Source organism: Cucumis sativus, chromosome 3 (genome assembly GCF_000004075.3).
Source record: "Cucumis sativus cultivar 9930 chromosome 3, Cucumber_9930_V3, whole genome shotgun sequence".
Classification (NCBI taxonomy): domain Eukaryota; kingdom Viridiplantae; phylum Streptophyta; class Magnoliopsida; order Cucurbitales; family Cucurbitaceae; genus Cucumis; species Cucumis sativus.
Genome location: NC_026657.2, coordinates 25,745,613 through 25,817,701, shown reverse-complemented (window position 1 = coordinate 25,817,701; position 72,089 = coordinate 25,745,613). Strand labels below are relative to the sequence as shown.

Sequence of the window (72,089 nt, the reverse complement as noted above, 5' to 3'; positions counted from 1 at the left end):
CTTTTGAATTTTCTTTCCTTTCGTCGATTTCCCATTCATTTTCTCTTTCTTCTGTAAGTTCTTTGATTCACTGTTCTCATATGTTTCCCATAATGAATCCATTCCTTCTGTTCCTTCTGAATTATGCCGCTCTTCAAACAGCTTACAAGCAAGTGTTCTTCTCCATTCTTTCTCTTTCCTCATCGATCCATAACTTCCTAATGTATAATTATTATTATACTCTCTACTACTGAAACTCCCTGGTGAACTCCATGGACTCGATTCTGTTCTTGAAGATATTGATGATTCTTCTGTCAGTTTCCTCAAATCTTTCATCATCTCATTCTCTCTGTTTCCGATTTGGGCTTCTTTTGATTCCTCTGTTTTTGCTTCAGTTTCATCCGGGAGAATTTGGGTTTCCTGAGGGAAATTCTCCATGGATTCTTGAAAATCTACTTCAAGTTCTGGATTGTCATCCCCCCCATATGGGATTTGTTCAGAGCCACCAAAAGTGTAGGTTTCAAAGACGATTTTATAAGCTTCAAGCTCTTCGATGGGGGGGAATCCATGGATTTCCTCTGGTGTTCTTGTTCTCAAACTGTCAAAAATAATTTGGTAAGTAGTAGAAAGAAAGCCCATCTTGGAGAAATCAGGAAATTGATGAAGATGATGGTGGTGGGGGTGGTCAGAAGGGAAAAAGAGAGAGAAGAAAGCAAAGAGGAGGAGGAAAGTGGTGATGAAGAGAGGAGAAAGAAAGGAAAGAAGTTTAAGAAAGTAAGGGAAGAAGAAGATGAAGTAAGAGAAGTAGAGAGGGTGAGAGAGGAGAAAGAAGAAGAAATGAAACAAATGAGAAACACAGGACAATCCAAATCCTTTCTTGGAGATGGAAATTTCAGACATTGTTAAATGTCCTTCTTTTTCTTTTCTTTTCTTTCTCAGTTTTGTTGAAGCTCTATAACAATGGCGATGTTGGGAGTGGAGGGGAAAGAAAAAGAAAGTGTATTGAGAATTGAGAGAGAAAGCGGCGTGAATAAAGGAAACAGACTGAAACAGAGAGAGAAAGAGAAGAAGAAGAAGAAGAAGAATGAACAATGGAAAGAAAATGGCAGACTTTTACAAACTTTTGTCTCTCTATTATTATAATATCTTATTAACCAAACTCCTTTACTTTATTTTATTCTATTTTTCTTTTCTTTTCTTTTCTTTTCTTTTCCTACATTCTTTCTCTCATTGTTATTAATATTATCCCATTCTACTTGTGTGAACTATTCAACTTCTTCTCATGTGGGTTTCTTTATTTTGCTTATCGTACAAAGATATAATCTTTGCCACGGGAGTTCAGATTAATTCTTTTAACTCAAGTTTATTTGAGTTATGTTAGATAACATAATGTAAATAATCAATTTAGAAAGCCAAAAAAAAAAAAAGGAGAAAGAAGAAATTTACAAGCTAAAAATGTATTTTAAGAGTACTAAATAAATAGTACTTTAATTGGATTGCAAAATACTTTTATAAAGCATTTGGGACGCCAAGCTGAGTACAGTTGGAGTTGGAAAATATATGTTTGAGACACAAAGTTGTTTAATTGAAATTCTTGATGAATAAATGTAGGGCTGAAAGAGGCAAAGAAAGAAAAAACAATCTAAGTATTAAGTAAATATGCAAGATAGTTAGAAATTTAGAATTGACCCACTTCCTAAAAATTGCTAATAAATATAATTAGGGGGGAATTTTTGTTGTAACCAAACAACTCCAATTTGTAGCTTTTTAGAAGAAAAGGCTAAAATTGTGGAATGATTGAGAAATGGACAGGTTCTAAATTAAGAAGAATTAATATATAATTGCAATGACTATGATGATTATTAAGATGGCAAACCCGTAAATTAAGAATAATATCATACCATAATTTTGTTTCTATCTTTTGAAGTTGAAGAGATATAATTATCAACTTAACGAAAAACTTCAAATTAAAATACTCAATTAGCAGTAATTTTAGCCTTTGTTTGTTGAATTAGCTTTCTAGCACTTTACCATAACCTAACAACCAACCCTACACTTTTGCCTTTTCATTATTACGAATTAACTAATATTGAGGGATGAAATTGATTTATGACTTCAATCACCCTAAAATTACCATATTAATTTATTTGATCATGCTAATAATTTCATTACAAAATAATGCAAAATTATTTTATTTCTTTTCTAAGCAATAAGAATTGTTCACAAATTTTATGAACCAATGTATGACAAAATAATGATTGGAACCTACAACTATTCCCTGCATGAAAAGCAAATTGTGGTGATGCTGTTTTTCTAAGTTTCTGACTTTTTTAATCTCAATTGACTCAACTTGAAAAATAGAAAGGCAACATTAGAAGCTACTTACTAACAATTTGATTTTTGGTCTTTATTTATTTAAGATTAAACTCATCAATTGGTTTATTTGTTTTCTTGCCCCTCGTACCAATATTTTTAAAAACTAATCCAAGTTTTAATAAGATAATCAATTGATTTTTTGTTTTTAAAATTAAACACATAGACACCTTCTTCCACCTTTGTTATCCACCTCAGTTTTTTACAACAGGCAGTTGCTATCAAATGAATTGAAATGGAGCTTTGTATGTACCAATAACACCAAATACTACAAAAGAAAAGAACGAAGAGAAAATAGACTTTTAAGAAGGAAAGAAAGAAACAAGAGAAAAAACAGAAGGAAAGAAAAGGTCAGAGTTGTAAAGTCAAAAATGATGCACGTTTGTGGACATCAGACCCTCGCAAGAGATTGCATCTCTACGTATAAAACAAACTTATCTAAATATATATATTACATCAAAGTGGCGCAACCAATATATATATATTATAAAAAAAAGGGGTTATAAATCTTTTATTTCCAACAATCGTCAAACTTGCTTTTAAAATTAAAGCAAAACATAACATTGTGGTCAGGGAATATAAAGTTTATAAAGTACATGGTCAAATTATATACTTTGTTCGATATTATAATTCAATTTCGATCTATTTTGGCCTTAAACTCACCTACGTGTTTCAATCATCATATGTTCTAAAAAGTATTTAATAAGTTCTTACCTTATGAATTTTGTATTTAATGGACTTGATCTATTTGTGATTTTTTATAAAAAGAAAAAAAAAAACTTAACATATGAATTTTTGGGTCTAGGGTTTAGTAAAAAAATATATTAATGGAATAGATTCATCCATGACTTACAGTCTAAAGAAAATCCCCGTGGAAAAGTAGGGTTGTTGTGTTAGCGTAGGAATAGGACTTTTGAGGGATAAAAAAGGAACAACATCATGACAATGCAACTACCGATTATGGGTACTTGAGAGCATGTCTTTGCAGCAGAAGCTGCAAATTAGACACATGTCATATTTTCATATTTAATATCATTGAATTGTGTTCATTCAATTGTTGAGCTATACTCATTTTAGCTATCCGGCCATATTGACAAATCTTTATAAATGGGAAAGAGTTAAAATTCTAAAAAGTAAAAGAGGATGGGTTTTCTTTTTTCCTTTTAACCCCCTGATCAATGCTTTTTTTCATCCCCTTTACATGTAGACATGTATGTATTTAATTCAAGAGAAAAACAGAGACAAGAAAAGCAAAATTCTAAAGTCACGAGGGAACTTACAATGCTTGTGTCATGACAATAATGGTGCTTCGGATGCTTTTGTGAGGATGGGCCCATCAAGGTTGACAATGTTAAGATATTGTTCCCATCCCCCAAGAAAGAACGATTTTTCTTCCATTTGTATTTGTCCAATGCGAATGTTACATAATTATATCCTGCTTGTCCTGTGCATTCAATCAACAGTCAAAAAGGAAGGGAAAAGGATGAATGAATCGATCCACTCCAATTATCATTCCTTTTCTCCAGTCATTTACCGACCCCATTGAATAATAATTAAAGACATTGATTAATTAAACATTTGCTTCATAATTCCATCAACCGTACAAAAAAAGCATTTGGCAGATACAAAAATATTCACAAATTGATATCAATGGTTTGGTCATCAACATATAAAATCATCAAAGAAAGAGGTGATTGGATTATATCATGCCTTAAAGTGTCCAGTGGCAGAATATTGTAACATACAAGGAATATGAAAATTTGTTCCATTGAAGAAATCCAAATTCGACTAGACTACAATATGACCTAGAACCTACAAGTTCATGTTGGTTTTACTCTGTCATGACAGGCTTGTTCTCGTTGGCCTTGAACCTTTGCTCTTTCGGCTTCTGCTCCTCGGTTTTCCTGAAGTAAACATCACAAACAACTCAATCAGATGACAAAATGCTCATTTCTAACATAACAATATGATGATTACAAGTCAATGAAATACATCACAAAATACAGAATATATTCTGTTATAATAATCTTTTGGATTACGCATTGTGGAAAGTAAAGCCATACTCTTGAGTAATTCAAACAGTAGAGACAAGCATTCAACACAATAATAAAATTATTTCCCCTTTTAACTGCTGACTTATCATTAGCATAGCAACAACAACTAAGGATATTCTGGAAGTCGGATAATGAGAGGAAAGCAAAAGGTATGAGGGGTACAATCTTTAATTTTTTAGGTTTGGTATAATAAGATGTTCACTACGGTTTGAACATAATTTTTAGAAATATTGCATAGAAAAAGTGGAAAGCCAGGCCAGATCCAAAAGTTCTAAAACAAAGAAAGATAGATAAGTCAGTAATGAGCTTTTGAAGGATTGAAATATGCACTTTTTGCTTGCTCTTTATTTTATATATGTGTGTATATGAAACAAATTGGTAGTATGTAGCATAATGAAAACTCGAGGCCAAAGAAATTACAAAGAAGGGGCACAAAATTACTGAGACTAAAATTGTTGAAGGCAGAGTAGTAACATTTACACCAATATAAAAGGAAGCCACTAATCTTGCTAAAGGCAGTGTTGCTAAATGCTTAAATGCCTCTTGTTCCTTTCAGGTGAAGACTCCAAAAGCAAGTTTAATTTACACTTGAAAATCATAAAGTAAAAGAACATAATTGTACTAGAAATTTAAATCCACCTGATGACGCTAGCTATATACTGAATTCAAATCATGTAAATCCAAAGTCTCAACGAATCTAAAACGCATGCAATTAAACTACGCTAAGAAGCTTTCTGTAGAAGTTAATGGCGCAGTACAGTAGAGTTCGACGGTCAAAACTCTATTTCATGAGTAAAAATACGCTTGACGCTAAAGAGAACGTACTTCTTAAATCATGCTTCATTCGTCTATTCACTAACAAGTAACAAGTACGCTTGGAGTACATAATACTCAGAAGATTCTGAGGGCAAACATCGATCCAAAAAGCAACACGAAAACCGAACTGAGAACTAAACGGCCAGATACTAAGCTACCAATCCCAAGAGTATTCATACTCGGACGAATATTTCGCTCGCCAGATCAATGTCAAACAAATTTCGTTAACTACCAATTCAATTTACTGAGTTATAGAGAAACTCAAACCAGTAACAGACTGATTATATAAGTTCAAGATGAAGTAAACAAAAATCAAAACGAGGTAGAATCAGAAATCAAACGAATAGAGAGTAAGAGAGAAGAGAGAAGATGAGGTTAACGAATTAAGTAGATTAGGAAAAAGAATGTGTGGAAATAGGGTTGTAAAGATGGTGAAAACAAGAGTTGTACAGACCTTCTGTCGTAAGCTCCTCCTCCCTTCTGGGTGAGGAAAGAGCGGAAGAGGGGAGAGTTGACATCGTAGATCATCGTGCAGCTGTAGGGAAGAAAGAGCAACAAGCAAAAAACCCTAATTTGTCGCCGGCCTCGAAATCTGAAGCTTTCGTTTGTGTAAATATTAATATAGGTAATATAGAGAAGAGAATTAGGCGGATGGATGAATTCAAACAGCCTTTAACCCACAGTTCGCCGTCACCCTCAAACAAAACTTAGAAAATGTGATATATATATCAATTAAACATTTTCTTTTTCACGAGTGAGAGTAGAGGTGTGAAATGGTAGGTGGGATGAGGTGTTCAAATCAAACCAATTTTGATACATTTTGTAAATGTTGAAACCAATTTCAACCATCTATTAAGTAAAAGTTGGTTTTATTCATTAAAATATTTCTCAAATTTTCTCCAAATCCACAATCATTGATCTTATTCTTTTCTAATTAACCACCTTCCATCTATCATGCTCGATCTATGTGGTTGTCATGTTCATTTTAAATGAAAGAAATGTCATGTAGTTAGGCTCATTTTAATCATTTTTTTAATTTAACTGTAAATAAAGAATTTGTAATTTTCAAATAAACTTTTCAAATTGTGAAAATTTGGATGGGTTTAAAGAGGTTTCCACACCTTTATTCCTAATTTCTAGGTTGAAGGAAGTTTAATGCCATTAAGCTAGATCCTATGTCTTTAGGAGACATTGTTTTCAAGGTTGTATTTCTAACTACAATTTACATTTTCAACTTCACTAACTTAATCAAAACTAAATTCAAAAGTATAAATATAACGTTTCAAACTTAAAAACTAAAACTAAATTAAACGAATTAAAATGTAAAATTTTAAAATATATAGATGAAATTGAAACTACATTGAACATTTTTTACCCTTTTATTTAGTCTTTTAGGAGGTGATTGGAGAAAAAAGTAATCTATGATAGTCTTAGTGTTATAATAGCATAATTTTGGGAGAAGAATTATAATAGTAATATTATGATTATGCATTTGGGGAAGAATTATAATAGTAATTTTATGATTTTTCTCTAAAATATATATCGTAATCCCAAATACACAAATTTCATAGATCTATTTTATTAAAATCATTTACCTTAATTTTCTTAATTATGGTTTAGATATAAAATAGTTAAATTGAATTTAAATAAAATTGAAATATTATTATAATACATTGCACAACCTATGTGTAACAATTACTACTTTTGTTTAAATCATATATTGATCATTAACTTTGTATTTGTATCTTATTCTATTTTGATTTCAACTTTTAAGAAAGTATGTTTTAGTCCCTAAGCTTTTAACAAGATGAACATATTTTAGTTTCAGAGTTAAGATTTCATTAACTCTTTAACTGAATGATGAGGTGACTTTTAATTTTTGAATTATTTGGATGTCAAAAAAGTAACGGACTAATCATCATTATTTTAGGGTATCGTCATTTTGCCTCACTTTCTCAATACATGTGATATATGCAATTCATTGACAAACAAAATTTCTTGTGATTTATCGAATTGATTTTTTTCTCTTTCTCCTATTTATTTCTTTCTGGTGAAAATATTTATACTTAGTTTTGTAGAGTTATTTTATACGTATGTTGTACTTGTTTTATTTTACTTTATCATAGATGTTGACACCAATATGAGTTTTATTTTAATTTGTGTCTTTTTTTAATTTGCTTCAAGATTTCAATTTGAAAAAAATAATAATAAATAGTGGGGAGCTAAGAGATTTAAGTTTTAGCGAAAAAATTAGTTTTAATTTAGATTTATTTGATTCAAGTGTATTGATTATGTTTTGTGTTTGATATAAAAAAATTTATTGGTAACTTATTCATTTAATTAATATGATAGAATAATCTAGAGCTTAATTATCCAAATTATTAGCCACATCATCATTCTCTTAAAGAGTTAACTCAATTATTAGTCACATCATCATTCGGTTAAAGTAATTTTTTAAAAAGTTACGATTTTTAAAATTTAAAAACAACAAATAAAATAAGGTACTTATGATGGAATTTTAACTTAAAAAAAAAAGGTTTAAAAGGTTTTATATATATTTGCTATTTTGACTCTCACATGCTTGTTCACAAAGGCAAGTGAATAGTTTTCTTTCTATATACATTCATGATATATACATATTTTGTACGGTTAATTCTACCCAAAAATTGATTAGGATTAGTGGCATGAATGAAAAAAAAAACCTAAAATAATAGTATATATATAGATAAAATAATTGCATATATAGCACAAAAATAGTAAAATAGTAAAATACTCACATCAAATCACCTGTCGTTTCTTGTCAAAATACTTAAATTTAAAACTATCACTGATATCAACTATTAGTGATAACAACTATCATCGATAGTATCTATCGTTGATAATTGCTATCAGTGATATATGTTATTATCAGCGACAAATGCTATCACTAATGGTTTTGAATTTGAGAAATTATTATTTCACACACATCTACTGGATTACTTCACATTGAAAGCTATCACTAATAGCTACAATCTATCACTGATAGCTTTTATCTGTTGTTATCATCGACAGCTACTATTAGTGATAACTTATCACCATTAAGAGTATCTTTTTTTCTAGGTTTCTTAAATTGAAAGTTATCATTGATAGCAATTGATAGTTGTTCTATACATTGCTATCGTTGATAGATGCTATCGATGAAAACTTTTAATTTGAGAAATACGTTATCAATTGATATAATCGATAATGGCTATCAGTTATAACTTTGCTCAATGATAGCCATTAAAAGGGTTGAATAACTTTCAATTTGAGAAATATGATATCAGTTGTTATAGATAGTTGCTATCAATGATGACTGCTATCAGTGATAACTTTCAATTTGAGAAATATGATATCAAATTCTATCACTGATTTCTTCTATCAACGATCATATTGCTATCAATTAATATTCCTGATAGCTACTATAAGTAATTTTTCTATACTGTTATCAACGTAAAATGATATAACTAACATTATTTATCATTGATTGCATTAGAGGAATATTGTTGAATAACAACTATAAGTGATATCATTAGAAGGATATTTTTTATAAGTGATATATCTCCTTGGTAAACATATCAACTTTGAATTGACGATGTTTAATTAGGCCATCAATTGATATTTTTTATAGTTACTATTGCTAAATAATATATATCAACAATAGCAACAAAATGATATCACTAATAGTTAAAAGTAGTATCCCTAATAGACTACTAAATATCAATGATAGCAAGGTAATGCAACTATAAAGTAATATTGTGGTTCTTTGTTTTTAACATAAATGGAAAAGGAAAAGATATTAGATTAGCATGCTATCGGTAATAGTTTTGAATCACTAATAACATACTATTCATATGATAGCTACTATCTCCTAACAATATAAATGAAGTTGACATAGTTGCAACTTTTGTTGAAAGATTGATTTCAGGTTATGCTATTAACATTTATATCATTTAAAAATTCAAAATTCAAGTTACCAGTAACAAATTCATAACAATACATATTGACATATTAGACATGATATCAGTGATAGAAATCACCACTAAAGAAAAAATTTGACATTTTATAAAGAACTAGTTCTTAACACGTGACATGCACACATGACATTTGTGTCATTTTTATTTTATTGTCTAGTTTGAGTTTTTTCTTATAACAACTTTTTTTTCATTTTCAATTAATTAATTTTCTTCTGGATTGTTGTTTAAGATTAAACTCATAAATAGTTCTTAAAATGTAATGCTATAGTGAATGCTAGACAGTTTTACTTTGCAACCGTTTGAAAAATAAATTAATTATTCTACATTAGTTTATCATACTAAATTCTATAAACTTCTAGAGAAGAGAGTGGATGAATGAATAATAAAACACAAATTAAGAAAATGTGGCAAACCCAAAACTTTTTTCTTATTTACGTCATACATATAGATATTCTTAAAAATATCATTTGATGAGATAATTCATCTAGAAAATCATAAAAAACCAAAAGAAATAAAAATAATAGAAAGAAAATAAACAACCGAGCGACTTGAAACATGCAATGAAACTAATATATTCCTTTTTATTTGAAGGACTATCCAAATTGTGTGCAAACTGGAGGTAGAAAGGAGAGTTTTATAGTCATTCATATTTAGAATTCCTAAAGGTTCGTTCATTGTGTTATTAATTCTTTTCATTTGGAATATACTTTTTTATTTCCTTAACTAGCTATAAAATTGTTCATCAGTTATAATTAACTTATAAGGTAAATAAATTATTAATTATTTTTATTTTAGAAGTCACAAAGACTTTCGATTTTCTTTTAGAAGTTTGAAATTCTTAAGCTATTAGTTATAATGCATAAATTACAATTAGCCTAGTTAATTTATAAAATCATCTCATTTCTTCTTCAATTAGCATAATTAAAATAAGAACTTCAATTAGCATAATTAAAATAAGAAAGGAAAAAGACAATAGTGTCATCTACCTAATTACATTAATTAGCCACGTAAAAAAAAGGTAAAAAGTAAAATATTCTTTTTTTTTCATCATCCACAACTCTTATATATACTATATATTACCACATGGTGGTCAAAATTTATTAGTTCTATAAATACTATTTCCTTATGTTGAAAGATTATATTTATTTTCTAGTTTGTGCTATTAGATGCAAATTTCCAAAGGATTATTTGTTTATTTGTTTGGTAAGAAACAAAGTTTTTGACAAGTAGCCTATATTTCTAGTCAAAGGACTCTGCCCAAACTAATTTGGATTTCAATAAAAATGTAAAAGCCCAAATAGATGGCATTCCATTTTCCAATTTCCAATCCTAAGGTGTAAATAATTCAACAATATAGGTTGAGAAAAATGTAATTTGGAATTTAAATTAAATAAAAATATTTTTTTTTCAAAAATAGAAAAAATTCACAAACTATTTACATTTATAAAACAAAACCACTAAAGCCCAAATTTATCACATTTGCATTTTTTTTTATTAATATTAATAAATATTTTATCAGATGTTTTATTTATTTTTTATATATAATTTCTCTTAAATAAACTGTATTTTGAATAAAAAAAAAAAGTTAAAACCACGATCCCATTTATCTACCTTTACAAAATACAACCACTAACTTTAAAAAGGTACACCTTAATTGTAAATTCTATTTTACAAGTTTAATCACTATAAATTAATTAATTGTACTCTCCAATTATAACTGAGTCTTTACAATTTGATAAAATTTTATAAAGTTATTAATGATAGTTTCAATAATAAAAACTATTATTTAAAAAGATTTTATCAAATTACATAATCCGAATTCTAATCATTAAATATAAGATGTAATTCTAATTTCATTCAACAGTCACAAACTTATTAATTTTATATAAATAACTCCACTTTTTCAATAACAAATACAATGAGAGTTTACACATTTAAGAGTAATCAATGTTGGTATAGACTAAATTATAAAAAATGCTCATATACAAGTAAAAAATACACTTAAACTTTAATTTTTTTTTAAAAAAATAACATTAAAATTAGTTTTGGAGGAAAATGGTTAAAGTTATACTTGAAAAAATTCCGTTGAAAATTAAAAAAAAATTAGAAGTACTCAAATTGAAACCATTAATATCTCACTGTAAAAATAATTTAAATTAAAAATCTACCATTATGATAATTTTATTTGAAATTTTGTTTCGAAAATTAAGCTTATAAATACTATTTCTATCTTTAAATTTATTTCTTGTTTATTTATTTAGTTAGGTTTCAAATTCAATATTTGTATTAAAAAAAAATTGAAATGCGAATAAAATAAACTTAATTTTTAAAAAATAAAAACAAAAAGTAAAATGGTTTCTATATGAACCCACATATATTATCATTTTATTTTACACATAGATACTCTTATTCTCTTTAATATTTCTAACTCTTAATTTTTTCAACCATCAAAATAAAAACAAAAAATTCAAGTTAAAAGGTAAAATCTCACCAAATCTTAAGAAAATTTTAAAATAAAAATTCTACCAATAAATATCAAAATGATAAATATTGAACAAAAAGAAAAAGTAGTGACTATTAACACTTATTTAACTACTAACATACAAGAAAGAAAGAAAAAGAGAAGTAGGACTAATAGTACAACATTTTTCATTATTATTTTGATTCTTATTAAAGACATTTTAAAAAATAACAAAATTTTAAATGCATCGTATTTTGGTAAGAATTTAATAATACAACTCTAAATCATTAAAACATATTAACTGGACCTTGTTATTATTTAACCTAACAAAATATAACAAAGTTGGAAACTTTGGATAACCGAATCGTAACAACATGTGAACCCTATTTTCAAAGCTCATAAATCTGAACGCAGGCATCGGTTATTGGATGGCCGACTAATCCAATCAGACCAATCACCCATTCGTCGGTGTACCCACCAACTCACACTATTATTTTACTTTCCACAACTACCCTTCCTCTTTTTCTTAAATCCCCAACATCTCCTTTCTTATCTATTCCTATTCCCTTCTTCAATTTACGAAAACACCCTTTTCCTTCACCCAGTCAAATAAAATTTATCAGAAAAAAAAAAAAAAATCAATTAATACCTCTAAACTTTCATGTTTTATCTATTAACTCAACTAATCATTTATCATCTAAATTATAGACCAAACATTGAGTTAACAAAATAGAATAAAATTATAATTCTGATATAATCAACAAAGAATGTTAGGAAGTACAGATTAATAAACTAAAAAGATTTTCGATTTTAAATTAGTGCAATTAATCCTTCTAGTTTTAATTATGAAAGTTTGTATTGTTTATTTGGTTTGTATCCTAAATTGGAGGGCTCGTTGGTTGACTTAGAGGTCATCTTTAGAATGAGTCAATTGCTATTACTCATTCTTTCTCTTTGCAAAGCCACACGTTTGTACTTTAAATAATGTTTTTAATACACATTTTTTAAATAATATGATTAATTATATCTTTATTGTTAAAAAAAATAGAAAAATCGTGGAAAATTATTGTCCAACTTTAGTGATATTTTTTTTTTATTTGTGTAAATATTTTGTGATTTTTTTATTATATTTGAGATAATTGGAATTGGAATTGTTTTTGTTTATATTTTCTTTTCAAAATCTTATATTGTGGCATATCATAATATCCTAACCATATGGATTACTATTTTTTTTTAGGAAAAGTTTAAGATTTTTACCATATTTCATTTTTAAATACACTTTGTCCCCTTTTTCTTAGAACATTATGGGTAATCGTGTTCTAGATTAGATATTAATTTCACACCATCATCTAACAAAAAAAAAATATAACTATAAAATTAGTACCCTTCCAAACAATTGTTCAAACCATTTTTTCGAATCTTATATCCGCCAATAAAACTTTTTATTTAATTAAAAATTTCCAAGGCGTCTCGATGCACCAACAATTTTTTCAAATATTCCAAAATCTTATATATTTTTTAAAAATAATTATAATTATAGTCATTTTATAAATAATAATTAAGAAAATAACAACATTAATTTTCTTTTGCAAATATAGTAAAACTAGATAGAGTTAGACAAATTTTACTATATTTATAAATTTTTTAAAATGTTTTTATATACTTAATTATTTTAAATTTAATTATTAAATTTGCAACTATCAATTTTTTAGATTATGTTATTTTTAAATTTTTGTTTTCTTATGTACAAAAAGAGTGGTATGAGAATTTAAACCAAAGAGGATAAACATGTCAATTGTCATTTTCTTTAGTAAATATTAATCACCGTTAAATTAAGATCACTTTAACAAAAACAACGTCAATTTTATATATAGATTTACATGATATTGTTAATGTCTTTTTTTTTTATTATTATTAAGTATGCCTTTTTATTCTTATACATTATCTATCACATCAACATAAAATATACAATTAAAACTATGGTTAAGGTTTGAGATTTTAAAGTTGATGGGTATGTGTGTATACATGCATATTGAAACAAATTGAAAACTAAAAAATAAATTGCTAATTTGAATTTTGTTCCAAATTTGATATTCAATCTTTAAACTTTCAATAAATGTTAAATGTATTAGTTGAAGGTAATATAGTATGTAGGATAATAAAGATAGTGTAACTTCTAATGTAACTTGTTTTGATCCATTTCTGTTTGAGGATTCACACTTGTAACATTGAATAAGTAATAAAGTGTAGTTTTATTCATTTGTGTTTGATGAATTGTGAGCATTTTTCTATTATGAACTAATATAGATTTCAGTAGCTATTATTTTATTATAATTCTTGATAGGTGGAAAGTTGACAATTATGGATCTTTCTTAGACACATAAGCAATGAAATTTCAAGGAAAAAAAAGTGTAAAATGTTGGCAATTTTCCAGCATTCATATGCACACTATGGTTGAAAATTCTTTTGAAGTTCAGAGAAGATATGCCATTCTTTTTTCTCATTCAACCTTTCTCTCTCTACAATCAACTCTCTCCCTATCTCTCTCTCTCTATATATATATTTCCATTGATAAGTTCATCACTCCAAACAAAAACAAATTCTTTTTTGAAAACCTGCAATTTTTATAAAGGTGGTAGAGATTATAGTGATGATGATGATGCATGTGTTAAGGATTTTTCATATAATCTCTTAATTTTTTTAAAATGTTTACCACCTTCCTTTTTCTCTTCATAATCTCAACCCCCTCTTAGTTTTTTCGTTTCTTTTCTTTTCAATCGTTCTTCTACGCCGTCGCCGCTGCCGTCTCCTCCTCAGGTACGAACGGCGACTCTCTCTATTTGATCGCTTTTGCTGTTTTCGGTTATCGGCATTTGGCGTTGACGGGAAGAATCGAATGCTGATGAGTTGTTTGTTGTTGGTTTTCTCTTTTGGGTTTCTGAGTTGGCGTTTATTTAGTTTTGGGTTTGTTTAGATTAACGATTTCATGAATTGGGTCTGTGGATTTTTGGTTGACTTGTAATGAGAAGAATGAGTTTGATAGTTTTCTCTTGCGTTTACATTGAATTTTGAGTTCAACGTCTGGGATTGGAGTTTTAGAAATGAATGGAAGATCAAGAAGGAGAAGGTTTGAACATTCAAGTTGACTTGGCAGTTGGGAGATTTCGATTTGTTTTGAGTTTGTTCATACTTTTAACTCTTTGAGCAGTATTCAGCTCAGTTGAACGATCTAGATTTGTTGATGCAGCCAGCCAAATTGGTTTAGGTGTTCTGTGTTCTGTGTTTGTTTTTGCTCAATTCAAGTTCTTATTAACAGCTAACTGTTAGCTTTGTACTTGCTCTTTATTGCTTCTCGGGTGGTGATATTTTAAACTGGCTTGGCACAACTTTTTGATTAGTGATTCACGTTATGATGCTTGAATTTGTATATTAGTATCTTATGTTGCACACATCTTAACTCTATTCAGATTGCTTCAGTAGAAAGAAAATGAAGTTGAACGCTAGGATCATTTAGAGTCAGTTTGCGATGAATTTCAAATTGATTAGAAAGAAAACTAATCTTGTAGATTATGTTCTCTGAAATGGGCTAGAGAAGATGAGAGTTCACCATAATCTATTCATTCATTTGGGTCGAGTCTCTCGAACATATGAATCAATTTGAAAATAGGTCATCCTTATTGGTCATTTGTAGAAACGTGCATTCTTTATACAGTTAATCAAATAAGCTCTGTTCTTTTAGCTTTATCCATCAGTTTATTAGCTACATGTCGGCAAGTGTTTTGGAATGTTTTTTTTTCTTCTCATTGAAGCTGATTGAGCTTGTTCTGCTTGTCTGGTCTAGATGTGAGGTGATCCTGGAAAAAAGCCAAACAATACAACTGATAACAGGATCAAAGCTAATATGGTGAGCTTAAGAAGACGAAAACTCCTGGGACTTTACTCTGGTAAAGGTTACTTTTTAAAGCTATGGTATTGAGAAAAGGGCTCATTTTGCTTAAGCTAATTAATGTGTTGAGAAGAACTGACTTTTTAAAGATTATATATATACATATAGTTTTGCTCTTTTGATTCATGATTTTGAATGAAATTGACTCAGAGGAACTAAAATTATATGACTTACCCATGTGGGACTCATAGGCAAAGCGTCATTTGTTGCTCCAGTTTTGAAGTTTTCTGAAAATTTGACTGCTGAAGATCATGTGCACTGTACGAGCTTCGTTAGGGTTTATCCCATCTGTTCAGATAAAGTTAACAAGATAGAGGAGGTCAGTAGATTAAGATTTCCAATTTCTTTAATCACTACATAATTACATCATATTGTTAATAAAAGAACTGGCTACCGCCTACCTTGACCATTTCTCTCAGTACATAACTTCCCACTTTATAACCTTATTTCTTTCTATTTGTTTCATAGCTTAATTTGCTGCATTTTTTGTACTTCACAATTCTTATCTGAGGCAAAATTATCTGTAAAATAAAAATGGACATGTTTTTTTAATAGCAATTACTATATTGGTGTTAGGTCAATGTACAAGATTGCACGAGTTTCCCTCAAATGTGACTCTCATGTTAAGAAAAGATTATTAGTTATTCCCATATTCTTCATGATAGCTAACTTACAAGTAATGCATAATATTACCTATCTTGGTATGTCATTTTTGTTGAATAGAATATGTGTCCTCCTGTGTCCCAAAATAAACTTAGAATTATGGACATTTGATTATTGATTTCACGTTCAAATTTTGGTACATTTTGCAAAACTTGCATTTAATCTGCTTTAAGTTTGGCAGGGTGTTACTTGTAGAGGGTTTTTTTTTTTTTGGGGGGGGGGGGGTTAAAAAGGAATAGCTCTAATAAGAAATGTCATGAGATGATATGGCGGATTATAAAGTATTCGCACTTCCAGTAACCTTCATAATGGTTTTTCTTTATCAGAAACAACCATGTATATTTCATCAGAAACCAAAGGAACAACCTAAGGGCGAGGGGATCAGAGGACCCCTCGTAGAGCACTTGTGAAGAAGAGCCTTCCAATTGTTAAAAGATTAACTACAAAATAATTTGGCATAATTTCAACATCACCAAGTAGATGTATCATGTATGTTTAATAAAAGCCAAAAAGGAAAAAAAAAAAAATCAAAAGAAATATACTTACAAAGTTCTACCATTCCTTCTTTCCAAAGGCACCAAAAGAGAGACTGTGTAGCGCAACTCCAAAGAACTTACCCTTTACCACCAAAGGCAAAAGTATTAATCTCATCAAGCTTCTTATTATATAGTCACGGCGTAATCTACATGATGCTAATCTGGATAAAATGGCTCATATGCACCCGTAACATAAGTCTTACCTTTTAATAAATGCTCATCATCTCAGTTAGTACTGGTTTAAGTTTGACATAGAACCTTATTCGCTGGAGGTCTTGCAATGTTCTTATGGGAATGCTATGCATGTTCCATAAGTAAAAGAAGATTAATTATCCTTTTTCTTCACTTTCCTTTTTTCTCCCAATGCAAAACTGGTTTGTCTTTTAGTACATAGCATGTCTGCTGATTGCTGGATGCTCATCTCGATAATATGACGTTTTTCAGAATCCAACTGCAAATATAGAGCCCGAATCATCAGGGGTATCTGTTTTGGATACATCAAAAGAGCAAATTGACACGACAAACGACGAGCCAATTGCAGGTTTGTTTGGCTTCAAATCATCCCTTCACATCCATAAGTTACATGAATAGATGTGATATTAGAATAGTAAGGATATAAGTCGATCCTTTGATGTGAGATTGTTTGTTATATTTTATGCTATTGATTCATATTTGGGTGGGGAAGGGTGGGGTAGTTCACATTGCATTTGCCTTGTAGATGGATAAACATCTGTCTTCTTAATGGGTCTGACATGAGCATAGCTAAAAAAATAAGTTATATCTACTTTTTTTTAATCTTGTAGGTTCGGATCAGTAATGGATTTGTAGAGAGGTCCATTGGCTGTTTTGCTTGTATGTGAAGCTGTCACTTTGTAAACGATATAGGTTTCCTTTTCCATGTTGCCCCCATTTCCAAAATACTATATAACCATCAGAGCTTTTCTAGTCCCAGTTGGAGTAATTTAGCAGTTCTACTAACAGAAGGAGTAAAATATCTGATAACCCATTTCTTTTTTCTGTGGCCTTATATCTTAAGTGTACTGCTAGGAAGATGTGATGATTTTTTTCTTCACAGAACTTTAAAGCGACATCTACTATTAATTGTAACATTCAGAGATGAGAGATGATTCTTTTAATCTATATTTAGTCATAATATAATCATGATATATTATTATGACTCAAACTTCATGCTATTCTATCTGCAGACCCTCCTGTAAAGCGCAGAAAGAGACACCGGAGAAAGCATTTTCCTGACGAATCTTTCTTAATGAGAGGTGTTTATTTCAAGAACATGAAATGGCAGGCTGCTATAAAGGTTGACAAAAAACAAATACACTTGGGAACTGTAGGATCACAAGAAGAGGCTGCTCATTTGTATGACAGGTAGAGTCTTGAAGTGACCCAAATTTTCAGCCGATTGATGAATGGGACTTTGTTCTTAAGATAAACAACAAAGGTCATCAAATGTGACCAATGTTTTAACCGGATAATATGCTATTCAATTTATACTTGAAAGCAATATTTTTAGCATTTTAAAAAACGAGGGGAAAAAAAAGAACAACCCGAATGAGCTGAACATCAGTCTTCTGCTATCCTAGGGCTGCTTTCATGTGTGGAAGGGAACCCAACTTTGAGCTCCCAGAAGAGGAGAAGCAAGAACTGAGAAAGTTTAATTGGGACGAATTTCTAGCAATGACTCGCAACACGATTACTAATAGAAGTAAGTCTCTCTTCTATACAACTTGACAAATGCTGTTACGTCCCATTTAGATCGTATGAGTTATTTATCATCATTATCTTCAGAACAGAAAAGGCTCAGCCCAGAATCAAAGAAGTCTGAACTTTCTTCGCCTGGGAATGACGACTCTAACAAAAGACATGACAAGTTCATTGACCCCTCATTTCTAGAAGATGTGGAACCAGTTGCCTCTACATCTTGAGATTCAAGAGGAAAAAAAATTAGTTCTCCCATCTCTAACATCTCAGTTCAAGTATGGCGACCTGCAAATTTGGTGTTTTTAGTTTTTGGGCTGGGCACATCAACCTCATGGAAATTTTGGATGTACATCATTTTAGTAGTCTAGGCAAATCTTTAAGGCGTTGAGCCGATTGATGGAGTGATTTACGGTGATAGGTGCTGATACAAGACATACTCAAGACGCAAGATGGCTCCTATCGTGATTTACGGTGATAGATGAGGAAGAAGATTAGCCATCTTACGTTCAAAGTTAAATGTCTTTATTATTGGTCTTCACTGCTATTATTTGAAGGTCTCTTTGTATACCACAGTATTTTCACATTAGATTTTTTTTTTTTTTTTTTAAAAACAATACTTTTAGGAAAATAAAAGACAAACTAAATCCTATTTAAATTCTTTTATTTCACTACGGACCAGTAACGATTGAAATGAGAAGTTTTCAGCCCAAAAGGAAGGATTTTCATCAAGAGAAATCTTCACGAGGATTTCGGGCCTTAGAAAAAAAACAATAAACAATTGATTTTAGATTCATATTCCATACAGAACCAAAACTTCGATCAATGACAAAACAAATGATAAGACAAAATGAACTCAAAAGTTGAAGTAATATTTATAAATTTGATTATGAAAGTTAGAAAATAAAAAGATTATCAAATGAAGCCATAAAGAAACAACTTGTTTATAAGTGCAAATGAGCAGTGATATTTCAATAATCTGGACAAATGAACAAAGTCAGAAACCTTCGGCGGTTAAAACCTCCATCTACAAAAAGTTAATTTAGATGAAAAAACTATTTCAGATTGATAGCAGGAATTATAATTTACATATATTGAGTTTCATAAAATCACTTCATGTTGGACAGAGGTAAGGAATGGCAAGCGAAAAGCTAGAATGTCATCTCATTACATATGTGGTTATGTCAAAACACCCAGATCCCAGGAAAACCCCTATTCTAGTTTCTGGCTCTAGGAGAGCAGTGAGACGAGTGAGACGAATTCGAGCGTTACTCGGCCTTTGGATCTCGTGTTAATCACAAAGTGTTCAGGGTATTTTCTCAACAACATAAGCAGGCCATACCACGGTTTATCCTTGGCTTCTGGACCGTGCCAATCCTCTGATGTTAGGTACTTTCTTACACGACTATGGTGCCAAACATTGCCATAATGCTCAACCAGCTGCCAATAACACAAATCAGAAAAATGTGAACATTCAAAAAGAAAAATAATATTTTGAGAAAAGAAAAGCTTGTCATGTGACAACTTGTGATTGGACACTTGAGTTGGTTACACAAACATAAGTGATAAGTGTAATTGGAGTGGACTCAAGTAATTTTTCTTTAAAAAATGAAATGACGGTAAAAGACATCTTTAAAGATCCTACTATCTGCTCAAGTCAAATACCCCACAAAATGGCAAAGAAATTGGCATGCCACAGCACTATACCCTTCTCTCTTAAGGAAGGATGCAAAAGCATCTCCTCCGACAAAGATTGCCCCATCCCCCACCAACCCCCAAAGATCTCCAACGATCCCAGAGCTAAATGAAAATGTCTGTAGTGAAAGGGAAATCATATTTTGATGATGGCGATAACATATCATTTGGGTGTCGATTTTTTCCACGTCCAAGCATTTGCAAATGAAAGCTGGCCAGTCCCTTAAATGAAAAGAGGAAAATTTTGAATAACTACAGATATCCCATCGCCAGAACTTTGATAAGTAATTTCAAGCTCTAACTTACCATTTATTTAGAAAGCTGAGTTTTGGGTTTTGGTATCATTAAGTATGCAGCTCAAAGAGTAGATGATAGCATTAGTAAAAACGCTAATAAGTGGACATGAGAACTGTATAGTTTGATGCTGAACACAATAGTAGTCGTGGGGGACAGGAAAATAAAGCCGTATAAAGAAAGAGCAACCCCAAAAGCAATACTAAAATGCCTACTCAACCTATTTTTCCCATCTTTACCTAATAACTTACATTTCCTAACCTTGTAATAGTCTCTGCTTTAACTAAACAATAAAGATTCAACAGCATAGTGTAATCAGAAAGTATCAGTCCTACAACATTTTTTTTTGGATAAGGAACATTTCATATCTGTACAATTTATTTCTTTTGTATAAGAAGTCCTACAAATTTAATTGGTCACTTTTAAACGATATACTTTATCCAAACTCCCATATTTTCTTATTTTCTACAGGTATAGGCATAAGACTTTCATATTTAAATAAGGATCAAGAGAATCCTTCACAAACATACCTCAGAGTGGAGTTTCTCCATAGGCATCCATTCTCCCGGGCCACAAAGATCAGACAGCACATTAGCAACCGATGACACCACATCCTTTTCTTCCTGAAGAAGCTGATTATCAGCTTCTCGATCGACTCTTGATCTTCCATCTAACTTCTTGTCCATGGAAACTGTAAATTATGGCACAAGAGAAAGACAGTATACCAAATGGTTATGCAATAATAGTTCAATGTAGGCACTAATTCAATTGTTATGTTCACTTTAATCAGAATATGAAAATACATATCAATTCTTTTTAAAAAATCCATAATCATGAACAGGAAGGAACGAGTTTGCAAATTTCTTTTCCCTTGTCAGATAACACACAAAAAATTTCGACGGGAGGAAGAAACAAAAGTAGTCATCATACAGGAAGGAAATATTTTAAATAGAATCCCAGTAAGAGGCCAAACATGATCATAGAAGTAATCCCAATTAGCATTTATTCCCAAGACATAGTACTTAACAAGAACAGTTAGCACAGACCAAGTAGAGGACATATTCAAAATCCCAAATTCAACGACAGATTAACAAATTTCTCTCTTGAGATTTTTCTCTAAACAAGAAATGTACAGGAGGCCCTTATCACACTCAACCGAAGTATTCAAGCTCTGTTCCTAAAACAAATTGGGCACATAAAATCTGGGAAAATATAAAGTTTTAAGAATAGGATGTAAACCAAAGCCATACTAGGACAACAATTTGAGAAGCTAATTACATGATTAGAAGTATTATATGGAATCCAAAATCTAACCCACAAGTGATTTAAAGACTTCCATGTCGTTCTTGTGACTGTCTGTCTACTCATTGATCTTCTTGGAATTATAAAGCAAAAAATAGAAAATAAAAAATATAGACATTCACTAGCTCTAATCCAAACAATCAGATTCAGGATAAATACATCGAAGAAACGCATCAAAGAAAACACATCATAAATTCACAGAATCGTGAAGTAAAAAAATCTCTTCAATCAACTTTAAGCAACTCAGAGACCAAGGAGACAACTAAAAACGCAAAGACAAAGGTATAGACATTGAACTTAGCTGAACATCACATAAACTCCAGCAATGATCCATAAAACGGCTTCTCATCAAAATAAAGCCAAAATTTTCTGGCAGTTCACAATAAAATCTAGCACTATGAGATAACTCTACCATGATTAAAGAATTTTCTACTTCCATATTCAATTGTTTAATAGCGAAATTAAAGTGACACAAAAAAGAACTTGAACGTAGATTTCTCTAAACCTCTAAAAACAGTCAATAAAAAAATGCACGGAGAAAACAGTAAAGATGCTAACCCAATCCGCCAGAAAATCCGGCTTTGCCTCCAGAACCACCAGCTCCATATCCCTCTCGCCGGAACTTCTTGCCACTACTTCCACCAATATCATCCTCATCCTCATATCCCTCTTCATAATACTCTCTTCCTCTCCCTTTTTTCACCATCGCCCCTGCAGTAGCGGCTCCTCCAGAGCCAGACAAATGAAAATTATAGTGCGAATGCGGCGGCACCACCGGCCCAGCAACGGCAGGGCCCGTCGACGCCGATCCAGGATGACCCATATAGCTCCTCGGCCCAACCGAACTACCCAAAATATTCCTCACCGGCAAAAGAAAATAGAACTCCTTATCCCCAATCTGAAGAAGATCTTGAGAATCGAGCTTAACCGGGGTATTTCCAGGCAAATGAAGAACCCCTTCAACGAGACATCCATTTTTGCCGAGAACTTCGAGGGCAAATCGGCGGCGCGTGAAATCGTAGAAGATACGAGCGTGGTGGCGAGATATGTTCATACCGCCGCCGAGGCTAGAGAGGTCAACGTCAACGGTGGATTTCTTGGAATTCCGGCCGAGGATTATGGAGTAGGTTTGCATATAGTATTCGAAATCCTCACCTTGAAGCTTGGCAAACCCTGCTTCTACATCACTACCCGCTGTACCCATCAGAAATTGGGAACTGGAATCGAAAATTGAAAGATTTGAAATTGAAAGAGGCGAAGGAATTGGAGATGGAAGTCCCCAGTTAAGATTGATGAACAATATTCTTGCTTTTGGTGTCCCTTCGCCGTCGACCCATCCAATTTCTTCCGTTCTCAATTTTATGAAGATGTCATGGAAATAGTTTTTTCTTTTACACCTTCCCTCAAATCAAGTTTATTTTTTAAGCTATTTTATAGTTTAATTCTAAACTTTCAAAAAATTTAAGAATGCTCAAAACGTTAAAATAATATGGATACTCTTAAAATTGTAGATCTTCTATAAGTAGGTTTACCGGTCCAATCTGCATCAGAATCTCCTAAAAGAGGATTGAGAAGAAATCGGAAGATCATGCCCTAAAGTTCCCTTGACATAGCAAATGATGCACAAAACGATAGTAAAATGGATGGTTCGAGGAGCAACCATAAACTGACTAACAGTATGAACAACATAAACAATGTCTGGACGCGTTACTGTTAGATAGATAAAACTACCAACAAGTTGCTGCTATAAACTCGTATCTTCAATAGGAACACCATTAAAAGCGGTTAAATGGACATTGAGATCTAATAATGTTGAAATTGTGTTGGAGTCAATGATTCTTGAGCGGGCTAAAAGATCATAAGCATATTTTGCTTGAGACAACAAATATCCATCTAAGCACCAAGAGGCTTCAAGGCCAAGAAAGTAGTTGAGAGATCCAAGGTCTTTCATCTCAAAATGTTGACCAAGATAATGTTGTAGGTCGAATATGGCCTGTGGATAATTACTAGTAATAATCATATCATTAACATAAGGAAGAAGAAGAACGATACCATAGGGTGTCTGACATGTAAAGAGCGTAGTGTCATGAGAGCTAGAGGCAAATTCAAAGAGTAATGGTGGTGCTAAATATGACAAACCAAGCTCGTGGAGTCTGTTTCAAACCATAATGCACGACGTAGGAGGCACACCTTCTTAGAAGGAGGAAAAGTACCAGGTGGTGGCTTCATATAAACTCAGAAAAGGTCCCATTAAGGAAGACATTTTTAATTTGACATCCATCTGAAGAAGAGGCCACTGCTTGGCAGTAGCAACAACTAATAGATGTTATTTGAGCCACAAGTGCAAATATTTCTTTATAGTCAATCCCATATTCTTGTGAGTATCCTTTCACAACAAGACAGACCTTATAACGCTTAATAGTATCATAAGAGTGAGTCTTGATTTTGTAAATTCACTTGCATCTAATGAGTCTTTTATCGAGAGGTAAATCAACATAGTTCCAAGTGTGCGTTTTTTTAATAGCCTCTAATTCATCATTCATTGCTTTCTGTCATAAAGGGTCAGTACTGGCCTCTTGATAAGAGGTGGGTTCAATAAGGGAAACAATAGTGAAAAAACAATGATAATCATGGAGATGGATGAGAGGTTCCCTTAGCCGAGTGGAACGACGAAGAGGAGTATCTGGAGTAGGTTTAGAAACATCATTGGAGACAAATGACTGGTTTGGATTTGCTGGAGCAGGTCCAGATTGAGCATGCTTAGTATCAAGAGTGGACTCAGAAAGAGGAAAAAGATCTACAGATATATCAGTGAAGAAAGGATGAGGACTTGAAAAGGAGGTGTGGAAGGAGGAGAAACAAAAGAACATAGTATGTTCCCAAAAAGTGACATGTCGAGATATACAAAGTCTATTGAAAAGAGAATCCCAACAACGAAAACCTTTATGTTTTGTGCCATAGCCAAGAAAGCAACGAAGGTGGACACATGATTCAAGTTTAGTGTGTTCGTGAGGATGCAGAAGAACAAAGCAGACACAACCAAAAACTTTAATTAGGTTAGAATAGTTAGGAGGAGTACGATATAGTGATCTTTCAAATGGAGAGATGTTTGAAGAACAAAAGAAGGAAGACTATTGATGGTATAGACAGATGTAAGAGCAGCTTCACCCCAACACAAAACGCCTAACCTCTATGATCTTTCTTTCTTGCCAACCTTAAAAACTCCTAAAACCCCTTACTAATCTCTATGTCTTGTCGCATAGCACTCTTCTCGCCTAATGACGCCCACTTGGAGGTTCTTCTCGCTTAGCCACGAGTTAACAAAATAACCTCCAAACGCATGATAAAAGCCATTTCACCAAGCCATCCCAAAACACCTAGACACATCTCCAAGACATCAAATAACCTCTTTAGAGGTTCTTTCCTTTTCTTGACCGCCCAAACAACCTCCAAACGCCTAATGACTTAACAATTGACATTTAGCCAAAATTTCCAACTTCTCTCTTTTCCTCAAACCTCAACTTAAATTTCATGTCTTTTTATTCTTTTCTCTAAAAAAAAAAGGACCATTTTCCACTATCATTGACCAACTTAATAATTTCCAAGGGTTTAAGAAATTTTGGCGTTTCACGACAAGAGTGCCATGTTGGGAGAGAAAGGAAAGAAGAGTGGAGTCTTTATACTCCAAAGCATTATCAATTGAAGAGCTTTGATAGGACAAGAAAATTGAGTATGAATCATGTTAGCAAACTCACTATACGTGCGAGATAATTCAGAATGATGTTTAAGAAATTAAATCCATGTAAATCGAGAGTAATCATCAATGAACAAAACATAATAGCGATAACCATGACCAATAGTAGTAGTGGCAGAACCCCAAATGTCATAATGAACTAAATCAAATGGTTTATCACATATAGAAGTGGATTGAGAAAAAGATAAAGCATGTTGCTTAGCAAGTTTGCAATTTAAGCAATTAAAATGAACAAACTTAGTAACATTATTCAAATTGTTAACATAAATTTAATGATGAAGTTTTTCAGAAAAAGCATGACCAAGACGAAGATGCCATTGATATGTGTCAGAATCAGTGACAGGAGTAGAGATGAAGGAAGGATAAGGAAGCTGAAGTGACATGAGCTCAAATAATCTTCCCACTTTGCAACCCGTGCTAATCGTCCGTCCCATTTGCAGATCCTGAACATGACAATCATTAAGAGAAAAAGAAACAGTTAAGCTAAGATCACATAATTGACCAACAGACACTAGATTACATGTTAAGTTTGGGACATAATAAGTATAGGAAAGACTTAGATTGAGAGTTTCAGTGGTGCCAGTTTGAGAGATGTTCATACAGTTACCATCAGTAGCATAAATAGGAGGTAAAGCTTTTGCATGATTAGAAGTAGAGATGAGAGAAAATTCATATGCATATGGTTGCAACAGGCAGAGTCAAGAAGCCATTGATTATCTGGTGAGATAGTAAGAGAAGAAAAATATGCTTTTTTACAGACGACATAAAGACTAGTTCTTTCTACCAGCTCTTTAGGTTTTGGCCCTTCCAAACTAGACAGTTCACTTGTTATAAAAGGAGGATTTATATAGGCAACTTTCGACGGGAAGCTTCTATTCTTTTGATCATATCAGGGCCAATTGCAACCTTTTTCAAGTCTTATAAACTCCAACCAACTACCATTCTTGTTTACTAGTGAATCTTCATTGCGCGATGACGTGGTTCCTCTCCTAGAGACATCTGATCACTAGGAAATCTTCTTATCGTGTAGCATGCGCTCTTTTGCAATCCACCATCTCTTCTTTTATCTAGAATCCTGGGATAAAACACTTAAAACCAGGGTAAAGCAGGCATGGAAACTTGTGCCAGTTGTATTCTCTAATATTTATGAATTTGCAATAAAAGCTAGTCGTTTTGACACATAATCATGTGTTTTGGTTCCATTATTCTACCTAAAAGCCCATAATAACTTGCATTTCTACAAGTTATCAGATCTCAAGTGTGAAAGTCAAATAAAGGAGAGAATGCGGGGTTGTTACGAAAACTTGTGCATAAAAGAGCAATGTCATCTTGTCTTGTGTTTAAGGAGTCGGTTGGTAAGTGCATCACTCCTTAACGCATATGGCTTAGTTCAGAAGGAAGACGAGTGCTACACCTAGGTTGGTAAAGCCACATCCAGAGAGCGAGAGAGCCAAGGAATTGAGTCAGGAAAATGAAGCTCTAAAGGGTGTCTTCAAGATTGGAGTATTTGGGCAATTGAGGTGAAGGAAGAAATGAGGTCTTTACACCTCTAGGTACCCTGTCTCAAGAAGTAGCATTAGGCGGCGAAGAAAGAAAAGGAGTCTTATACTTCTAAACACCTTGGTGCGAAGAGAAACACCTTGAGGGAGGAAAGAAGAAGTGTAGATCAGACTTGATTTTATTTGTATGCTTGCAAGAAAAGGAAAATGTTGTAATTTATGAACTCTGTGTAAAGTGTTAAGTTAATAAAGATAAGAAATTTATTCTTTCCATTGAAATTTCTTTTGTGCTTTTATTGCTTAGAAGCTAAAATTGATTAGAACTAAGTGTTAAATGCCAAACAACGGAGCTAAGTTTAAGAGTTGTTTTTTGCTGCAAAGAGTTGTGAAGGTCTACAAGGTTCAAGTAAAGAACTTTGAAAAGAGACAAGTGAAATGAGTGTTCCACTTACTAGGCGTTTGACGCGTCATTTTGCAAAGAGGTACACGAGGGATGTCTAGACAACACACCCCCATCTGATCACACAGAGTGATAGTTGAGGTGGGGCATGACACAAATAGCCACCACATTTATTGCATGAGAACACAAGATTTCCAAGCAATTGAACTACATGCATGTTCATGTTCGTGATCGAAGATCTACTACCCCCTAAGTTTTCATTGTCAACATTAATCGTATACAAGTCCATTGATGATGCTCAATAAGTTTTAGACATAACTTCAGCTTCTTTGATTAATGACATCAAAAAATCAGATACAATGGTTGTGCAAGTCATTATTTGTATCCTCTAAACATAAAATCAAACCTGCATCCACTCACGGATGTGCTCCAGAGTCTATGTTATTGAAAGTTCCCTTCATGACTCCATTTAGGCATTCTGTGAGACATGTGCTTGAATTTAAAGGTCATTTTGGTAAATAGGAGTTTTTAAGAAGATTTTTTTAAGAATATAAGGGATCATGATTAAAAAGCTAAGTGATTGTGTTAAAAGCTAAGTGATTGGTTAAGGAGCTAAGAAGCCAAGTGTTGAAGGTTAAAGATTAGAAGTGAAATCTTGGAGCCATCTCGATGCTTGTTTGATTGAGATAAAGGACCAAAAGCTTAGAAAGTTAAGAATTTGGACGATCTCAAGACCGTGTTTGCTCAAGATTTAAAGAAGAGAGAGAAATGTAAATAGCTCTCAAGCGATATTCAGATTGTGTTGGTTGAGACTAGAGGAAAAGTACACATTTTTTGTGTAACGAGTTAAAAGATCTTCGATGAAGATAAGTTTAGCATGTGAAATGAATGTCTAATCTTGAGTTGACATCTGACTATGTGTTATGCTTAAGTTGTTTGCATGGCCTGATGAATTATAGTTTGACATGTGTAAAGTGTAAGTAGGATGTGGCAAGCTAAGAAAGACTTAAGTGGCGACTAATCAAATTTAAGGATAAGTATAAATAAGATCGAAGGCATCGAAGAAGGTGTTGTTATTATGTTAGTTTTTTAGGTTGAGTTGATTGCTGTAAAAGTGCTAGGTGAGAAGAGAAAGTGAAGAATTCTAAGAAGGGAATCAAGTATTTTCGTGAGTGACTTTCGTAAAGAACAGATGTGTTTTGAAAATATTATTTCTGAGTTTGTAGTTATGCATAACACGTTCTGTGTATCTATATATTTTTGTGTTGATATTGATGTTGTTTTTCTGTTGAGAGTCATAAAAGATGAACAAATTTCCTCAGAAGAAGAGGATTTATCTTTTGATCAAGTTGAAGATACGAAGATTCTTCGAAAGAGCTTTTATTTTCTAAAAATGAGTCCAATAACGAAGATGCAATACCTTGTTGTGGTGGCATTAATGTTCTTACGAGTACCTAAAATGGTTTCTTAGATATCATCGAAGAAGTAGAAGATGATGCCGTTAGGAAGAAAATACTTTGGAGGCTTCGTGAGGAATTAGAAACTTCAAATCAAAAGTTCAAAGATCCGACGAATTTTAGTTTTCAGGTTGTAATGAATCAATTATCAAAAGATCATGCTACTCTGGTAAAAATCATAGACCTCTCTAGCATGAGATTAAAGTCTTCGAAAAAGAAATTAACGAAAATAGAGAACAAATATCTTACTTGAAAATGCAATCACTGCAATTCAAAAGCAGATAATTTCAAAAGAAGGTGTTGAAACTCCAAACAATGGAATCAACGTTGTAAGCAAAATCTTTAATAAAAAAAGTTTTGGTTTGAACATAAAATAAAATTGAAAATAATTATTTTGTAGTAATTAAAATATCATTACCATATAAGATAATAATTTATACCACATTTAAATTATTGCAAAGGTAATAAATATTTTGTTCATAAATACAAATATATATGTATTAATGAAGTAAGGAAGTTATATTTACATAATAAATTGAGTATAATATAAATAATGAAATAATTTAAATTTAATTTAAAAAATTATATGTAATTAAGGTACTTGTAGCAAAATAAATTCATATGATATAAATAATGAAATAATTTAAAAGATTATATATAATTAAGAGACATTTTTAAATGTAACAAAATAAATTAAAATATTTACAATCTAGCTTATCAATGATAACCAATAATAAAATTTTCTATAGATGATAAATATTTTGTCAAACTTTCTATTTCAAATTTTTCTTCTATAATTAATAATTATAGTAAGGTTATAAATGTCTTAAAAATATTAAAAAATCTAGTTAAAAAAATAAATTAAAAAAATATCCAAAAACCTAATTAAAAAAATAAATCATAATTTAGAAGAAAAAAACCTAATAAAAAATAAATCATAATTGTGAAACTTTTCATAGGTGTTTTTATCTAAATCTTACTAAAAAAATAAGCATGAAACATAGGAATCTGAGATTTGGACCATGTCATTTACCACCGTATTATATTCACTAAAACTATCAATATGAATATTTTAATATTGGCTATGAATCAGGGATATTTTAACTATTTATGTGCAGTAGTAGGTCAACAACGACAGTATATTTAATGAGAATTTTGTATTTGGGTGATGACAAATATTTAGCAATTTCTCTGAAATCAAAAGAACCTTAAACCATATCATTACACAAAAGAAGCATAAGGAGCCATTCAAATTTAGAGGCAATGAATTGGATGAGGCCACTCAACTACTTGTTTCCATTAGAACAAAGATTCCCCTGCAGACACTCATAAATTATTTAATCCAAAAAGGCTACCTAAATTCCCTTGTTAGCTATAAATTTGGAGGCCTCAAAACAATTTTCACTACAAGAAAAAGAGGATAAGAGAAACCAAAGCAAGAAAAATGACTATCAGTAAGGTTCTCGTTGCAATCCTCATGGTCTCTGCAATGGCAATGGCATTTCTGGAAAATGTTGAAGGAGGAAGAGAGATGGCTCTGAAGAAACCAACTGCAAAAACTTATTCCCAAGAATTAGATGAAAATTATGAAGGATACAAACCCAAGGAGGATTACGAGGGATACAAACCCAAGGAGGATTATGAGGGATACAAACCCAAGGAGGATTACGAATGTGATGGATACAAATACAGCGACAAAGATTGCTATGAATATGGCAACTGTGACAAATCTCCCTACAACGAGGACATCGACCATCAATACAACTGGGGTCCGAATAAGAAACCGATAGCAAAGCCGAAAGAGATGGCCAAAAAGTATGGAGCTCACCAGAGCTACCCCTGAAAAGCAGTGCTAAAGAAACCTCTACAAGCATAGTATTGCTTATGGGCTCTATGAATAAAATGTATGAAATATAATTAGGTCTTGCTTAATGGGATTGGTGCTTAAACTAGATATGTAAGCATGGCCAAGGTAATGAAGCAAAAATCTCTCTTAATGGTCTGCTATTTGACCTCTCTTCATATTTCCAGTCATTTAGTTAGAACTTTCTCCAACATGATCCCAGAAACTAATTAGTAAGAGATGGTATATCGTCTTTCAAGATATGGGCACTGGGCTCTCTAAAAGATGCAAACAAATATATAATATGATCATCAAATCAGAATCAGATATATAAATAACATAGATGAGAGAACCAAAAGTCAACCAACAAAAGCAACTTTCTACTTCAATAATTATGTGAACTCATTGCATTACTGCTGGATTTCATTGTCAGTTTGTTTACAACTTCATAAAACCATCAAAGTTGACAACAAAAAACAATTAAAGGATATTAGAATTTCCTGCATTTCTTCCTAATGCAACTCTGAGATCATCAAAATGCAGTGGCAATCAGCAGAATACACTGGAAATTTCCATCTAAAAATTAGCTTTTTTCTTACTTACAAAAGAACTTCAACCGTTTCCTTTCGAAGTCTTAAAAAAAATCTGGCGTGAGCTGTAATCATATTAAAAGACAAATATTAGAAAATCAAAGTTCAGATAATTGCACTTGCCACAGAATGATAGAGAAGGATCAATGTGTTTAAATATAGATATGCGACCTACTTTTCTAACTTACACACTTTTAATCAATCAAAATCTAAAATTTCTATCATATGTGGTGAATTCATATTCCCACCATTGTAACAGTGCATTGAATAAATAGAATGCAGTAGATTACAGACTCCATGAATTCTCTGTCAATACGTGATTGGTCTGTAATTGAAACTAAGCAACGAAAATGAATGAAAGGTTAAATTATAACCTCTGTTACAACCAGATCCTATAGGTTGTAAATTTGTCTTTGAGTTCTAAGAATTTAATTTTACTCTCAGTTTTAAAAGTACCGCTATAGTTCCCAAAGTCACAATATTAACCTTGAAATTTCGCAAATGCTACAACTCTATCATTAGAACAGATTCAATTTCGGACATAAATTGGGAGCTGAAACGTTTTGGCAGTGATTTAGAACAAAGTTTGAATGACCACAACATTTTGGGTGGTCGATACATCTTTCTAGTCTTGATTTTGGTCCAACATTTTACAAGATTTCTCCTTCAAACATAGTTTTGAAACATTAACAAAATCTATTTTGAAACAGAGGGTAAAGCTCAAACAGCTCAGGAGTATTTTTATAGCCTTGAAATACGAGAGTGGTATAGGAAAAACTGAGCTACAAAAGATTTATTTCACATATACACCCCCCCCCCCCCAATTTTCTGAATCATTCCAGTAATAAAACTTTTCATAAATACAATAAATTAAAGTGCCCTTTCAAACAGACAAGCCAATTACACTGGTACCCTTACGACAATCATAACTGCTCCAGCCGCCCCAAATTACAATTGAATAACCATCCTAAACCCTAAAGGTAATACAAAAAAAGATCTCACCCATATGTATGACCATTGAGAAAAGGTTATTCATGAAAGAAATTTCAGACCCATATTAAAAATGGGGGCAATGCAACTTTTTGTAGCATGAGAACAAGAGAATGACCAAGCAATTAAGCAACTTACACGTAAGCCTCACTCCAAGCTTGTCCCAGGAAGGAATACTCTAATCAGTTCTTTGGCAGTTACTCTCTTCCTACATGTTGGGCATTTACTCTGAACGCCTATTGCAGCCCTGATGCATGCCTTACAGAAAATATGACCACACCTTGTTGATGTTTCTTCTACTAACGGACCCATGCATATTGGACAACTGAATTTGGGCTCCTTCGGTGGAGCAGGCTTCACTTTCTGCCAATAGCACAGAAATCACATGTTGGCTCAATATTAAGCACTAGAGACATAATTCCATTTTCAGCACATACTTCACTTATCCTTACAAAATCATATTTTCAACAGTAACAGCTAATAGCTACCAGTAAAAATAAAGATCAATCCATGATGGTTCCAGAAATTGAAGAATTAACCAACAGGGAAGGGTGAACAAAATTGGACCGAAAACTGCGACGACCGACTGAAACCAACATTGGACGATTGGTTTTATGGATACAGTGGTCAAAGTCTGTTTTTCCTACGAGAAAACGGCTGCCCAACCCAACAATTAAGAAAATGAGGAGAAAAGGAAAAGGTGGAAAACAGTCGCTGGTTTCTTGAAATCAGCTATATTGGTAAATATATCTATACATAACATTTTTTAATTCTCTATTCTTCCTCTCTCATTTGTCTCTAACTTGTGAACAACCATAACTTTGAACATAAATAAACCAAAAGAACAGCAGCATTCAGATATAGAAAGAGAGAAAGAGAAGAGGTACTAAATTATTGTTAAAACAACTAACGTAACTTCTCCAAAGGGGAGAAACAAAAGCTACCAAACTCAATCAGCTGATAAACCAAGGTCCAGGAGAGAAAGAGCTCAGCAGCAACTCATTGGGGGAATTTCCATTCCAGTGGTGGCAGACAAAACTTGGTCTGTCTTCAAAAGATGGACATAATTTGTTTTCATGTTCTCACATTACCGAGTATTGTATAAGACCAAATATGTTGCCTCAATATTTCTAAACCTACATACCAATACCATAAAATTTTTAAACTATGTAAAAATCCAACTTGTTTGAAGCATTTGGAACTTGCGTAAGTATTTGAAGAAAAATAGGCATGCACCATTTTCTGTCTTGTTGAGTCCTTGTCTCATGCCCTAGTGGTGTCATGGATATTCCCCATTTCCACCTCCATGCTTCTAGGGTGATATCATTTCTCACAAACATAACAACTCCAAAAGCAAGCTCACCCTATCCATTTTTTCTAGACTTTTTCTTGAATGTTTGATCATAAAATAAATAATGTTGCATTGTATATGCAAGAACAAGCCATGAGAACTAACTAGTCCAGGAGAAAGATAACAGACATAGCCCACAGGATAAAGAAGAACATGCTAAAATTGGTTTTTGTGCTAAAAACTACAACCTCAAGAAAAGGCAAACATATGATCTACACTACAACTAACGACACAGGAAAAATCTTGCATAAAAAGAAGAGTAACAAAGATATAAGTAGTCCCAGTACCATAGAACTGTTGCTCGCTTCCAAATTGATTAATAAATCTGAATTTACAGATGGTCGATTAGACACATCTCTCCTACGCTTGCTCCGGTTATTATTTGACACCCTGCTCCGCTCTTCTGCAACAATTAAAAGATGAGAGAATGAGAGAAGCAAGCATCACAACAAGTGATTGACAGACAAATCAATTGAACAAGAGGTTCCTAAGAGTTACAGTCCTCAGAGGGTCCAATCAATGATTAAAATATTGATGTGTTAACAAAATTAAGATTTTAATTTTATGGATATTTCAATAAGATATTCAACCTTGACAAGTATTTCAATAAATAAAGAAATTTATAAATAAATAATAGTTTTTTTTACCCCAAACTAATTTGACATTTTTATTGTACTTATAAAAGATATTGGAGAGATCAATTAACCATTAGCTCAATGCCCAACCCTTCAATTAACAAAAATATCAAAATATCAACAAATATTACAATCACTGTGTACAACCATAAATATAAATAATAAACATCTTACAAGAAGGTTTCCTAATAGTTCACCAACATGTTATATGTCTCACTCTCACCCCAGCCCAAATTTTATCAGCCTCCGCAGGAAACAAAATCTTTCAAATAGGGAAATTTTGGTTGAGCCACACTTGATTCTTGTAGTTCTTTGGGGGTATTATTTTGTAATGTAGTTTGATCCTTCCTATGGCATTAAAAATATTTTCTTTTGTTCACTGAAATTTATGGGCAAGCTTCAAATGAAGGAAGAACCAATTTCATAAGAAGAATCTCAAAAACTTGGGAGGCATCTATCTTACTTATTTACTTATTTGTTATTATTATTTTTTTTATAAAAACAACTTTTGTTGAGAAAAAATGAAAGAACCCAGGGGCATAAACAAAACCAGCCCACAAAAACACCCCAACTAAAAGAAAATGGACCAACTGAGTAAAATGCTACTTATGAAATAATTACAAAAGTTCGAAATCAAATCCCAAAGAGAAACATGAAATCGAATAAAAAACCAAACCTGATTATGATCTTATTCCCTACCACGAAACACCTCTTCGTCCCCCCCCACACACACACACACACACACTCGGAACAATAAAACAAACACGTCCTCAAAATTAGAAAGTACACTAATGTTGAAAATTAGGGGCTAGTGGAGTGTTTATAGCCCCAAGGGTATTTGTGTAATATACCGTACCCTAGTTATATCTATATATATTCTTCCCTTTTGTACTCTTTTGATTACTAGAAAATAACAAGAGCGGCTTCTATCGTGTTTTTTCCTCCCTGTATTTGGGTTTATCCACGTATATCGTGTCTTCTTCTATTCAATATGGTGTCGGAGCGTGGTGACAAAACCCCAGCTGCCATTAGTGAAAATCAAACGGTGCAAGATGACCTTAGTTTTGCACCAGCCCCGCCTTAGCCACAGCTTCTCGCAACAATTGGGTTTTCCTCATCATGCGTCGCCTAGTTATGAACATGAAGGTTCGGTTGTTTTATCTCTGATAATGGTTCAACAATGGTTGGCTAATTTTCAGACAAGTTTTCAGCAGCAAATCCTTGAGGCAGCTCTAGAAGCTACCACAAACTCCACAACTTTTGCCACTCCTTCAATCTTACAGATGTATTTGAAGAACCTGTTAACTTCTTACTCTACCTTAACTGTTACAAATTATTTATCTAGCTCCCTAGGAAATTCCATGGAGTAATTGGAGGGGAGAAATTGAATGGCCAAAATTACTTCTCGTGCTCTCAATCCATTGAGATGACTCTTGATGAGCGTCACAAATTTGGGTACCCAACAGGTGAGGTACTGAGACCTAGACCAGGAGACCATTAAGAGCAAATCTAGAAAGGAGAGGACTCTCTTCTTCAGTCTACATTGATTAACACTTAACAATATGAAACTTTAAAGTGGGAAGTCTGTCCAGGTGTGTGAACATTGTAAGAAACCTTACCATACAAAAGACAGTTGTTGGAAGTTACATGGTCGACCATCAAATGGTAAGAAACATCCGCCAAATGACAATCATAATTTTGGTAGGGCTTTTATGAGTGAATCAACTGGAACTTCACAATCCACAATCCCCAATCCCTGCAGGAAATCAAGACAATCTTGGTACTCCTCTTGGAGCCATTGCACAATTAGGTACATCTCAATTCTTTAGTCTTATCAACATTGATGGGAAGAAACCCTGGATACTTGATTCAGGTGCTATAGATCATTTAACTGGATCCTTTGAACATTTAATATCATATCTCCCATGTGCAGGTAATGAAAGAATTAGGATTTGTAGATGGGTCCTTTGCTCCTATGGCAAACAAGGGTCTTATTTCCTCTTTTGACGGTCTCATTTTAGAAAATGTGTTACATGTGCCTAAGATATTTTACAACTTACTATCTATTAGTAAGTTAACCAGGAATCTATTGTCCAGCTATCTTCTCACCTGTACTGTTTCTTTTCAAGACCTGAGCTCGGAGAAGATGATTGTCACTACCGACATAGTAGGGGACTCTATTTCCTTGATGACGATGCTTTGTCTAGGGGTAATTGTAGGACTAGTCTATTGTCATCTTATTTTTTCTACTTTTGAAAAAGATTGTATTTTGTGGCACTTTCATCTTGGCCCCCAAACTTTCAATATATGAAAAATATCTATTTCCTCACTTATTTTCTAAAGTAGATGTCTCCTCTTTGTCTTGTCATGTGTGTATTCATGCAAAACAACACAAATTTTCGTTTCCGTCTCAACCATACAAACCTACCCAGCCATTTACCCTCTTTCACAGCGATATTTAGGGGGCCTTGTGGGTCAATACCACTTCGAGAAAACGTTGGTTTGTAACCTTTATTGATGATCATACTTGTCTCACTTGGGTCTTTCTCCTAATTGATAAATCCGAGGTCTCATCAATATTTCAACAATTCTACACAACTATTAAGACAGTTTCAATGCTAAAATTGTGACTTTGAATACCGATAATGGTTGTGAGTTCTTGAGTAATACTCTTCGAGACTTTTTGTCCTCTAAAGGGATTGTCCACTAGAGTTCTTGTGCTTATACCTCGCAACAGAACAATGTGGCTGAACGGAAAAACCGTCACCTCCTTGAGGTTGCCCACTTTCTCATGTTGTCTAATTCTTTTCCTTCCTACTTATGGGGGATGCAGTCCTTACTGCGGCACATCTTATCAATAGAATGCCACCCTGGGTCCTCCACCTCCAAACACCTCTTGAATGCCTCAAGGAGTTCTACCTTCCACACGGTTTATTCCCGTATGTTCCTCTCTGAGTGTTCAACTGCACTGCCTTTGTTCACGGTCATAGGCCTAACCACACTAAATTTACTCCTTGTGTTCAATCATGTGATTTTGTGGAGTATCCTTCACAACATCCTCCTTCTTGAAAGTATTTCATGTCCATGGACGTCGCCTTCCTTGAGGAAAAACCTTCTTTCTTGTTAGCTATCTTCAAGGGGAAAGTGGTAGTGAAGAAGCTAACTAGCCCATTCCTTTCATACCTATAGCCCCTACTAAGCCTTCTAAATGCATCCTCCATGACACCGTTTTACCCACCAACCAAGTCTCCTGAATAACTTACTACAGTAAGAATATTAGAAAGGAAATGGACCCTTATTGGTCTGCCGACTTTGGTCCACGAATTTGAGCCAACACAAGCTCAAGGTACTGCTGAACTTGATAATAGTAACTCGTGTGTTGAGGATGATATTGTTGATGTGGTTGAGGATAACAGAACTAATATGACAGTTCCAGCAAAGAATAGGACTGCCAGAATTTATGAAACTCTAACAGACATAGGTGTGTGAGACTAGCCTGGATGACTCAAACAAGCAAAAGAACTAGAATCCCTTTCTTGACATGCCCATTGCCTTGAGGGAAGGTACTAGGTCTTGTACGAAGCACTCTATGTGTAATTACATGTCTTATAGCAATCTATCACCCTAAGTTCAGGCGTTTACTACAAGTCTCGACACTGCAACAATACCAAAGAACATACATGAAGCTATGGAAAGTCTAGAGTGGAAGATGAATGTCATGGAAGAAATGGGAGCACTTGAGAAGAATAAGACATGGGATCTTTGCACTCTTCCTAAAAGGCACAAGAGTGTGGGATGCAAATGGATGTTCACTCTGAAGTACAAATCAGATAGGAGCCTAGACATGTACAAGGCTAGGCTTGTTGCAAAAGGGTTCACTCAAACTCATGGAGTTGATTATTCGTAGACTTTTTCTCCTGTGGCAAAGTTAAAGACAATTAGGGTTCTTCTATTTGTTGCAGTCAATAAATAGTGGTCTCTCTATCAGCTTCATGTAAAAATTGCTTTCCTAAATGGTGATTTGGGAGAAGAGTACATAAGTCCTCCTCCCGGTTTTGGAGTTCAATTTGACCACCAAGTTTGTAAGCTACGAAAATCTCTTCATGGTTTGACACAATCTTCCAAGGCTTGGTTTGACAAATTTACCACCTTTGTTAAATGTCAAGGCTTCTCTTAGGGACATTCTGATCTACCAGACTGAAAAAGAAAATGGGTGACGAGTATGAAATCAAAGACCTATGGAATTTGAAGTACTTCCTATGGAATCAAAGACCTATAGATGGAGGTGGCACGATCGAGGGAAGGGATCTCTATTTCACAAAGGAAGTATACTCTTGACTTGTTAAAAGAAACAAGTATGACTGGTTGCAAACCTACTGATACGCCTATAAAATTCAATGTAAAACGGGGAAATTCTAGTTACAAAGTTCCTGTTGACAAAGAGAAGTATCAGCGATCAGTGGGAAAGTTGATTTGTCTATCTCATAGAAGACCAAATATCTCCTATGCAGTTAGCACTGTTAGTCAGTTTATGCAAGCACCCCATGGAAGTTGTAAGTCGCACTTCGAGATACTTGAAAACTACTCCAAGTAAAGGTCTGATATTCCAGAAAACTGGCAGAAAATGTATTGAGGCTCATACCGACTCTAATTGGGTAGGATCAATTATTGACAGACAGTCCACTTCAGAATACTATACCTTTGTGTGGGGTAACCTTGTTACTTGAAGGAGTAAGAAGCAAGGTGTTGTCACGAGGAGCAGTGTTGAAGCCGAATACAGAGCTATGAGTTTAGGAATCTGTGATGAAATCTGACTGCAGAAAGTTTTGTCTGATCTTCACCAAAACTGTGAGTTACCTATGAAGCTCTTTTGTGACAACAAAGTTGCTATAAGCATCGCCAATAACCCAGTTCAACATGACAGAACGAAACTTATGGAGATAGACAAACAATAAATAAAGGAGAAACTTGACAATGACAATATCTATATCCCGTACATTCCTTCTAGCCAACAAATTGCTAATATCCTCACCAAAGGGTTACTCACGTAGAGCTTTGACTATTGTGTTAGCAAGTTGGCCTAATTGACATCTATACTCCAACTTGAGGGGTAGCATTGGAAATTAGGGACTAGCGGAGTGTTTATAGCCCCAAGGGTATTTGTGTAATTTATTGTACCCTAGTTTTGTTTCCTTTCTTGTTAGTTCTTATTATAACCTATATATATTCTTCCCTCTTGTACTCCTTTGATTATTAGAAAATAATAAGAGTGGCTTCTATCGTGGTGTTTTCTCCATGTACTTTCCTTCGGTCTCTTTACTTAGACTTCGGTGAAGGGGAGGACGAAATTGGTTAGGTAGGTTTAAGTCTGACGAGAATAATATTCTACAACAAGCAATTCATTTATTTTTAAACTGACCCATTTACCATCTATTATTTGATTAACTAATCCTTTATATTGCAATGGCTAAAAAGTCAAATGTTTTGGCAATTCATGAAGAGGGGATGAATCAAGATAATTTCGAATCAGTGTTCTCGATTTTTTTTCATCTTTTGCTGTAATAATATCTCGGTCTTCTTCTTTTCAATAACTAATAATATTTTTTTAATAAAAAAATATGACTTCCATTGAAAAAAATGAAAGAATACACCAGCATACTAGAATTAACATACCACCTCCTATCGCTTTTCACTTCTTGTTAAGCACAATAAGTTCAACTAGGGTCTTCTACCTTGTGAATATGAGAATAGGTGAGTGAATGAATGTGAGATCCTTATTTTCGTGGATGTTGGAAGTACGGATCTCAAATTCATTGTTATGAATAGTTCAATGTGGTTGGAGGCTTCAAGCCAGTTTGCAACCAAGTCTACTTTCCTTAAGATGGCTACAGGGGCCCCAAAAATTAACCTCCCTTTGGTCAATCTTATTTGGAAACTAAAAATTCCTAGAAAAACGAAGTTTTCCCTTTGGTCACTTGGTTATAGAAGCCTTAACCACCATGATGAGCTCCAAAAAAGGTTCCCTAATTGGTCTCTTTCCCCTTCCATGTGTCTTCTCTACCAAAAGGAGATAGAGACCTTAGACCATTTATTCTTACACTGCAAGTTCGCTTCCAAAGGGTGGAATAGAATTTTTTATACTTATGGGTTGGATGGATGTCTCCCCCTTATGGGTTGGATGGATGTCTCCCCATGAGGATTGACGATTGGATGATGGATGGTTGAATGGTGGCAGCTTTTGTGGCAAAGGAAAAATCTTGTGGAGTTGTGCTACTTCATCTTCGGAATGAAAGATATAGTTGGGTTCTTGTGCAGCATACGGCCTCATGGTGGTGTACAGATTACACAAAGTTATTTTGTAATTACAGGCTTCTCATGATTACTAACAATTGGAGGGCTCTTCTTGTTTAATTTTTTGTTGAGGCCCTCGCCTTTAGGCTGTCCTTTTTTTGTTTATATATATATATATATATATATCCGTTTCTTATAAAAAAAAATGAATAGTTCAACGCTCAGTCATGCAAAGATGATGAAGTCAAAAGATTTAATAGAGAAGCTGGCTAAACTCAACAGCAATTTTTTAACCAAATGGCTAAGAAGGTACCCATTCTAAGTGATGCTATGTGTAATATACCCATGTCATAGCAAAAGAGTATGTAATGGCAGAATTATGGTGGTTTGCTAATAGCAGGGGATGTAGACAAGCAACTATAAACCGGGGTAACAAATATCCAAGCTAAAAACTACTATGATCATTAACTCCAATCTTTAGATCGTCATTGGTAATTTGGTATAACGATGTACTTTGGGAAGGATGTACGGATTGACTGTAAATCTTTCTTCCATTAATCTCTTACCATGCTCTAGACAGGAGTACATGGTCTTCAAAAAAATCAGTGCTAGAATGGGTCTAACTACTAATGGATGCAAGATTTAGAAGACATCAGAATGATGGAATAACAACTACACCTTCTGTGCCTTCATAATTTCTAAGTCATTAATGCTTCAAGATGTCAAACTTCCTAATCATCCTAAAATTAAGATCGTCATAATGTGGGTATGTTTGAAAACATGAATCCCCAAATCTAAAGGCTGTTTCATTTGCTACTTCTGTGACCACCAACCCTAACGAACTACTTTCCTAATTGATAACAAAGTTCAATCTTCTTATATCCAATCTTCCTTTCATAATGAACAAGCAACAAACTGCATACCTTTAGAATTTATTAAAAAAACCTATATAGAATAAAATAAATAAAATTGCATTGCAAATTTGAAAGTGATGTGACAATAAAATAGATAGACCAACATGCTACCAATTTCTAGGTAATGAAAAAATATCTGCTTAGCTATAGTGCTCCACCAGCTGAAATAAACAAACCTGCATCCACGTCAACTACATTCTTCCTAGCATTTCGTCTGGATTTATTTTTAGCCTGACAGATAAACAAGGGAATTCATGAAATACAGATCAGAATCAATAGAAAAAGAATATAATAAGGATAGAACAACCGTGAGTATTCAAACATTCAAGTGAAGCTACAGGAAACATACTTCAGCAAAAGCTCTGGCAGATGATTCAATGACATCATCATCAATGGCCTCAATGTCAATCATTGCAGGTTGTACGGGCTGTTGTTGATTAACCTGTGCATCCTGAAGCCGCAGTTGAGATGTTTCTCCTTGATCTCGGTTCTCAGTTGGTGGCATGCTGTTCAGGTCCAAGTCTAATGATTTCCTACGATGATAACCTCTTGTGGTATGTCCCCTCATAGCCTGAGTACTCATCTATATTTTCAAGCTCCCCAGCAACCTGCAATACATAAGCCCAATATATTCAAAATCTGAATGCAATAAGACCCCAGCTGATGTATCATGTAAAATAAAGTGAACAAAGGAAATTTTGAGAAAGAAATTGATGGCTTTCAACAAAGAGAAAAACCACAACCATGAGCGTGAACTCTAGTCATGCAATAAACACAAGGAGATTCGGGGGGGGGGCGACACAAGAAACAAATCCCTGTAACTCAGAACCAAGACATCAATATAATCCTTGTCAAACAACAAACCCTTCGTTCCCAGATTTATAATTAAAATGAAAACCCCACATCGATAATAAATCAACCACTACCCTTTCCCCCTAAACATTCATTAATAATCAGTTACACCAAACGATTAAAATACATCAAACCTTGGGATTAATCATACGGCTTACACTAAACCACAAAATTCATACCCGATCATAAAAATCCATCTCCAAACAATACCTACTCCATCGGATCTTTTGCCCCAACTACAGAAACCAAAACGTCAAGTCTTCAATCTCACATCGGTCAAAACATTCACAAAGACATTTTTTCTCCAAAAATAAACCCCAGAAATCATAACTAAGATCGATTAAAGAAGATACCCCAATTAAAAAATTAAATAAAATACGTCGAATCTGAAGATGGGGTACCTGAAATAAGCGGTTGAAAAAAATATCTTGCAAATTTGAGGTGGTTGATAGATTAGATTTGATTGTATGATTAGTTCTTCTAGGGTTTGTGATATTCGTAGTTAGGATTCTAAAGGTTGAGAGATGGAAGGGATAGAGAAGGGAAAATCGGCATTATAAAGGGAGAAATGAAGAAAAAGGTTGAGATTGAGGACGAGAATGGAGACACGGCAGAGGGGAAGTTCCAGGGTTCTTGCGGGGACAGTGAAAGAGGAGCCGAGCCTGAAAGGCGCCACGTCTTTTGCTCATGTCCAATAGTTGCGTGACACGTGTTTATTTGCTTTCTTCCCTTCTTTCTATCGCACGTGCCTACGTCACCGACCTTGTTTGTTTTTTCTTACAACACTCTCACTCTCGATTTTGAAACCAATTGAAAGGTTGTAAACTGTATTAATTTCCTATGATTCATCGACCATCCCACAGTCTTTTATGATTTGGTAATGTAAGAGTTCATTTTAAAATCTCCTGCAAAAAATCAGTTTAAGAGAGTTTCCAATCAATCATTTTCTCTCTTTCAAATTGTTCTCCTTTCCGGACGGGTTTTAGGAACAAAGGGCACTTAAGCTTGACATCAGTAAGACTTATGTATACTCCATTACTATTTTAGCATCTCAGGTCATTCTTTTTTACCACTCCCGTTGATTTGAATCTCGAGTTTTTTATGTTTCTAACTCGGTCTACTTTAGTATTTATTTTTAGTGTTGTAGGTTGACACGAAAAATATGTAAGAAAATATATAATCTGACGTTTTTTTTTTTTATCAAATGATCATAGGATACTTGATAGTCAAATACTTGACCGCTTTCTGAAAATGTGAGTATACGATTATTTGACTTTGCATTAATATCAAGTCAATTTATGTATATTTAATTAACCCAAACATAACCAATTTGAGATGAACGTTGCATTATATGTTATTTTTTAATAATTAGAGTACATAATCAATTTAGTGTAAAGGTGAATAAATAGACACCAAATGAAAAAAAAAAACATAAAAGAAAAAATAGTAGATAAAAATAACCTAAGTTTTAATTTTTATTAATCAATTTTCCAATTTTTATCAAACGGTCTCCCAACTTTTATTAAATAATCTACCAACTTTTTTCGAACTATTCCAAAGTTTTATTAAACTATCTTTCATCTCCTATTATCATAAATGCGATCTTGAAATAAAAATATTTCGTAAAACTTAGATTATCTTCGTTTTCATGGATCTCACTCTATACTGCAGACAAGTTTGTAGAAGAGAGAAAAAGCAACTAATGGTTTATTAAGGATTTGAAGATAGAGAGGATAGAATTGATATTTCATATGGCAAAAAGGTCACGAGAAATGGATCTGTCATAAAAAAAGTTTTTTGGTTATTGGATTAGTTTGTGAAGTTTTCCAACTCTAAAGCCTGAACTGTTTGTTTACTCCAAATCTAACCCCAAATATTCAAACTCGATTCAATTTTCGGTTTTATATGTAGTAGATCATCTAGTTTTATACCATATATAGCATATAACATAAATATATGTATGTAACATAAACAACCTGGTTTCGGTTTCTAGATCTAAAACAAAATTGAATCGAAAGAATTAGTTTTCTTAACAAAATCACCACTTTAATAAAAACAGGATTTCAGGTTTAGTTCGGTTTGGTTGGTTTCTATGATCATACAATCATAAACTAAGGTGATAGATAAATAGTAACCAAAATAAGCCAAACCTCACAATACAATTATTAGAGTGAAGAATACATCACAAGCAAAAGTAAAAATTTCAAGTAATAATTAAAAATAATATAACCCAAAACACCCCAGATTTTGTCTTTTTCCCAGAACTTTATTTGCCCACAAACAAACACTTACATTAGATGGCACAGAAGGATATTTGTTGCAGCCCAACAGATTCTTTCCTTCAAATAAAATATATATTCACATGTCCATGTAAAACTGAGCTAATGAAGATGTAGAACAATATCATTTTCTTGGCCATGGAAAACAACAGCATTTCTGAAAAGTTTTAAAGGCAGGCAATAATGTAAGACAAAGGATATCAATCTCAATAATTTTAGAAATGGAGGATAGCTTAACCTTTTGATTCTGTTCATGATTTTGGCTGTTTGTGCTGTCAATCAGCCGTGTTGGTGTCCCTCGCACTGTTTGATCTTGCCGCTCTTCCCGCACCTTGTTGAAAATAGCTGTGTAGTTCTCCGGTGCTTTTGCATCCCCATCATCCCATTCACCAAATTTTGGAACTGCAGTTTCGTTATCCTTTCATTTGCAACCATTTCATTACCATGTCAATTACCAATAAGCAAAGCTATAGATTAATTGGGGTATCAGATATATGTATTGTTGTTAGATGACATCCCATCAAATTCGCCTTCATCTGGTTAAATTTTAGTGTCAATCAGTGATTTAATGACAATTTTTTTTAAAAAAAAGCAGTTCATAACACTTTTTTTTTTTCATATTCCAAATATGACAAGTAATTAGATATATCAAATTACTACCATAGAGTTATTAAAGACTAACAAAGAGTTAAAAGAGGATTACAGCTTTAATTTACTACTTTTTTTTTGCAATTCAGAAAACGTAGAGACATGAGTTCTATTATCTTAACATTTTTCTTGTTATTTTTGCAAACGCTCCTTTAAGAATTGCTAAACCTTTTGTAAGATTCCAACAGCAAACTCTATACTTACTTAGGACTTAGGACCTGCTTGAAAATAAGAACTTGCGATTGCTCAAGCTGACTCTAGATAATTTATTATTATTGTTATTCCTAAGTTTCTTAGTTCATCGTTTCGGAAGAAGACATCAAAGGACTAAGAATACAGCAAGTTTTATAGTGGTTCAGCTTTCTTGAAGCCTACATCCACTTCGAATAGCCTTCGAGAGATTTTATTCACATCAAAATAAAATGTAAGAACACTTCGGTCAGTAGAATTTCAAACCACTTTTATAACTATACCAGAGAAGTTTGTTACTCTATTTTATTTGTTAATGGTTGAGAGTAGTTGAAAAGAGTTTGTTAAGAGAGGTTAATCTGTTTAGGGGTTGATCACTTCTGAAGTTGTTGGGCTTGGTTGAAAACAGATGACATATTTGGTAAAATTGGTTTAAGTGAACAATTATCATTAACTACAACTGACTCGACAGACGCACACAAATCTAAAACTTCAAGACAGTGTTTAGAGGAATAATTATATCCAATTGCATATTACCAAACGATCCCCAAAGAAAAGACAACTTCAACCACAAAAATAGCTTGAACGGTATCCAAAACAATCCACTCTCAATTCACGCCTATGAATAATCTTGAGATGAAATAACATATTGTCATTCCTAATAGTTGTTCCTTTCCCTTCGAGAATTTACACCATAGAAATTTGAACACAAATGTCAAAACAGCAAATACAAGAAGTTCAATCATAATATAAAACTAATGTATTTGAACAAGAGAAGATTCAAATGTGGAATAAGAAGAATGATCTTCCTAAGCTGTCTTGCACAAATAGTCAGCTTTTTTCACATGGACAATATGAGAACTATAACATTAACAAGATGAGTATTAAACTTGATTTTAATGAAGTTCGTAAAGGATTCAACAAAAATCACACATATCTAAAGACAGTCCTTTCGAAAGATTCAAAATGGAAAAAACCAAAAACGACTATACAGCAGATAAGAACAAATAAATAGATGGTTGATTAGAGAATAGTTGATTGTCATATACCCCAAAAATAGTTTAAATATAAAATAATAATAATAATAATAAACGACCAAAGCCCCACATGTATACAAGTATGGACGAATCTTTTTTCATAACGATGAACTAGAAGAATGGCCCAAAAGTAGCAATGATTTAATTCTAAAATTGAATTCAAATGCTCGTGATTGAACACTTCTTCAAGAAATAAGCACAAAGCGAAACCCACCACAAGTCAGGTCAAAACCCAGCATATGAACAGAAGAAAAAAGCATTAAAAAACAAGCAATAATTCGAACCGTACGAGGACTATGACAGAAAAACCATTTTTAATTTCTGAAATTACATCTAGAAAGCACTCTAGTTCTATCTCACATCTCAGCTTTTGAACAGTTCTTGATTTAATCTTCAAAAACTATTCGGTTTCGGTTCATCATCACTCATCAAATACTGAAATTTAACTAATCAGTTTAGGGTAAAGGAAAAGCAGAAACACATCTCGCTGGAATAGTTCCGTTCGGAAAGAAAACTTTGAAAAAGCTCTCATTCTGTATTTTCCCGCTAACTCGGAGATTTTCAGAGCAGCCAAACAGAGTATAAAAAGAAATACAGAGTAAAATAGTGAAATCGAGAAAAGAGGAGGAATGGTAGCTTACAGCCATGGTGATTTCTTATCCTTCTACACGGCAGCGTGAACCAGTCCGAAATGGGAAAGATCTACCGGACTCCGAGGAGAAATCACGGCGAGGAAGGTGACAGGAAAGGGAGCATAGGGAAGGGATGAGTAATAGAGAGAGAAAGAGAGGGATGAGAGAGAGAGAGAGAATGGGTTGATGAAGGAAGAAAGGAAGAAAGGAAGAAAGGAAGAAGAAATGAAGTTCCATTGTTAATAAACAAAAGAAAGAAAGACCAAATGAGTAATAACTGTACGAGTCTTCGTCTCTTCCTTTCCTCTTCAAAATGTACCTCGTGGGATATATATATATTTATATATAATATAATTCAATTAATTTGAAAAAAAAAAAAGGAAAAAGGATTTTTTAAAGATAATATTACCAAATCAACTCGGAACACACTTGAGGATGTCCTAAACAATTATAGACATGATGAGTAAATATTTGTGCAACAAGATTAGTATATAAATTCATTTAGCACACTTGAAGAATGTGACGTTACATCCGGCTTCCATAAGCTCTGTTTAGGGAGGAACAACATCGTCTCCTCCACATAAATCCAGGGAGGGGTTGTAGACCTTTATAATAGCTTTTAGGTCCTCTCTCACAGTAATCATTCTTGAAAATAATGACATAACAAAGAATATAAAAGATAATTGTTTTTATTAATTCCAAAGATTAATCTCAACTTATTCTAAAACCAATTTACCATTTAATTCTTCAATTATTTTTTTAACTAGTAGTATTAGTTTTGAAAGAAGGTAGATTCTTTTCTTTTTTTTTCTTCTACCAAGTTAGTCGAATTTTACTTTCAAGCTAGTAGTTTATCACGACACAACAATGATTAACATTTGTTTCAAACCAATTTGAAGACAAAATTATATATATATATATATATAATATATATATATTCATCTTTTCGAATGTGGGTCACATTTCAAAAGATATTTTTAGATCGACCCGAATTCAACAAGATAAATAGCACTTTATTGGCAAAATCTTATTTTGCTCTTCTTGGAAAAGTCGGATGAAGAAAGACAAAACCCATAAGCAACAGACAGTTCTTAGAAGGTTGTGCTATATTTACTGCTGAGAGCCTAAATGCAGTTTAACTTTCATGTTACTCGTGGGTTGATGAGGGATCTCTGTATTGAGAGTACCTAAAAGGAAGATTTGGTGCTATCGTAGTTGGATTTTACAGGAAACCACGAAGACTTGTGGAAGAAGGTAAATTCATGTTCTTTCTCATTTGGTATGTTATTGTTAGTTATTACTGTTGTTGTATAGGCAAAACAACTTTGGATTGTTATGATGAAATTGCCAACACAAATAGTTTATATTTGTTGATTACAAGTTTTCCTACTGCTTGTCCAAGATCAAACAAAACAGTAGGTTTACATGAAATTAATTCAAGACATTAGTTCTAAGAATTACATATCATCTAGATGGTATAAAAGAATTAATTAAATAAAGTATAAAAGAATCAGAACCAGGATTAAAAGTACTTTTTTATGCCAAGAGAATCTGTAAAGGAGAATGAATGGATGCAAGATGAAATTGCAGACTAAATTGTATGCTAGAAAAAGGTGAATGAAGGTTTACGCATTATTAGGCGATTAAGCAATGCGAGAGCTTCGATGCAATACATCTTGCGTAACCAACTCATGATTAAGGCGAGCTTCTCTCGAAGTGTTTAGATGCCACACTTGCTCACCTTTTGAAATGTAAATGGTTGTATTTGATTAGGCGAGGTATATATAGAAGAATTCACTTATAATACTTATAGAACTTCTCGTTTAAGGACAACAATCTCTCGACGCCTATTGTCCATACTTGTTCACTTTTGAGGTACAAGTATTGGAAGTTATCTTGCTAAGGCGAAGTTTATTGCCAAATTCCTCCTTGTGCACATTAGCTTTATCCTTGCTACTTGCCCTCTCGAGTAGTTGACGTTTGACACTGGCCAAACAATGAATATAGCTCAACTAAATGCGATAAGAATTATAAGATAGACTTCTTATCAAGAACTTAACAAACCTAACTACTAATAACATATTGACAAGTGAGAAGTTAAGAAATGATGGATTGAAAAGGGATAAAGATGTAATATATATATATAAAGAATGTAGTCCTTTGGCCATTATACAATATGAACAACATATATTACAAAGAAGTATAAAACTGGAGAGAAAAGAGAATAAAAAATATTACATGTTACGGGATAACAAGAGTATGGATTCTTCCCTATTCATAAGTCATGCTCTTACTTTTGCAACTGATCGAAGAAGAAGAAGAAACTGTTTACAGATGGCAAAAAGGCTATTCTTTTTTGCTACTCTCTAGAAATTGACCTATTCAAGCATTTGGCCCATACAAGTGTCCAGCTGACCCATGTAGGCCCCCTTGCTCTTGGTGGGGATGAAGTGTTTTTATAGGTAACTTTCAGTGGAAAAATTATGTTCTTCTGAGATTGTCAGCATCGATTGCAGCCTTATGAAGTCACATCAACTCCAACTGTCATTCTTGTCCTCTAGTGAGGCTTCCTTGCATGATGAGGTAGTTCCTCACCCAAAAATGTTATTCGCCTGACAAGTTCCCATCACATGGCCTTTGCATGAGATGTCTCCTACTATTCACTAGCTTCTTTCTTCCTACCCATCCTGCATTTAGACATTATAATCGCGTAAAACATGCATGATACTTATGTGTAAGATGTATTTCTAAATACTTATGAATTTACAATATAAGTTACACATTATGATCCTCTTCTTATGCTTTTTGGCATCATTATTACAATAAAATGAGCTATAATAACGAGTATTTATACACATTATCACACCCCAAAATTTAGAATAATGTTTGTCCTCAAGCATCGCTCCATATTATTCTTGTCCTCAAGCATCATTCCTCTTTAAAGACTCACCTTCCCCTTTTGTGTTTCTACACTTCTCAAAACGCGAGCAAGTTTTATTTGTTATTTAGAGTTTACTCTCATCGCATACTACTTGCTATGAAGATATTTCTAAGTTTAGAATGCAACAAGTTTAATACTCAAAATACCCTTGTTTATTCCCCTTTGTAAATCTTATTTTCATATTCATAAACAACTAAAATTTCTGAAATTTTTTTAATCCTTTTATTTGGCAAAAGAATGTTTTTTATTCTATTATATACTTTTGGTTTGACGTTGAGTGGAACATCTTAGGCACTCTACGAGTTTGTTTCTCCCCTTAACTATAACTCTTATTGCCTCTTATTACGCACTCTCTCAATTTTTACTTTTTAGACTATGCTCCTTATTTTTGCGAGAGGAGACAACATAGGAGTTGTTATTTAATTAGATGCAAAAAATTTAACTTTTTGGTTTTGTTTCAACTTTTGTGATCATTTCTTTCTAGGTCATAGCATTGACCCTTTTTTCGACGTTTTGGGATAGAACCAAGAAACTAAGTCTAGGGCATCATCGTTCGGCTTTTGTGGACAAAAAACTTTAATAATGCTCAAAATGAGATCATCCAGTAGTTAGATGCGAACTTTTGAGACTGTTCTAAGTCGGGTCATTTCTTTCTAGACCATAGCATTCGTCCTTTTTTTGACGTTTTGGGACGGAACCAAAAAATTGAGTCTGGACATCATCGTTCCGCTTTTGTGGGCAAAAAGCTTTAATATTGCTCAAAATGAGATCACCTAGTAGTTAAATGCGAACTTTTGAGATCTTTAACACTATCATAAGTTGGGTCATTTTTTTCTAAGCCATAGAATTTGTCGTTTTTTTCGACGTTTTGGGACGAAACCAAAAAACTGAGTCTGAGGCATCACCGTTCAGCTTTTGTGGGAAAAAACTTTAATATTGCTCAAAATAAGACCATCGAGTAGTTAGATGCAAACTTTCGATACATTTGACACTGTCCTAAGTTGAGTCGTTTCTTTCTAAGTCATAACATTGACTCTTTTTATGATGTTTTGGAACGCAACAAAAAACCTGAGTCTGGGGTATCACCGTTCGACTTTTATGGGCAAAAAACTTTAATATTGCTCAAAATGAGACCATCCAATAGTTATATGCGAACTTTTGAGACCTTTGACACTGTCCTAAGTTGGGTCGTTTATTTCTAGGTCATAACAATTGACCCATTTTTCGACGTTTTGGGATGAAGCCAAAAAACTAAGACTGGACATCATCGTTCGACTTTTGTCGGCAAAAAACTTTAATATTGCTCAAAATGAGACCACCTAGTAGTGAGATGCGAACTTTGGAGACCTTTGACCCTGTCCTAAGTTGGGTTGTTTATTTCTAGGCCATAACATTGACCATTTTTTCAATCTTTTGGGACGGAGCCAAAAAACTAAGTCTAGGGCATCACCGTTCGGCATTTGTGAACAAAAAACTTTAATATTGCTCAAAATGAGACCATCAAGTAGTTAGATGCAAACTTTGGAGACCTTTGACACTGTTCTAAGTTGGGTTGTTTCTTTCTAGGCCATAGAATTGACCCTTTTTTCTACATTTTGGGACAGAGGCACAAAACTGAGTCTGGGGCATCATCGTTCGGTTTTTATGGGCAAAAATCTTTAATATTGCTCAAAATGAGACAACCTAGTAGTTAGGCGCGAATTTTCGAGACCTTTGGCACTGTTCTAAGTTGGGTTTCTTTCTAGGCCATAGCATTGCTCCTTTTTTCGACGTTTTGGGACGAAACCAAAAAACTGAATCTGAAGCATCACCGTTCGACTTTTGTGGTAAATTTTTTTTAATACTGCTCAAAATGAGACCACCAAGTAGTTAGATGCGAACTTTCGAGACTTTTGACACTGTTCTAAGTTGGGTCATTTCTTTATAGGCCATAACATTGGCCCTTTTTTTGATGTTTTGGGACGGAATCGAAAAACTGAGTCTGGTGCATCATTGTTCGGCTTTTATGGGGAAAAACTTCAATATTACTCAAAATGAGAATACCCAGTAGTTAGATGTTAACTTTCGAGACATTTGACACTATTCTAAGTTGGGTCGTTTCTTTCTATGTCGTAGCATTGGCCCTTTTTTTGACGTTTTGGGACGGAACCGAAATAGTGAGTCTAGGGCATCACTGTTCAACTTTTGTGGGCAAAAAACAAATATTACTGAAAATGAGACCACTCAGTAGTTAGATGTGAACTTTTGAGACCTTTGACACTGTTCTAAGTTGGGTTCTTTCTTTCTAGGCCATAACATTGGTCCTTTTTTTGACGTTTTAGGACGAAACTGAAACACTGAGTTTGGGACATCACTGTTTGGTTTTTTTGGGTAAAAAACTTCAATATTACTGAAAATGAGACCACCTAGTAGTTAGATGTGAACTTTCGAGACCTTTGACACTGTTATAAGTTGGGTCGTTTCTTTTTAGGTCATAGCAAGGGTTGTGGAGGATTTCCATGGTCTTGCTTACCATTAAAAAAAAATTGTAATCTATATGAATGATGTATTGGCAAATACAGCTGTGTCCCATGTATGACATTTTTTTTCCATGTTGTAGTCTTATTGAAGTAGTCTCCTCTCCATATATTGGACAAACCTTATATCCTTTGAGACTAAAGCCGCATAGATTACCGTATGCTGGAAAATAGTTGATGGTCCACAATAAGACAACCCCCAATGTGAAATGTTCTTCTTTATATGCATCGAAACAATGAACTCCATCTTCTCATAGCATTTGTAGGTTATCAATTAAGGGCGCTAATTAGTACGTATTGATATCGTATCCCGATTGCTTTGGACCTGCTATTAACATTGTCAACATCCAATATTTCCTTCTCATTCACAGCCATGACAGAAGGTTGTATATTGTTGTAATAACAGGCCAACAACTCTAGGTCATCGATAGATCTCCAAATTGGTTAATTCCATCAGCGGACAAACCGAAACGAAAATTTCTTGGTTCTGACCCAAAGGTTGGCCACATGTGATCAATCAACCTCCATGATGGAGTGTCAACCAGGTGTCTCAAAATACCATCAACTTTTCTATCCATCACATGTCAACGTAAGTTCTTAGCATTTTTCAAATTCTTGAACATTCTTATAAATCTTGGAACTATTGGAAAGTACCACATCTGCTTTGCAGCCATACCACTTTTTGCCTTTTTTGAGTTCTTAGCGATCTTCACCTTGACAAACCACACTTAGGGTACTTGGTCATGTTTTCGTATTCTTTTCTGTACAAATAACAATTATTAGGACATGCATCCGTTTTTTGGTAACTCAGTTCTAAGGCACCTAGTGTTTTCTTTGCTTCGTATAAGGAACATGGAATTTTGTTGTTTTCAGGTAATAGATCACTTATTATGGACAATAATTCAGAGAAGCTAGTGTTACTCCAACCATACCTAACCTTCAGGTTATACACTCAAAAGGACTTAGGAGATGTAGAAATTTGATTTCAAAACGCATAGTGAAAGTTTGGAATATGCGAAACATGTGCGAGAACGCTACATAAGTATCTAAAAGGTTTTCTACACGTGCATAAAAGCACTTCAAAGAACTTAAGAGAGGCAGAATTTTGATTTCAAAATCCATATTGGAAGTTTGGAATGTGCGAGATGTGTATGAGATGATATATAAGTACCTAAAAAGCTTTCTAAACATGCACAAAGACACTCCAAAGGACTCAAGAGAGGTAGAAATCTGAGTTCGAAACCTATAGTGAAAGTTTAAAATGTGTGAGATGTAAAATATAAGTGCCTAAAGGTTTACACTAAGTCGTGAAGAAAAAGAAAGGCGAGGAGAGGTTTACACTAACTGACTGCCACTGAAGAAAGGAAATGGAAAGGCAACGTTCACCGTGGCCTTGACGTTCACCATAGAAGATGATGAATATACCTTTTGGGAGGAGAAGAAAGCGCAAGTGGAAAATTTCAATTGTTTTTTTTTCATGTTTTACGTGAGGACAACGAATAATTTTTTTAGCTATGTTTTAGGTTAAAGAGAAATGAAGAGAAATTTCATCCAGGAAAAAATTGACATTTCACCTTCTTTTTGTTGTAAAACTCAACTTTTTTTCAAATCTAACTCCTAAAAATAATTTACCCCTCCAAAATTAACCTATTTTTGGAAATTTTTCTTTTTAATTTAATTATCCTAATATTATTTTTTGTTTGAATTAATATTAGGTATTGTTTTATTAGTATATGTATGTGATATATATATTTAATTAAGAATGTGGTTTTTAGTGGAATTAGTATTGGTTATACGTACATACATATATATTGAAAAGAAAATATAATTTTTGGAAAATAATTAGTGAGAGGGAGGGGAAGGGAAGGGAAGGGAAGATGTGAGAGAAATTTGAATAGATATGTCTACTCTTGAAAATATTTATCTATCAAAATATTGTAGTTTTGTGTTCTCTCCAAGGTTTGGGTTGAACCCTTCCACTTTTTAGTACTTTTGGGAAAATTTAAATATGACAAATTTGGTTATTGCCTTCCTTCCAATATTAGAAATTTGGATGGATATTTTTAAATAATTAAATAATTAGAGATTTTTTGCCTTTTAAATCAAACCATAGAAATTTCAATTATTTTTATAAATGTATTTTATCTTTTATACATTTACACTAATTTTGTGAAACTTTATAATTGTATTTTTAATTATTAAATAATATTTTTTTAATAGACCCATAATTGAAAATTTTAAATGTAAATTAAAAAAAAAAAATAATAACAAAAAATACATTCATTTAAAAGATAAAAGAAAATCAAAGTGTTCCACACAACCTATAAGTCGTCGATTTCGAGTTAGTTGTCGCTGTCAACTCTGAACTCTGTTGTCTTGGCTCCTCTTTGTTCTCTAGTTCTTTTTGGTACTCTTTTGTCGATCTGATACCTCTGCAGGTGCTTCATAGTACAGATATTCGTTATGTTCTCCATAATCACGTTCGTGTCCATGTATGTAAGAAATGAATGGGCTAGTATCCATGTATGAAGATGATTGATCGATCTCTGAATCATATTATCCTATACAAGCCTCAAAATCACAATATCCTACTTCAATGGCATCATCACTATCAAACTAACATAACCAGTTTGGTTCTGTGTCATAGGAGACACTTCCACATTATGATAAACTTCATCGATTTCAGCTTCTTCCACTTGAAAATGTCTCCTATTGAACTGGTAGAGGTACAATAGGTAGATCATACATATTATATATTTCCTCCATGTACCTCTCATTATTCTTACATATATCAAAGACTTATTGTGGATCATTTACAACATCACAATGTATTATGTTGTTTGATATCTGTGAATTGTGTGAAAAAAATAGAAATATTTACTTGAGTAAATAATTTAAGTAATTATATAATGTTTAAATATGTACCAGATGACCCACATCTACTTCTACTCGAGTGATGTAGAACCTTCTAATATTATTATACTAGTGGATATATTCTTGAGTCACATTCATATCAAATTGCTGAATCGAAGCTCCCATCGTAATAAATCTTCTACGAGATTGTCATCGCACTACCAAATGTGAAACCATGTTTGACCATTCCATAGCTCTCAAGTCAATGCTGTACAAAAGTGGTTCAGCGTATTACATACAGATGTACCATGTTTCGAATTGACATTGCAATTGGTTCATAATTCTGGTTTATAGCCAAACCCATTCTATTCACATTGACATATAAATGCACCATGTTCGGGATTGGCATTGCAATTGAAAACATAGATTTCATTGTTTGTTCATTTGGTTTAGAAAATGACATAAATTTTGAATGACGTAAATGCACCATGCCTATATAAAATTTTGATTTGATTTATGTGTATATCTATACTAATTGATGATCATACGATTTCAGTAAATTGTTCCAAGACAATTCCATTGTTCACACTTATGGTAAATCCTCCACAAGTTGGTCGGTCATAACCGACTCCATCAACACCCAATCATATTACCATTCATAAACAACATAAATCTCAAAATTTTGTCCGTCATTTTCTACAAAAAAAAAAAGAAAAAAAAAGGAAAAAAGTGAATAATAATGTTTTATAAAAAAATATAAAAAAATCATAGCTTTTTCTAATCTTTTACATATGAAATTTATATTAAAAACTAACTAAAGTTTAAATACCTTCTACACATCAATTAAATTTATTTTCTCTTTATCATTTTTTACAATAAATTTATGCATAATAGAATAATGGATTGTTTAGTTCAATTTTGAAATTAAGGTTTGTAAAATAATATTTTTTTAATGTAACCAAATATATATTATTTCAAAAAATATTTAAATATTTATATTATTTAACACATAATAATACATTCAAATATAAAGTATACAAATCTTTAATTTCATTATAAAGATTTATTTTATCTTCAATTTTAAAACTCTTATCTTTTGGATTTTCTAGGATTTTTTTCAAAAATAGAAAAAAACAACAAACTATTTACACGACATAGAATAAAACCGCTTTAAAAGACAACTCATTTTACTTAATTTTCTATTAAGCGTAAATATTTTGTCAAATGTTCTATTTTTTACATTTCTCATTTTTATAGTTATATAAATCTAATTTTTAAACTTGACTTAATATTAGAATCTCTTTCTAACATTTATATAACTACGTATAGTTTTTAATATACATGCGCAAATATGGTAGATTTATACGTATGATTATTATAATTTAATACCATAACAATAAAATCATAGATTCAATACCAACATGTAAAACCCTAATTAATGTAGTAATATGAATATAACATAAATTTATATCAAAATGAAACTATAGATCTACTAATAATATGCTTCTAAATAATTTTCTTATCATAACATTATATACCAATATTAAATGGAAAGAAACTTACAATGATTATACTTTTTCTTCAAATTGATGATAATTTGAATGAGTATTACACCTTAATAATCTAGAAGAGACTCTTAGAGTGGTACTCTTTTTGTAATTTTATTTACTAAAATAATCAGGCTTCCCCTGAATTTTTAGTTTGAATCTAATGAAGAATGTTGCATGCTCCCCTTAAACTCGTATCAACGTCTTCTTTGAACCTCCTATCCTTATCTAATTTCAGACTCCCCTTGAATAAATGAAGCTTAGATATCAAGTTCCACTTGGTTTGAAGATTCAAATTATTAAAGTCTTCCTTTAAACTTCTATCTCTACTTATTCTATCTATAGATGAGTGAATTCCTTCTTGTGTGGTTATGTTTTCAACTCCCTAATTAGACGAATCTTTGAAATGGTAGGCCTATTGAGTCGGTGACATATGCCTTCACCCATGCAAATCAAAGAACTGCCTTCATAGGCAGAAGTTCACAACTCACTGAGGATTTAGGTCAAGTCACCTATGATCATCCTGGTGAAATGTAGTCTCAACTTGTAACTGTGTTAATAAGAGAGACTATTCATTTCATGGTCCGATCTTATACAAAATCTTTGTATAGAATACCCATGCCCTAATGTCTTGACATGAATGATTAGGATAAAATCATTTGTAGCACTTTAGAATGATTGTAACTAGAATGATTGTAACAACTATAAAGCAAGTCGTATTCGTAGTGTCACCAGGGTAAGGTATCTAGTCTTATCCATCTACTACAGTTGATTTAGGCTATCACTTAAACATGATCCACTTGTATGCCTCCACATACATGTTTAGGTTACAGAAGATAACCTTGGATGTTAGTTTATTGGTTTTGTGAGTTCATGCAACTAAATGTCAAATAAAATAAAGTATTTAATTAGATAAATAAAATGTTTCTATAATCACTACTACAAAAAGAGGCTCTCTTGACATTTTTAAACTGTCGAGAATCACTATTCTTTGCGGTTTTAAAACCATCATTGAAGCCAACATCAAAAAAGCGAAAGTTCTTCAGGGTTGATAACAACATCAAGAATAGTGAACGTTGACGTTTTAGGGTTTAGGGTTTAGGGTTTAGGATTTAGGGTCAAACGTCAAATATACAAATTTTATGACAGTTAAAAACCGTCAAAGAGTATGAATGTTCATGACAATTCAAAACTGTCAAGAGTAAGAATGTTCATGACATTTAAAAATCGTTAATAATATGAGTGTTTATGACATTTAAAAGCTGTGTCAAGAGTATGAGTATTCATGACATTCAGTAACCGTCAAGAAATTCATTGTTTATGACATTGAAAAATCCTCAAGAATGCACTTATTTATGACATTTTAAAACCATCAAGAATGCACTTGTTTATAACATTTTTAAACCGTCAAGAATGTACTTTTTTATGACATTTAAAAAACGTCAATCATATTTCAATTTTTTTAAAAAAATTGCAATTCAATTATATTTTGTTCATGTATTGTCCTCTCATAGTCTTGTATAGTTGTCTAGCAACAATTTCATAAATATATATGACCGATGATATTCATCAAATATAGTTTCAAAACTCGAACATATATAAATAAAACATTTCACCATATATGTATAATCATTTCCAAAACTTTACATATATATACATATTCCATAACATTTACAAAAACAATATAAATAATTCCATTAGATTGTCATGAATTCAACTCGACATCCTAATTAACTAACTTATCCAAAAACTATCTATCTATAATAAATCTAATCAAAAGTATAACCCCTTTCCATATGAACAATTCAAAAGAATCACCTATATTATTTATACATAAAATTTCAGATAAGCAACCAGAACAAAAAATTTCCTACTTCAGAATCAAAAATTAGTCAATCACATGTATGAACCCAAAAAGTCAGCTAACTCAACCCACACCTCATCTAACTCAGCTTGTGAGTATGATCTTCGTGTATCCAGTGGGGATCTAGAAATTTTACATAGGGGGCATCAAACACTTGTGTGTATCAATCTATAAACATGCAAAATAAATTAAATGAATTAACTCACAATCCAAATAAACCAATTAAGTCACAAAAGAAATAGTTTGATATATAACATACCACATCTGATACAACAATATTTCCCTTAGTCACAATTTCTCTTATAAACCTCATGACGTAGTATCCACGTTCGGTGCTCCTGACTTATAGAGGACACTATATAAAAACAACAAATTAGAATAACGAAGTAATCCTAATTGCTAGTGGTCTACAAAATACAATGACTTTAAATGTTTATACTTTCCTTTACTGTTCGCCATAAAGTTTGTTTCTGACTTTTTTTAATGTTTTTTTGTGACTGAAACATCACTATTGTTCTATTTTGCCAAGATAAGATTACACACATTTTAAAATATTGTACACGCATTAGAATCAATACTAAATGATATAGAAGATTAACTTACTTGTCGGTCACATATCTTGTAGTTGATTTTGATGTTGTCTTTAGTGAGTCAAGGTAGAATATTGTATCATCGTATGCATTTATTGCAAGCAGTGCCCAATGACCCCTAATTATACAAAAATATAACTACTAGTTTTTTGCAATGCAGCTGATAAAATAACTTAACTTACCTAAGACTAAAAGGAGCAAGAACTATTTGGTTAGCTTTTGAGATCATCAATCTATTGCACAAGTTTCGAACTCGAGATTCTTGTGAGTTATGTCTATAAAAAGTAAGGGATAGATCTACAAAGATGTACTGCACATTTTTCTTTGAACCAAAAACATATGAATACAAGTACCTACAAAATAATATTCTAAACTCGTAAACGAGATACAAAAATTTAGATGCAAACAAATGAAATTGACTTACGTCATATAGGCCACCTGTAGCCACCTATTTTTATCCTACCAATAATTTTCTCTAATACTAATATTAGTAATAATTGCTAAATTATTTATTTACTTTAAAAAAGGTAAAAAAATTAATAATAACATAATATCTTATAGTATTTCATTTTTATCATTTTAGGAAACAAAAATAAATCAATTTATTTTTTAAAAATCTTTTAATATTATATTTATACTATTTTAGAAAAAAAATGAATTTATTTTAAATAAAATCTTATAATATCAATTTTGACTTACTTAAATCATTTTAGGAAAAAAGAAAATCAATTTTAAATAAAAGTATTTTAATATTCATTTGATATATTAATTTATTTTCCACAAAATATCTCACTTAATTTATTTTAGGAAAATGAAAATTTGTTTTATTAATATAATATCAAATTTTGATTTTATTCTTGTTACTTTTTCCTAATTTGTGGTACACTCCAGGTCTATAAATAGGGACCCTTGTCATTTGAAAAAAAAGAGGAGGATAGTTTCTTAAACAAAAAAATTCTTTGGGAAGAGTTTTTTTTAACAAAGAATTCTTTCGAGAATTTCTTTTTACAAAAAGTCTCTAGAGAACGTTAGAAATTTTTTTAGAGAGAATCTTTTAAAAATGTGAGTTTCCTTATTCATTTCATTACGTTTTACTTTTTTTTTTGTTTTTGTTTTTGTTCTTCTTTAGAAAATCAAATTCCATTTTAAAATACACTTTATTGGAGGTTCATGTGGTAGGGATTTACTCGCAAGAATTTGTACCTCATCAACGAGTAAATTTTATTTGGGATTTGAAAATCTATTTTTTTTTTCTTTTGTTAATACTTTTGTGTATTATTTTATTATTATTATTATTATCATTATTATTATTATTATTATATATATGGGTGGCCAGAAGGTTTAAAAAAAAAAACTTCCTTTTCTTTTCCTGTTATCTTTTTATTATTATTATTATTATTTATATATTTATTTGTCGTAGTTGTCTACCATTTGTATTTTCCTTTTATATTTATTTTTTTAACTTGCTTTTCTGGCATGCATAATAATTATTATCATGTAATATTAAATTTATGAATATTTTTTACACTTTCTAATATTATCATGGTATTTCATATCAATTATTTAATTTTTTTTCTCCTTACATCATATTTATTTTTACATTTTTTCATTCTAAAAACAAATCTGACGATAGAATTAGAAATATCGGAGTCCGTTATTTCTAAATTCTTGAGGTGAGGGAATCGGTTCTTTGGGAATCCAAGATTCGATTCTCAATATTTTTTTTAAAAATAAAATCTTATCTTACTTGCTTAATTCAGGGTATATTATATTTAATTCTAGTCTGCATTATTTCTTATTAACCTAATTTGGAAGATTTTTCTTAAATTTCCTTTTTTAACTGTTTAGAAAATTTTACTTTACAACTATTTCATTTATTTTTTTTAAATGTTTAAAATATAAATTTATATTTCATACGTTTCCTCAATCAACTATTTTAATAACTCACTTCTATTTCGCTAAAAATATTCCTAGGATGAAATCTAGGAAATTTTTTAGTCTGATTTCCTAGAATTCTTAAGGTGAGGGATCACATCTTTGGAAGTCCGAGATTTGATCCCAAGAAAAAATGAATTTAATCAATGTTTTAAAAAAAATCTTTATTTAAAGACTAGCCTATGATAGATTTTGAGAAATTGTAATAATTTCTCATTTTCTTAAGGTGAGAAACTTTTCTTCAATATATAGTCTAATTAATGGAATATAATTCAACTTATTTAAATTTCAAGATTTTAAATTTGGCCACCATTTAGAGAAATGTTATAGGTGACCCACTAAATCCTATTGAAAAAAATCAAAATCTAATAATGAGTGTTTATTTCGGCTCAATACCCACATCTCAATCTTTTGCAGTGGCTCTTGCTGTCTGGATGATGATTTGTGAATAGCGTTAAACACAATACATCCTCTCGGCTATCGCTCTTACTGAAGGAAGAGAAATGTTGAAGAAAAAAAATGCATGAACCAGGAAGGAAGAGAAGATCGACCAAAGGAGAAGGAGAAGTGCATTAAGTAAAAAAATGCCGATATATATATAAAAAATAATTTGGAAATGGGATTGGGACTTAAATATTAAGTAAAGTGATATTAAAGAAAAACAAAGGGCTTTAGGTGAAGACATAATTTTGCATAAATTTGCATTGTCCAAAGGCGGCCTAATTGCCAATGCTACGGTGCGTTTCATATATAACTAATTTCATCCATCTCCTAATACAACTTTCTTTTTCTTTAATATCACACATTGTACATAAACAAATCACACATATATTTATTCTCAAATACATCATTACTCTTATTACAAACCATTCTTTTTATAAAAATATATTTATATGCAAATGACTTTTTGACCCATATTTTTCCCAAGTCAAGTAAAAAACATTAAACAAGCTTAAGTTATCGTAAATTTTTACCATAAATTTTAAAATGTGAAGGCTAAATTATTACGTAGTAGAGGTTAAGAAATTAAGTATATCAAATTTGATTTGGCAGTCCAATGAGTTGTATAGAAGAGTGAAATGAGAGAAGAGTATGTAACACACCAACAAATAATTAAAAATGGTTTGTGTTATGATCAAATACATGCAATAATATCCATTTTGTGTTGTTTTTGTTTAATTAATATTAATCAAATACATACACATAAGTATGTGTATGGCATTAGGCTGCCTTGGACATAAAAGCATATAATGTAGAGTTTAAACCGTTATTTTAAGTTGAAGTTACTTAATATTTAAGTCTCACTTCCATATTATTATTTATATATTCCCATAGTTTAGTCGAAAAGAGGATATCAAATTTTAATTATATATCAATAGCTATTATTATGCTTTCCTTTTAAATTAAAAACCTATGTTATTGAATATTTGAATCTCTATCTTTTTTTTTTTAAATGAGAATATGATGTTATAGTTAATTGAATTAAATTTTCATTTAAACAATAAATATAAATATATATATATATATATATATAATATATATATATATATATGTGGCTAATTATTATTATATTATTACAATTCTTATAGATAGAAAAAATATTAATAGGAATTTTTCTAAACAAAATCTACACAAATTTTCAACATTTTTGTAATTGAAAAATAAGGTTATAAGAATTAGTCAAACATTCTTATTATTGTTATTGTTTACGTTACTTGGTTTTCTTTCTTAAGCCTCCATATAATGATCAAAATTAAAAATGTGGCGACGGCACAACTTTATCATATCAATTTCATATTTTATATTTTTATTCTTTCTTAGATGATCCTATAAATACTACCAACAATTTCTTCCTTTCATTCAATCATATTTCTATTTTCTCATCCTTGTTCTCTCTCACATTCACAAATTTGAGCATTTGAAAAGGAAAAAGTAACTATCGGAAGAAAAATTGATTGAGATGATGATCATCCAATTTGAGAAGAGGAGTAGTTTGGCTCTATTGATGGTGTTGGTAGCATTGATAAATTTGTGTACTTTTAGCAATGCATGGTCTTACAATGTTGTTAACTTTGGAGCCAAAGGTGATGGGAGAACTGACTCAACACAAGCATTTCAAACCGTTTGGTCTAATGCTTGTGCCTCCACAAAACCAACCACAATTTATGTCCCACGAGGAAGATATTACCTTCGCTCTGGAACTTTCAACGGACCTTGCAAAAACAATGCTATCTTTATCCGCATTGATGGCACTTTGGTGGCTCCCTCCGACTTTCAAGTTATTGGAAACTCTGCAGCTTGGGTTGTTTTTAGGCACGTTGATGGAGTTACCATCTCAGGCGGCAATCTTGATGGGAAGGGGGTTGGCTTATGGACTTGCAAAAATTCTTCTATTAGCACTACTTGTCCATCTGGTGCCACGGTAAGCAAATATATTAACTAAAATCACAATTCTTCTCAAAATTATTATATTATTATATTTTTATATTTTAAATAAATTCGGTCTTCTCTACTGTATATGCAGACCCTCCAATTCTCTAACTCCAAAAATGTAGTGGTCAGCGCATTAACATCACTCAATAGCCAAATGTTCCATATAGTCATCCATGGTTGTCAAAATGTCATGATGAAAGGCCTTAAGGTCTTGGCCTCTGGCAATAGTCCCAACACAGACGGAATTCATGTGCAAATGTCCATTAATGTGGCCATATTAAACTCCAAAATAGGCACTGGAGATGATTGCATTTCCATTGGTCCTGGTACTTCTAACTTACGTATTGAAAATATTATATGTGGACCTGGTCATGGAATAAGGTAAACTTCTGTGAATAATAAAGTAAATAAATTCTTAATTATAATCATTTTTGTAATAAAATTTGTTGGTTATGATTTGTAGCATTGGGAGTTTAGCAAAGGATCTACAAGAGGATGGAGTCCAAAATGTTACTGTGAAGAATGTTGTATTTTCACGCACTCAAAATGGGGTAAGAATCAAAGCATGGGGCAAGCCTAGCAACGGTTTTGCTAGGAACATTCTTTTCCAACATATTGTAATGGACAATGTCCAAAATCCAATTGTTATCGATCAAAATTATTGTCCAAGCCACAAAGGATGTCCGGAAAAGGTACGAATATTTAATCAATTCAATATGCTCTAATCCTCGATCATATTAATTATTTTATTGATTGAGTGCTAAGTTGTTGTACCATATTATAGGCTTCTGGTGTTAAAATTAACGATGTGACTTATCAAGACATCCATGGAACATCAGCCACTAAAGTTGCAGTAAAGTTCGATTGTAGTCCAATAAATCCATGTGTTCGAATAAAGTTAGAGAATGTAAAACTTACATATATGAATCAAACAGCGCAAGCTACATGCAACAATGTTGGAGGAATTGCAGCAGGTCTTGTTCAACCCACGAGTTGCTTCTAAGTGAAACAACTTGAGTTTATTGGATATGCATGGATGTTTTTTTTCTTGAGTAGACAAAATATTTATTTTATGACTAAAAGTGTTTAGAAAATTTCATTTTATTTATATTTTTGTATCGTGAAAAATCTATTTGTTATTCATTATTTTTATTTAATATATTGTTATTTTCAAAATCCTATTCAAACATACATGAAAAATTATTACCAATTGCAAACTTGGAATTACTATGCAAATACAAAATACAAGAGAACTTTAATTTTACCCTAATACAAGTTGATGTTAAATCATTCAAAAGCAAACACACATTGGTTTCAATAAGCATTTTACAAACGACCCAACTTTTCAATATATATTTAGCACGACTCCATATTCAATTGTTGCATGTATTTCAAGTACTACTCGTATATGAAAGGGAAAACTGGAACAATTTCTCACAACATACGTATGTTAGGTTCCTTGACTGTAAAACACAACAATGCCAAGAAAAACAGGAGAAATGCACAATCTATTATATTTCTAGTATGATGATGAAAGTTGCTACCAAAATCCTTACAATACAATGATAACACGACTCAAACTCAAGTAACAAGAAAAACAAGTTTGAAAATTCCATAACTGCCACGCTCTACATAAAACTTTACAAACCCAAATTAATATAATTCACAGTAATACCACATACTCTAAATAAAACTTTACAAACCAAATTAATATAATTCACACCAATATACCACATATGTCATTTTTCCACGTTCCTTAAGTTTTTTCATTAGAATATTCACTAAGGACTAGGTGGAATGCTAACACTATTTTTTCAGCTGCACTTTCAATAGAAAATTTCTACCTACCAAATTAAGAAATAATGTCAACTAAACGGCCGAATCATTTCGAGGTAAAACAAATACGATAATTATAATTGATGACCATCTTAGGAATAATAGTTAAGGATATAGTAACATTTTAAAAAAATTGCAAATATAGCAAAACTATCGTTGATAGACTTGTATCGCTGATATATTTGTATGATATATCAATGATAGATCAAGGACTTCTATCATTGATAGAATTTTACTTATTTTGCTATATTTGCAATATTTTTAAAATGTTGCTATATACTTAATTATTTTGCTAGCTAAATTTGCAACTATCCTTCTAATTAATTGTTTCATTTTCTCTTTATATATACATTTTATTATTATTTAACTAGCTATTTGAAATGTTAAATTTTTGTATTTTCTTGTTTTTAAAAATAAAAAGTTTATATTTATTTAAATGGTAATAACTCTAGCATAGTAGGAGAGTTGGGTAGTTACATTTAAACTATAAATAACACAAAGACAAACTAACAGTACATACATGGATGAATTGAAGGAGTATAAATATACATTGTATTAAAGAATGTATGCCTTCAACCATTATACAATGTGAACAATATACAATGGAAAGAAATACAAAATGGAAAGCAAAGAAAAGACATTAATTACAAGTTAGGGAAAGATGGAGATGGCATCTTCTTCACTCGGACTATAGATTTTTACTCCACAGACTGACCGGAGAAGATAAAGATATGTTTTACAAATTATGGTAAAGCTAATCCTTGCCACCAACTCTTTAGGGTTCTATCCACCTCTTCAAACAAGGGACAGTTGCCCGTTCAAGCGTCTGGCTGATCCGTTCAGACTTCTGGCCATCCTTTTCTTAATGGTGATGGAGCTACTTATATAGGTAGATTTGATGGTAAGTCTATCTCTCTGAACATGTCAACGTTGAAAGTTGTCCTTTTCAACAAGTCATATCACTCTATTTACCATTTTTGTCTTCTAACAAACTTCTTCTCGCCTAGTCTTTGCGCATGTTCCTCTGTGATTCACCTGCTCATTCTTTTGTTAATAATCATGTGCTTAGACACTAAAAACAGGGTAAAGCAGGCATAAAACTTATGCAAAATGTATTTCAAAATATTTATACATTTACAACATAAGCTACACTTTTTGACACACTTATCTCATGTTTTGGTCTCATTATTCTATATAAAAGGTTATAATAACTTGTATTTCTACAAGTTATCACACCCCCAAATTTATTATACACCAACTCTCTAGGGCCTTGTTTGTGCGCTCGAAACCAGGGTAAAGCAGATTTACTTATATTACTACTTAAGTATACTTTGACAGCTTATTTTGACAGCTTTATAAGCAACTTTTAATTGTTTGTAGTGTAAGAAAGATCTCTGAGTAGAACTCTCGTGCAAGTTGCGTTCAAACAAAAAAAAGATGATTTCATTAAGGTTAAGCTTAAAACATGAAACAGAGATGAACTGAATAACAAATTATACGAGCATTTTCAAGACTTTAAAAAGACGAACATATATATATATCAGCTTAAGTTGAAGATTGGTAGCAATTACAATTAGATTCTCCATCGAACTTAGAATCTTCATCTAAAGCAAGTTGTTTCCTCCAATTTCAACCACTTTGTTCACTGTCTCTGGTTTCACCTATTCAACAATTTTACTATGTTACTAACGTTATCATATCCATGCAAGAAATGAAATGATCAAAGAAGCCACCATCTTCCACATAAATACAATTTAGAGTAAAAATATTAACACTACAAAAGACTACTTATTTTCATGGTGTGGTGTTACGAATGTAGTAGAATCTATTGAGAAATCACATTAGTCGGATATCCGTTTGATTATTTGTTAGTTGTTCTTATTTTATAAATAATCTAAGTTGAAATCATTTTTTTAGAGTAGCTCCTTCATAATAGTGAAAAAAATTATCCTTTCCAATTCAATCTCTAATAGACTAATACTAATAGAAGGAAAGCTCTAATTACTTCCTTCTGAAAAGCCTTTAAACTACGTCAAATATGTTTTTTGTCGTCATTTGTGTATGAGCTATGAGCCTTTATTAAATAGAAACTGTGCCGTCAAGTCACATTTCTTGACAAGAATTATGTGTAACGAAACATTTAAACTTGACAATATATTGGTGTCGAGTTGGTGACACATTTAAAGCATCAATATAAGGGTATTAATGATAACATATTCATATCAAGTGATAGATATTCGTGACACATTTATAGAGTTAATGTAAAGGTATTAATGACACTATATTGTTGTCAAAGTATAGATAACGATGACACATTTAAAGCGTCAATATAAGGGTATTAATGACAATATATTGGTGTCGAGTTATAGAGAAAAGTGACACATTTAAAGCGTCAATGTAAGGGTATTAATGACAATATATTGGTGTAAAAGTATAGATAAGGTAACACATTTAAAGCGTCAATATAAGAGTATTAATGACAATATATTCGTATTAGATAATGGTGATACATTTAAAGCGTTAATGTAAGAACATTAATGACAATATATTGGTGTCAATAAATAAATAACGATGACACATGTAAAGCATCAATGTAAGGGTACTGATGACATATTGGTGTCAAATTATAGATAACGGTGAAATATTTATTGTGTCAAGGAAAAGGTATCAATGACACAATTTTGATGTCATCTAAGCATATTTAATGACACGTTTTCCAAAGTGTCGTTAAATAGCCTTTCTTGAAGAGGCTTCAATGACGTAAAAATTGTGTTGTTGAAACTTTTTATAACGTAAGTTATGCGTCGTTAAAACTCATATTTCTAGTAGTGCCTCTATTTGTCTATATGCTTTTAAAAGAAATCACAACTTGTAATTTATTATTCAAGTAGAAACTCTTAAAGAGATTTCATAGCCCAATATACTTTCTCGAGAAAGAATTTGAGATCATATGTTTTGCCTTAGCTTGCAAATGGACTAGTTATATCATTGAGCTTTCCTAGGGTGGTTTATTCTCTTGGTTGTGTGAAAAAAAATAATCTAGTACCACAAAGATAATGAAGAACTTGAGGTCTTGACGAACCATATTTTTGAACAATAAGTGCAGTTATATCTTTACTAGTTTATACACTACCTATTGTAATATCTTTAGGAATTTTGTTAAATAAAAAATAAGTATTTCTCCAAAGATATTGAAGTAGAAATAAACTATGTTAGGTTTAATTTGAGAATTAACTCATGTGAATTTATTTTATTCTAATAAATCTAATTGTGACCTAGTTGGTTATGAAGATGCAAGTTATTTATCTACCCCATGCGAGTTAGATCTGACACAAGTTAACTTGTACAGATAAAAGACTTTTTTATTATGGAAGCTTATGAAGCAAATAAGAACTACTTTAAATCATGCTGAAATATTCCTAATGTATAAAACTAGCCAATAGTGTTCTTATATGAAGACATCAATATTTAACAAAAATTTTCAAAGACAAGTTGACAGACTTATTTACAAATGCATTATCACCCACACCAACTTTTGAAAAGTTGAAGCACAACTCGGAGAACTCAAGTGATGTACTCATGAGACGAGTAAAAATATTACTCCTTTTTTTCTCTTTGTGTTGTTTCTTTGTTCTTTATTTGACTAAACTATCTCAAATTTAATTTTTATATAATTATTTTACTATTATAAACAATCAATATTTAAACTTAAGATTGATGAGAAAAACATAACTATTTCCTTTACAACTTGGTCTATGCAACTTACCTGTTAATGTCCATGGAATTTTCATATAAGTTTTTTAATACTATAGGAAGGTGGAAAAGATGTCTAATACTACAACAATATAAACTCACTCGGCTCAATTATTTTTGTATCTAACACATGTCTTAAAAGCTTATTTTATAAGTAATGGATGAATTTATTCTCATTTCTTGTATTTCATGTCAATATTACTCAAATAAGATAGAAAATGCCACAATATTTATGGAGGAAATTTATTATTAAATTATAAAGTTTGTCCCATGGTTAGAATAAGGTTGGAATTTAGCTTTTGCAGTTTCATCAACTCCAACTCCAACTCCAACGGTTTCGGAAAATTTTATCAAATCGTAGAGACTAAATTCTAATTATATAAATCATAAAGATAAAATGAGTTTTTTCAAAAATAGAACAAAACGCAAAAATATTTACATTGTGTAAAATAATTTTGAAAAAGTAAAAAGCTCACAAGACCACAACTTGAAATAACAAAAATATTGTGCGATTAATCGATTACACACGCGTGAAAAAACGATACCCAATCTAAACGATTTTGGTACAAAATCTTGTACCCTTGCATCCAATTTAAACGATCTTGTACCCTTGTACTCAATCTACCAAATCTAAACGATTTTGTTACACGATCTTATACTCTTGTACCTAGTCTAAACGATCTTATACCAAATCTAAACGATCTATTAGTGATAGTGGTGTATCCATGTCTATCTGAGATAGACAACTAGCCGTTTATATATTGGTATATGATTGTTTAGATCTTGTACCTAAAAGAAAAAAAGAGGATGATGGATATTGAAGAAGGAAATTCTGGAAGAAGAAATGAAGAAATCGCAAAGTCGTGAAGAATGGTCCAACAATATTAAAAAAACAACAAATGGTAAATCTAAAATTTATATATATATAAAAAACAAGAGTAGCTTCATGAAGTTTATCTTTTGTTACACAGACCGTAAATATTTTTTAGTTTTGTTATATTTATGTAAATTATTGAGACAAAATTCTAAATTTATTTAAATAATAGGACTACTTTTCTAATTTAACTATGAATTGGATAATCATTGTCAAATTAAGCATAATTATAAGATGAGATACTAATATTGTTTGAGTGGAGGGACTTTGGGAACATTTACCATTGTTGAACTCAGGAGACAACTACTTCAATACTTCAGTAGGAAAAAATTTGAAGTTTAAGAATGAGGCAGAATACTTCTGACATAATAGAGTTCATCAATATTTATGAAATAAAATAATGTTGAGTAATTAATATTCCAACTGTTTGAAAAAGAGAAATAAAAGTTTGATAAAAAATTAGAATCAAGTAATATGACAGAACTTCACAAGTAATCCTTTGTAGTTTGAAAAAATCCCTAAAAAGTAGTTCCAACTTCCCCCCACAAAAACTATTAACGATGATTATATCAAACTACAAACATCAAATTATTATCATAAATAAACACTAAATTATAACATTCCTAAAATTTGTATCATTTCAATGAGTTTGTCATTATTGTTGTAATGAAAGGACCTGGTTTTACGTTTGTTTGACTCTTGAGTGGCCTCCTTCCTTAAATAAACTAATACTCCTTGATTGTGCTTCTTCTCTTTTTGTCTAATCCCCAATTGTTCATTGTCTCTGTTTGCTTTCCTTTTTCTTCCTTTTTTTTAACCTTTCACACTTTACATCTCCCCATTTCTTTTTCGTTCTCAGGAAAAAAGCTAATACCCACTTGAAATCCTAGACCTAAAACCAAAACCCCATTATTTCATTTTTCACAAAAGTAAGACGTGGGCTTTCCTCGGGAGGAGCTTTCCTCTTCTCATTTGGGCTAACTTTCCAGATCTGTAGCCTTCCCATCTCCCTACTTTTCTGGGTGTAAGCTTGTTTACAAATTTACTTATTATATGTCTTCTTGCAAGTAGCTGTTTTGTCTTAAAAACTCATCCTCCCCTTTGGGTTTTGGAGCTTGAAGGGAAAGAGACGCTCCTTCAGGTGGAATTAGATAGGAAAAATGGCTAATGGGTTTTCAAAAGATTGCCATTTTCTGTTGGGGAAATGAAACTGGGGTTTTGAAGTTGTTTTTGTTTTGTTTTTATAAGATTGAAATCGAACACTCTTTAAGAGATTTAGGGCTTTTTTCTTTTGGAAGTGGTGGATCTTTGATTTGCCAGTGGCAAAGATGATTCAGTTATTGTTTTTGGTTCTTTTTGCCGAGGGAGTTGTGGCACTTCTCTTGCTGGTAAAAATTGGGTTACTTAGGGAGTTTGTTATAAAGAGTTTAGATCAGCTGAAAATGGGTAAAGGTCCAGCAACTGTTAAAACAATTGCTGCTACCATGTCTGTCATTCTCTTGTCCAGTCTTATGAACATTGTTAAGATCCAGAACAAAGGTGCAAAGCTTGGGACAATGTCACCCATGGATCAGGTTCTTTGGAGGACACAATTGCTTGAGGCTTCACTCATTGGTATGCTCTAGATCATTGGCTGTTTAGATTGATAATGATTTGCTTGATATTGTTGTTGTGTAGTCGTTGTACTCTTTTTTAAAGTCAGTTATCTATTTCCTGCTCTGCAATGTTCTTCTGGTTTGAAGATAAATAATTGGTTTCT

At 32.3% G+C, this 72,089-nt stretch overlaps 6 protein-coding genes and 2 long non-coding RNA genes across 12 annotated transcripts in view; 3 read left to right on the top strand and 5 right to left on the bottom strand.

Moving 5' to 3' along the window:
• Positions 1 to 1,095, bottom strand: part of LOC101214978 — a 1,499-nt gene extending 404 nt beyond the window's left edge. Inside the window, exon 1 of the mRNA XM_004144343.3 lies at positions 1 to 1,095. This exon is cut by the window's left edge and continues 404 nt beyond it. Coding sequence (XP_004144391.1) covers positions 1 to 879 — 879 coding nt within the window. The 5' untranslated portion in view covers positions 880 to 1,095.
• A 13,039-nt stretch (positions 1,096 to 14,134) lies between these two features.
• On the top strand, positions 14,135 to 19,268 carry LOC101214735 (ethylene-responsive transcription factor-like protein At4g13040). 3 transcript variants are annotated; one of them, XM_031882613.1, is made up of 7 exons: positions 14,135 to 14,495; positions 15,520 to 15,622; positions 15,840 to 15,943; positions 17,268 to 17,364; positions 18,029 to 18,206; positions 18,422 to 18,543; positions 18,627 to 19,268. In XM_031882613.1, the coding sequence occupies exons 2-7, from the start codon at positions 15,580 to 15,582 to the stop codon at positions 18,761 to 18,763; spliced, it is 681 nt and encodes a 226-aa protein (XP_031738473.1). In that variant the 5' UTR covers positions 14,135 to 14,495; positions 15,520 to 15,579; the 3' UTR covers positions 18,764 to 19,268. The 3 variants fall into 3 exon arrangements, with proteins under 3 accessions (XP_031738473.1, XP_011651659.1, XP_011651656.1); XM_011653357.2 differs by having other exon boundaries at positions 15,816 to 15,943; positions 18,632 to 19,268; XM_011653354.2 differs by having other exon boundaries at positions 15,816 to 15,943.
• LOC116402710 lies at positions 15,281 to 17,171 on the bottom strand. The gene is made up of 3 exons (XR_004215252.1): positions 16,834 to 17,171; positions 15,799 to 15,912; positions 15,281 to 15,532 (listed from the first exon to the last, which is right to left on the bottom strand). It is a non-coding gene; the product is annotated as an uncharacterized LOC116402710 (long non-coding RNA).
• Positions 19,269 to 19,479: 211 nt separating the features above from the next.
• Positions 19,480 to 23,238, bottom strand: LOC101214494 (hypothetical protein). Of its 2 annotated transcripts, none has more exons than XM_004144341.3 (3): positions 22,386 to 23,233; positions 21,056 to 21,216; positions 19,480 to 19,976 (listed from the first exon to the last, which is right to left on the bottom strand). In XM_004144341.3, the coding sequence occupies exons 1-3, from the start codon at positions 23,029 to 23,031 to the stop codon at positions 19,767 to 19,769; spliced, it is 1,017 nt and encodes a 338-aa protein (XP_004144389.1). In that variant the 5' UTR covers positions 23,032 to 23,233; the 3' UTR covers positions 19,480 to 19,766. The 2 variants fall into 2 exon arrangements, with proteins under 2 accessions (XP_004144389.1, XP_031738472.1); XM_031882612.1 differs by lacking the exon at positions 19,480 to 19,976 and adding an exon at positions 20,010 to 20,453 and having other exon boundaries at positions 22,386 to 23,238.
• A 7,901-nt stretch (positions 23,239 to 31,139) lies between these two features.
• LOC101214257 (E3 ubiquitin-protein ligase RNF4) lies at positions 31,140 to 43,046 on the bottom strand. Of its 2 annotated transcripts, XM_031882576.1 has the most exons (7): positions 42,805 to 43,046; positions 42,583 to 42,639; positions 41,901 to 42,159; positions 41,728 to 41,782; positions 33,999 to 34,114; positions 32,499 to 32,723; positions 31,140 to 31,435 (listed from the first exon to the last, which is right to left on the bottom strand). In XM_031882576.1, exons 3-6 carry the CDS (start codon positions 42,132 to 42,134, stop codon positions 32,508 to 32,510), a joined length of 621 nt encoding a protein of 206 aa, XP_031738436.1. In that variant the 5' UTR covers positions 42,135 to 42,159; positions 42,583 to 42,639; positions 42,805 to 43,046; the 3' UTR covers positions 31,140 to 31,435; positions 32,499 to 32,507. The 2 variants fall into 2 exon arrangements, with proteins under 2 accessions (XP_031738436.1, XP_004144388.1); XM_004144340.3 differs by lacking the exon at positions 42,583 to 42,639 and having other exon boundaries at positions 42,805 to 43,045.
• A 1,479-nt stretch (positions 43,047 to 44,525) lies between these two features.
• Positions 44,526 to 47,513, bottom strand: LOC101213837. The gene is made up of 3 exons (XR_969049.2): positions 47,198 to 47,513; positions 44,921 to 45,100; positions 44,526 to 44,839 (listed from the first exon to the last, which is right to left on the bottom strand). It is a non-coding gene; the product is annotated as an uncharacterized LOC101213837 (long non-coding RNA).
• Positions 47,514 to 63,325: 15,812 nt separating this feature from the next.
• LOC105435117 (polygalacturonase) lies at positions 63,326 to 64,971 on the top strand. The gene is made up of 4 exons (XM_011654521.2): positions 63,326 to 63,856; positions 63,959 to 64,248; positions 64,331 to 64,559; positions 64,652 to 64,971. Exons 1-4 carry the CDS (start codon positions 63,395 to 63,397, stop codon positions 64,868 to 64,870), a joined length of 1,200 nt encoding a protein of 399 aa, XP_011652823.2. The 5' UTR covers positions 63,326 to 63,394; the 3' UTR covers positions 64,871 to 64,971.
• Positions 64,972 to 71,084: 6,113 nt separating this feature from the next.
• The window catches only part of LOC101213598, a 3,142-nt gene continuing 2,137 nt past the window's right edge, over positions 71,085 to 72,089 (top strand). The window contains exon 1 of the mRNA XM_004144338.3: positions 71,085 to 71,944. Within this exon, the coding sequence (XP_004144386.1) occupies positions 71,659 to 71,944 (286 nt within the window). The 5' untranslated portion in view covers positions 71,085 to 71,658. The remainder of the gene's footprint in view (positions 71,945 to 72,089) is intronic.

Coding starts and splice junctions, on each gene's coding strand:
- LOC101214735 (XM_011653354.2), top strand. CDS start 15,580: ATGGTGAGCTTAAGAAGACGAAAACTCCTGGGACTTTACTCTG. Junction 15,944..17,267: donor AAGTTAACAAGATAGAGGAG/GTCAGTAGATTA, acceptor GACGTTTTTCAG/AATCCAACTGCAAATATAGA. Junction 18,544..18,626: donor CAACACGATTACTAATAGAA/GTAAGTCTCTCT, acceptor CATTATCTTCAG/AACAGAAAAGGCTCAGCCCA.
- LOC101214494 (XM_004144341.3), bottom strand. CDS start 23,031: ATGGGTACAGCGGGTAGTGATGTAGAAGCAGGGTTTGCCAAGCTTCAA. Junction 21,217..22,385: donor CGGATTTTCTGGCGGATTGG/GTTAGCATCTTT, acceptor CATAATTTACAG/TTTCCATGGACAAGAAGTTA. Junction 19,977..21,055: donor TGGAGAAACTCCACTCTGAG/GTATGTTTGTGA, acceptor TGTTATTGGCAG/CTGGTTGAGCATTATGGCAA.
- LOC101214257 (XM_031882576.1), bottom strand. CDS start 42,134: ATGAGTACTCAGGCTATGAGGGGACATACCACAAGAGGTTATCATCGT. Junction 41,783..41,900: donor CTGCCAGAGCTTTTGCTGAA/GTATGTTTCCTG, acceptor TTTATCTGTCAG/GCTAAAAATAAATCCAGACG. Junction 32,724..33,998: donor AAGCGAGCAACAGTTCTATG/GTACTGGGACTA, acceptor TGCTATTGGCAG/AAAGTGAAGCCTGCTCCACC.
- LOC105435117 (XM_011654521.2), top strand. CDS start 63,395: ATGATGATCATCCAATTTGAGAAGAGGAGTAGTTTGGCTCTATTGATG. Junction 64,249..64,330: donor GGACCTGGTCATGGAATAAG/GTAAACTTCTGT, acceptor TATGATTTGTAG/CATTGGGAGTTTAGCAAAGG. Junction 64,560..64,651: donor ACAAAGGATGTCCGGAAAAG/GTACGAATATTT, acceptor ACCATATTATAG/GCTTCTGGTGTTAAAATTAA.